This window comes from Hemicordylus capensis, chromosome 5 (assembly GCF_027244095.1).
Source record: "Hemicordylus capensis ecotype Gifberg chromosome 5, rHemCap1.1.pri, whole genome shotgun sequence".
NCBI lineage: Eukaryota > Metazoa > Chordata > Lepidosauria > Squamata > Cordylidae > Hemicordylus > Hemicordylus capensis.
Window position 1 is genome coordinate 11,262,861 of NC_069661.1, and position 72,089 is coordinate 11,334,949.

The window sequence follows — 72,089 nt, forward strand, 5'->3', positions numbered from 1 at the left end:
TGGGTAATTAACTTATGGAATTCACTGCGTAGTGGTTAGTTAGTGTGTTGGACTAGGACCAGAAAGACCCGAATTTGAATCCTCATTCAACTATGAAACTCACTGAGGTGGGTCTCACGATCAGTAAGACCCGCTTTTGCTGGGTTTGCAAGGAGAGCGGGCTAAGCCCGCTCTCCCCACACATGAGCAGGGTGAGAGCCCGGGGCGGCCAGATTGGCTGCCCACATTACTGCTGGCTCTGTGACGGAGCCCACGGTGGCTGGGAAGTTCGAGGGCTGCGCAGCCCCCGGAAGTTTCAGTATGCCCTGCGCGAGTGTGCAGGGCATACTGGAGAGTCCCCCGGAGCTGGGAGGTGGCTTTTCGCCTCCCCTCTGGGAATCTACTTGTGAGTAGCCATGGTGCAGAGCTGCACCGTGACTATTCACAATTTAAAAAACAGGGTTTCCAGAGCACTCCTTAAGGGGAGGAGTTGTTTGGTGGGTTAACCACCAGGAGGCAACCGGGCTCGCCTGTGAGCCCGGTGGCTCCCACAATCATCGGAAATTGGGCTAGGCTTCGGCTGATCGTGGGAATAGCCTCACTGGGTGACTCTGGGCCAGTCATGTATCTTTCAGCCTAACCAACTTCACAGGGTTCTTGTGAGGATAAGAATAACCATGTAACTCTGAGCTCCTTGGAGGAAGAGTGGGATATAAGTGTAATAAGTAATTAAGTAAGTAAGTAAGTAAGTAAGTAAAATAGTCATAGTCACTCATCTGGACGGCTTGGAAGGCTGGTTTATCACACCCACATTTTCTCCTAGTTAGAGTTGTTGGAGATGCAGCTAATGATGGCACTGACTCTTAGCACCAGAAACCCTATTGACCACCATGGGTAGAGATATTTACTTACTTACTTACTTACTTATTTGTATACTGCCCAAAACACAAGATAGTGAGCAAGGGAATCCCCCCTCAGACTATGCTTTCTCTACTCTAGTTCTTTGTTAGACTGAGAGTCTCAGGTTTCATTCTCTCACCTGGAAAAAGAGACTTCTTTCTTCTCCCTCCTCTCTCCCTGTATGTACCTAGCAGCTAGGCATGTAGGTGTCATAAACCTGTCAGGCTAATCTAGAGCTAGGGATGTGCATAAAACCGGTTCTCCCGGTTCGGTTCGGATCCGAACCGGGTCCGAACCGGACCAGGGTGGTTCGGTTTTGGTTTTGCCGAACCACCCCCCCGGTTCGGTTCGGATCCGAACCGGTTCGGATCCGAACCGAACCGGTTCGGATCCCAAAAAATAGCTGGTTTGAAAGGGGACCTTGAGTTCTACCTGCCACCCAAATTTCAAGTCGATTGGACCTTCCTCTGATATTTGGCGATTTTTTAAAGTTTTAGTGACTTTGGGGCAGTTCGGGGGCATAGCATGGGATCTGGGCAAAAGGAGTGGGGTGGAGTGGTAGTGCCTAATGGGTGCAGGCTACCACACCAATTTCAGGGGGATTGGGCAAAGGGCTGATTTTTGGTAAATTTCTGAAAATTTCATGTCTTTGGGGCAGATTGGGGCATATTGGGGCAGAAAGTGGGGGCTGGGGCTTAATAGTGTGGTGTGGTGGTAGTGCCTAATGGTTGGAGGCTACCACCCCAATTTCAGGGGGTTTGGACAAAGGGGTGATTTTTTTGAGAATTTTTGAAGTTTTAGTGACTTTGGGGCAGTTTGGGGGCAGAAAGTGGATCTGCCCCAAAATAGTGGGGTGGGGTGGTAGTGCCTCATGGGTGGAGGCTACCACCCCTATTTCAGGGGGATTGGGCAGAGGGCTGATTTTTTGAGAATTTTTGAAGTTTGGGTGTCTTTGGGGCAGATTGGGGGCAGAAAGTGGATCTGCCCCAAAGGAGTGGGGTGGGCTGGTAGATAGTGCCTAATGGGTGGAGGCTACCACCCATCCCCAATTTAAGAGTGATTGGGCAGAGGGGTGAATTATGGTGAATAGAAAAGGTGTGAATTCTCATTCTATCATAGCAAATGAGATATTTTTCAATTAAACAACTCTCATGACCCCACTTTCACTTTTTCACACTTTCCTTTACTATGAATAATATGAGGAAGTAATCAATTTAGCACACTTCACCTTATGAAGACAAACCTCATACAAATAAATTCACCATAATTCACCCCTCTGCCCAATCACTCTTAAATTGGGGATGGGTGGTAGCCTCCACCCATTAGGCACTATCTACCAGCCCACCCCACTCCTTTGGGGCAGATCCACTTTCTGCCCCCAATCTGCCCCAAAGACACCCAAACTTCAAAAATTCTCAAAAAATCAGCCCTCTACCCAATCCCCCTGAAATTGGTGTGGTAGCCTCCACCCATGAGGCACTACCACCCCACCCCACTATTTTGGGGCAGATCCACTTTCTGCCCCCAAACTGCCCCAAAGTCACTAAAACTTCAAAAATTCTAAAAAAATCACCCCTTTGTCCAAACCCCCTGAAATTGGGGTGGTAGCCTCCACCCATTAGGCACTACCATCACACCCCACTATTCTGCCTCAGGCCCCACTTTCTGCCCGAATATGCCCGAATATGCCCCAAAGATATGAAATTTTCAGAAATTTACCAAAAATCAGCCCTTTGCCCAATCCCCCTGAAATTGGGGTGGTAGCCTGCACCCATTAGGCACTACCACCCCACCCCACTCCTTTTGCCCAGATCCCATGCTATGCCCCCAAACTGCCCCAAAGTCACTAAAACTTTAAAAATTCACCAAAAATCAGCCCTTTGCCCAATCCCCCTGAAATTGGGGTGGTAGACTCTACCCATTGGGCACTTCCACCCCACCCCAAAATTTTGCCCCTGGGCCCCTTTTTACCCCCCCGAATCGATTCGGATTCAGATTCGGATTAAATCCGAATCCGAACCAAATCAAGGGTGATTCAGGTGACCCAGATTCGGGCACAAAACAGAACAGGGGTGATTCGGTTCGGGTCCGAGCCAAATCACCCGAAATCCCAAATTGCACACCCCTACTAAGCACACACACAGAGAAGAAGCAGGAGGCGGAGTGTGGATTCTATGATAGCATATTCGAGTGGATTGATGGTGTCTCATTGAAAATCTCATTTGCTATCATAGAATCCACACTCAATACCTCAGAAACAAGAGAACCCTGTACCCATGGGGGTGCCCCTACCAGAGATCCCTGTACCCCATGGGTTAGAAACCCATGGGGGTGGTTGGCACCCTATGTGCACTACACCACCACTTGCTCTGGGCCACCCCAGCACCCCCATGTGCACTTATAGGGCTGCTGAAAGCTCCATTATAACTTATTATGAGGAAAAACCTTAAAGACGCGTAAACTTCAAAAATCACTTAAAAATCACCTCTTTGCCCAATTCCTTTCAAATAATTCTGATAGCTTCCTTGCCCACCCTAGGAACTACCACCCACCACACTGCACTCTACGACACCCCTTTCCCCCCGACGTGAAGCTATACATTTGCTGCAATCCTAATTATTCTCTATGAGGAATTCAAAAACACTTAACAATTCACCAATAATCAGAGGAGTGTCCAATTGCCTTGAGATTTTTTGGGTGGTAGGCACCCATGCCTGTCTACCACCCACCCTGCTTTTGTGCTCCTAGGTCCTCCACAACAGGGGATATGGACTGGTTCGGGTTCCATTATACTCAATGAGAAAAATAATTAAAAATATTTCAAATATTCATAAAAAATCATAGGGGTGTCTGATTGCTTCAGGGTTTGCATGGTTGTTGGCACCCATGAGTGCTCCACAATAAGAAATAATGGCCTGGTTCGGGTCCCATTATATCCTATGAGAGAAAAATAAAAATATTTTTCAAAAATTCATAAAAAATCGTACGAGTGTCCGATTGCTTTGGGGTTTGGGTGACAGGTACCCCTGGGTGCCAGCTACTATCTGACCAATTTTCAGCTTTCCGAACCGATCCGAACCGGTCCGAACCGGTTCGAAACGAACCACCCCCAGTTCGGTTCGGATTCGAACCGAACCAGGGGTGGTTCGGTTCGATCCGAACCTCCGAACCGGAACCGGTTCGGACCCGAACCGGTTCGGATCCGAACCGGTTCACACATCCCTATCTAGAGCTATATATCAGCAGACGGAGTGTGAAGTAGGCAAAGGGTCAAAAGGAGAACGTCAGAGTCAAGCAGTAAGCAATTTCCAAACCAAAGCCAGTCTGAGTCGTTCCAATATCCAGTCGGTCAAACAAAGTCCAAGTAGAATTCCACAGAGTCCAAACGGTCCGGAGTCAAAGCACAGTCAAAAACAAGCAGGAACACAGCTGGGTAGCTCACCAAAGCACAACGTTGCTACCAGCAATGCGGCTGAGGCGAAGCCATCTTAAATAGGCTGAAGCCATGTGCTTTCAGTCATGGGTGCTTGACTCAGCAGCTCTTCTTGTTAGTCGAGCTGTTCTGCATGTGTATCTCCTTATCTCCTCACGTCTCTTTGACTGACGCCTCTCTACAGCTGAGATCGGCTGTGCCTCCTCCAAAGGAGCTGTCGTACTAGGCCCTATTTCTTTTTCAGTGTCCCATGAGTCAGACCCGCTTGCCTCTGCAACTTCTTGTCTTTGAGGTTGCTGCACTCCCTCCTCTGCTGTCACAATGCCTGTCTCCTCCTCATCCTCGGAGTCTGATAGCATGCCCATGACAATAGGCCTTTCTTATCTCTCTGATACATTTCCAAATAAACTACTTTACTTAGAACTTTAACTCTGGGAGGCTATTCTCACAATCACTAGAAAGCAGGCTGAGGGAGCTTAGCCTGCTTTCCAGGGATTGTGGGAACCACCGGGCTTGCAGGCGAGCTCAGTGCTCACAAGGTGGCTAGGCCACCTAATTCCCCCTCCCCTTAAATGAGGTTAATGGAGTGAGTGCTCCGTTAACCTCATTTTTTTGCTCGTGTGTCACCGCAGCGTGTGGTGACACACGAGTAGACCCCCAACCAGGAGGCTGCATCCTGGGCTAGGGGGTTTCTCCACGATGCCCTGCATGCTCACGTGGGGCATCCTGGAACTTCCGGGGGCTGTGTGGTCCCCGATCGATGCAGCCCCCACCAGCTCCGTGATGGAGCTGGCAGCCGTGTGGATGGCCGATCCGGCGTCCAGCTATAAGTGGCTGCTTGTCTGCGGGTAGGCAGACCACACTGAGGCACTTCACAGCAATCGTGTGAAGCGCTTACCTGTCTCCAGGCAATATTAATTAGCAGTGTTCTCCTTACCTGGGCACTTCCACTGCAGCTGGGGCAGATAAGCAAATCTCCCCTCCCAGTCGCCCCTCCAAACTAACAAGAGTATACCAGAATCTGGAACAGTTCCAACTCAGTTTCATATCTGTCTTAGGGCTCGTTCACACATCACATCGAACCTACTTGCAAAGTCAGTAACTGACTTGAATGTGACCGTTGGAACCCACACCAAGGCAGGAACCGGTGGTTTACTCAGGGCTTCAAAATGAGAACTGTAACCAAGATTGGCAACTAGTTTGCCAAACCAAGTGGTGCTTGCCTTGAGGTGCATGCTATATAATCCCATACTCTTCATGGACCTCTGGTTCATTCCAGGTGAGCCAGAACCCTTTGTAGCCAGGACCGATGACTGTGAAGTAACTGATGTAGCGAAGGTTTACCACTTGAAGCGCAACACAAGGCAAGCTGGGATAACATCCAGAGTCTCATTGGAAGGCCGAGACAGTACCTCCGGGGAATATCTCTGGTTCAACATGGTTACTTCCAACAAACCGAGGTATGTCTGCAGCACCACCTTCAAGTTCTTACCGTATGTTGTCATGCATGCGGGACAGGGCCTTCTCTGTTGCTGTCCCCAGACTCTGGAATGCTGTCCCGGTAGCTGTTCGTTCCTCGGTCTTCATCACAGCTTTTAGAAAGGGTGTAAAATCTTGGCTTTTTGCCCAGGCTTTTATTTGATTATCTCTGCTGCTGCTCTTTGTACTCTGTATTGCTTTTATGCTTTTGTTTTAAAATTTTAATAGTGTCTTTTTCACAATCTTTTAAAAAAATTTTTTTGCTGTAAACCACCTTGGGATTGTTTTAAAGAAAGGTGGTATATAAATTTAGCAATTAACATAAATAAATAAAAATGTCTCTCCAAAGCCCTATAAGATTCCGGCAGGTTTCATCATGTTTGTATGCAAGTGGTATTGAAACATTTGCTTTGAACACATCTCTGCATTTTTGGGGATCCATGGATAATAATTATAAATAATAATTTTACAGAGGGTACATTTCTGTGGCAGGATTTTAAGAATGATCCTGGGCAAGAACCAAGATGGGGGAAAGAAAAAAGAAAATTTCAAGATAATTTGCTTATACATAACAGCCTGCCTGCTTCCACCCGACTTGCATTAGGCCCCTGCTCTGCAGAGCAGTTAGAATTAACGTTAATCCAACTGTGCTTAGAGCACCATCATGCCTTAGGTGAGAAACACATCAGCTTTTTCCGAAGAGCACAGCTCTTTGTCATTTACAAAATCAAGGTTAAAATTTCCAGTTTGCTGAGCGCCTGCTTGGCTGTAGTCATGGTGTCCAATGGCCACATTTTCACAACTCAGCATGTGGTGTAATTATGAGAAAGGAGCCCCATAAAGACTTCTGTCCTCCTCACAGAGAAGCTGCAGTGAGAGACTGATCAGTAAGCCAAGGATGAACTCCTTAACACTTTTATGTTCACATGCGTTTGGCTTCCAAGAGAAGGGGAAATTAATGCGGGCGGAAGATGAGGACTCCCGCATCGACTTTTAAATCTGACATTACTTGGTATGCCGGTTTTGATTCTCTGAGATGCTTGGATTCATTTTCTTTCCACCAGATGAACAGTAACATCTGTCTATCAGCTGCACCCAAATTACCCCCTTGTTTTGCAGGTATCGTTTTTATTGGCTCAGTGTCCCAACTTAATATGACAAGTGTATTATTGCTCCAAGTGCTATAATGAATTGCATGAGGCCGGCTGCATTAGTTTGAAAACACTGCTGCTTTTTTTTGCTTTTTTTTTTTTTGCTTTTTTTTGGTTATGGCCAGCTTGCTCTCACGTCATTTGCAAGTCAATAGGAAAAGAAATGTAGCACGGAAACTAATGTACTGGATGCTGTATGACTCCCTTTCATTAATCTCAGAAATTAATTGCAACATGGGGAAATGCAGCTCAAGACAGAGCCATTTAATCCACAAAGCTCCTGGCACATATTATGCCTCAAGGCAGCTCCGGGGCAGACCACACAGCTGTGACCCTCCTGAGCCAACTTCAGCTTGCTGCAGAATTATCGGCTTTTAGGTTACTAAGCTATAAACAAGTGTATGAACAATATAAGTAGCTGCTTTATGCCGAGTCAGACCATTGGTTCACCTCACTCATGACTGTATACTTGGGCTGGCAACACCTCCCCAGGGCTTCTGGCAGGGGTCTTTCTTAAATCTGCTTTGAGATGCCAGGGATTAAACTCAGGGGCGACTCTCCCATGAGGCCAAGAGAGGTGAAAGCCTCAGGCAGCAAGAGCACCACAGGGCAGTGAGGGCACACACACACACACACACACACACACACACACACACACACACACCCTGCTCCCTGTTGTGGGTGTCAACCCACCTCCCTGCTGCTATCACCCCTGTTCTGGGTTATTTTCTCTCTCTCCCTCCTCGCCAGCCCCACTCTCAGGGCCAGAGCTGACAGAGGAACATAGGGAACTGCCTTATACTGAATGAAACTATTGGATCATCTAGCACAGTACTGTCTACACTGACTGGCAGTGACTCAGGTTGGGACATATGGGGCAAGGCACTCTCTCGGGTAACTCGGTCCCAAGCCATTTAAAGGTTAAAACCAGGACCTTGAATTGTACCCAGAAATGGACTGGGAGCCAGTAGGTCACTGTTGACTTATCAGCCAAAGCAGATAAAAGGCACTTATCTGCTTGATCCTCTTGGCTCCTGAGTGCTGATCTGGCTGTGAGACTCCTGACTTGAACCTCTGACTTGATGTATACTCAGCTTTCTCCTGCATGCTCTTGGTCCTCTATTCCTGTCTTGGATCTTTGGTTCTTGGTGGATTTACTCAACTCAACTCCTGGCATGCCCTTGGCTCCCAATTCCTGCCTCGACCCTCCATTTCTGGCCTGTCTACTTCATCGGCCCCAGTGTCCCTGACTTTCTCAGTCCTGGCTTTTGGACTCACACTCTCTGGTACTGTTGCCTACAACTCAGCATCTCTGACAGTGACTCTCCCCTGCTAAATGAGCAAAGAGGCAACTATCCATCTTCAGCACAGCATCCCCACAGTGGCTCTTGCTGGAATCTATCTTGTGTTTCTTTTTTTAAAATTGTGAGCCCTTTGGGGACAGTGAATCATTCTTTCCCTGTATTTATATCTATGTAAACCACTTTGGGAACTTTTGCTGAAAGCGGTATATAAATACTCATTGTATTCATATCTGTATATTTAGCAGGAAGAGCCAAGAGGGTTCTCGCTGGTGTCTACTGTGATCCTTTTTAGACTGTGAGCCTTTGGGGAACCATTTTCATATTACACATGGACCTCATCACTCACAGTCCTGACTTCCGTGGCTCCACATATCCACAGTCGGGCAATGGATGTCTCCATTTCACATATCCATGGTTTCAGGGTGGCCGGGAATTACCTCTGAGGTCATTTCCGACCACCATTTTGCTGAAAGAAGCCATTCTCTCTCTCTCACTCTCTCTCTCTCTCTCTTCCATGATTTGTTGCAGAAAATCAACCAAATTTGGGCTTGGTGGGGGGAGGGTGCATTGTTGGACAATGCTGGACAGCTGGAAACCTGGAGAGCATGGCACGGTAAGTTGTTTCACATGTTTCTGCCTTTTGAAGCTGTTGTTTTTCGCTTTTTGCCCTCAAGGAACCTGATCCCCACTATTCATTCACTCAGTGATTTAACTGCAGTTTCACTATCCATGGCTTCAGCCGAGAACAGAACCGCCATGAATAACAAAGTCCACCTATATTCTTTTTCTGTGTAAACCACTTGGAGAATCTTTTCGTTGAAAAATGGAATAATAATAATAGAGACCCTTGTTATTCACAGGTTCTCCATCTGTGGTTCTGCGTATCTGTGGTCAGTTAATAGGGACCTGGTTTCTTTATCCAAGGGGCAAAAATGGGGCTATTTCCATCTATTCACTGTTCATGAGTGTCCAGAAATGACTTCTGGTGTCATTTCTGGTGTCCATTTTGTAGCACAAAGCCATTTTGTGCCTCTTTTGTGCCTCTTTTTGTGGGAAGGGAGTTCTCTCTTCCACTGTATTCCAGTTTTCCTAACCAAATCCCACTCCTCTGGGAGGCTATTTGCTTTGTAAGGCAAAATATACAAGTATCACAGAAGTCCCTGATGGGGGCAAATAACAGCTCTGAGTTGGATTAGGGCTGGGGGACAATTCAGTAACTTGCATCCTTATTCATGAGATCCTATTTTATACCCTGTGAAAAATGCCAGAATCTGCTACTTTACTGTCATTCGGCATCCCTAGTGGGCCTGATGACAAAGTAACCTCATACGGCAAGAGCAAGACATTGCTAATGAAGAGCAGAATATTAAAATGCTCAGTAATTGTTATGGGTACATTGAGCTTTCATAGACTTAACTGTGATGGAAATGTGGAGCAATCAGGAAACATACTGTTAATAAAGCTACAACAGCGTCCTAATGACCCTTACACATCTGTCCTTTGCCATGAATACATTAAGCCCTCTGCTGTCTCTTTCTTTTTCTCCTTCCCACCGCATGCTTTTCCTGGGTTGTTGTTTTTTTAAGTCAGAAAGTTTAATGCTAACACAGTCCATATATAATGGTACTCAGTGCTACAGGAACATCAGAAATGCCATCATGCCATCTTGTTCAGCACTCTGCCTCCAACACTGAGCCAAATTAGGAAGGGCGGTATAAAAATTCAATCAATCAATCAATCAATCAATAACACTGGCCAATCCCTCCCTAGGGATGTGCATGACGTGTTTTGTGCACATCTGAGGATGCGGAGAGTGGATGCTTTAAAGGGAGGAAGGCAGGTCTTACCTGCCCCTCCATTGCTCCTCTAACACCACCACCACCCCACCGCACCACCATGGCACTGTCGGTACTACCAGTAAACCCTGTGCTGGGAGGCTGCTTCCTGTTCCCAGCAGCATGCACGCAGGTGGCGTCGACACACAAATGGCATCTGTGCATATGCGGATGCCATCTTGAGTGGTCAATGACATGCTTACACTGAAGATGGCGTCCATGCATGTTTGGATGCCATTTGCCGACACCATGCAGATGTGCTGCTGGGAACAGGAAACGACCTCCTGGTGCAGTGTTTACTAGCAGTACTACCACCAGCGCCATGGTAGGGTGATGGGGGCAGAGGGAGCAATGGAAAGGCAGGTACAATCTGCCTTCCTCCTTTTAAAGTGCCCGTTCAACCCCCACCGAAGCAATTCAGCTGGGTTAGCATGAAGCATTTCAGTGCCTGGAATTAGAGCTGTCAAAACACTCCATACACATCTCTATCCCTCCCTGCCCCAAATCTCACAAAATGGGCATGAGAGAGCACACCACCCCTGGTAGGTTCTCTCTTGTGATCCTGGGATATATTGTTCTGAAGATGAAGGCTTCTTTTTAGATCTGTCATGCAAACTATAACTGCCTTGGGATTGTTTGAATGAAAGGAGGTGTATAAATTTAACAAAATAAAATAAAATAAAATAAAATAAAATAAAATAGCTAGCACAACAGCTCTGTGCAGGTGGCTCTCACTGAATCCACTGAATCAAAATTGATTTGTTCTTAAACACTGGTACGAATATGATAAATATTTATATTTATGTTTACATAGATAGATAGATAGATAGATAGATAGATAGATAGATAGATAGATAGATAGATAGAAGTCTCCCTGTCCCGAAAGGGCTCACAATCTAAAAAAAAGAAACACAAGATAGATACCTGTAACAGTCACTGGAGGGAGGCTGTGCTGGAGATGGATAGGATGGAAAATATACCTTTAATATATAAAAGTGAGGAGCAACGACAGCCCCCAGACCCCAAAAAAGGTAGGACACACATAAATGGGTTAAACTAAGGCCACACTTTATTAACTGAACAAATTTGTGGGGGAGATGCAGCGAGAGAAACCCAAACTAGAGTATGGGCAACTCCAAACCCTAGCAGGAGCCTTCAGACTCCTATTGAGTGCTGTCAGCCCCCGCATAGTGTTGGGTGAAGCAACTGGGCCAGGAGGAGACCAGAAGCTGAAGCTGCCTAACCCACTCCCCACCACACAGTCTACTGTGCCGAGCAGATGGCTGCACAAGCCACACAGCCCTGAGTGGACGAGCCAAACGACCACCTAAAAGTGGTCCATTCCCAATCTGCCCAAGCCACAAACCCTGAGGGGCTGTTCCATGGAACCACCCTTCACCCAACAAAGGTGCCTCTGGTTGAACACCAATATAACTTACCTGACCCTGCCTGCACTCACCTGCCAATGTGACCTACTACAAAACCAAAAACTCCCACCTGTAAATTATTTCCCATAATCATTTCAGTGAGAAGTAAGTGAAAAAACCTCCAGCCAACACCAATCAGGTTGAAAGCAAAAAATTCCTACTCGGCCCAAGAGCAACCAACTGTTCTCTCACTGAATACAGGGGAGTGGGGGTAGGAGCCAAGATCTGGCTGAGTGTGAGAGTGGAGTGGAGAGGAAGCACCGCACTAACATGTAGCAGTGCTCTCCTTCCTGACTGAGGCAGGCCCGAGGCTGCACGAGGCAAGGTGGACGTCTGTCCTGCCTCCTCGTGAGCTGGTTGCAAACCCTGCCCCACTCACCAGGTGGCCATCGGGCAGAATGGCAGTAACCACAGCTCCATTCCCACTATTTGTCCAGCATTTCACTAATTAATGATAATTGGGTGAAAAGGTGGTGCTTTTCATTTTCTAAACGCTTAGCAAATGTTGATTAATTACCATTAAGCAAGGCAGGTTGGTAATTTTGTAATGTTTATTTAATGGATTAAGATGCTTTTCTACCCACACACACCTTGTCCCCTGGGCCTAACAATTAATGTAAAATTACAAATGCACCTTCATGATATAAAGATGTAGAATAAATATTTCCTCAGCAATAGGATTTAAACAAGCTTTTAATTAAACTTTATTAAGACACACCATATGCTTTGCATACGATTGACTCTTAAGGGTTCACCTCCTTCTTGAGGAAGTTTAAAACCAGTTGCGAGAAAATTGCCCTGTTCAACACGGACAACACAGTGTGCCACTGATTCAAAATTACAGATGCAAGAAGTAATTATTATTAGAAAGATATTAACATTCTAGCAAGTGGTTGGACAATTTTATGATGCTTAATGACACAATGGAGCTGCTAGCTTGGATAGCAGTCCCTCCTGTTGAGGGGAGTGATTTTAATGTCTTGGATTCATTCACACCTAAAGCCCTCCATATCTCATGCAGTATATAAAATCCTGAGAAAATCAGATTTTTTATTTGTTTAGGTCAAGGTTGGTCAACTGGCAGCTGGAATATCATATCAAGCCTCCTGAGCAATTTCGTCTGATTACACTTCTCCAAAGTGTGGAGAAGTTCTGCCCAGAGTTTTACTCACAATTAAAATAATAAAAAAAGACTGACATGATATGACTGATATAGTGGTATGATGACACGATGCACCATGTTGGAGTTGTTCTGGTCTCATAAGGCAGAGAAAGAGCTACAAGAGTTACAAGGCCAGTTACAGTGGGAAAGCATCTGCTACCCTGCTAACTGGCAAAGAGGCATCTTTTTAACATGGTGGTTCTCATTATTTAGCAGGGGGAGAGTAACTGGCCCTATTCACCCCCAGCACTGTACTTCCAGTGACTGTTGCTGGTGTCTATCTTATGTTTCTTTTTAGAATGTGAGCCATTTGGGGACAGGGATCCATCTTATTTGTTTGTTATTTCTCTTTTTGGAAGGGCGGTATAGAAATCAAATTTATTATTATTATTATTATTATTATTATTATTATTATTATTATTATTAGCTGTTGTTACAGAAAGAACATCTCTTGGGGCTGCAAATGACACCCCTCTATGTGATTTGGAGTTGCATGCTTGCAACTTCCATCTTAGACACTTGAGCTCATGGGATTGTGAGCGCTGCACATGCCCATGTTTTGCAAACTAGGCAACTTGGTCGCTTGGCTTGGCACAAGCAAATATGGCGCAGCTCTGCTCAAGGTCAGGTTAACAAATGGCCACAGGAAGACCACCCATGGCCTCTCTTGCAAAGGGGAGCTAGCAAGCAGACTCGGGTCAAAGAGACCTTCACAGTTGAAATAGCTAATTCCCTTCACAATCGCTTTCACAGCTACTCAGATAAGCATGGCACACACCCAGACTCCTATCACAATGTTAATGAGCTGGCAAGGACCCAAAGGTAGATTGTTACAAGAAAAAGAAACCAATCTCTCTCAGGAAGAGATGCCCCAGTCTCCAATAATTTGAGTTTGCCCATCCAGTACACTACACGCACACCTCTCAACCAGCCATTCCATCTTTTGTTTCTTAAAGAGCAGCACACTCACTTGATTGGTTCATTTAAACATGAACTTCCTTGTTACACATGAGTCTCAGCTTCTGCAGTCAGGGCTCCTGACTGATGCATTGCCTCAGGATATGTTTCTGTGTTCAAATACCCCTGGCCCAGCCACATGGCCTCAGGATCAGACTTGGAATCAGACTCCACATGGATCTTTGCCCAGCTGGTTCTCAAGGGTTTGGGTGGTAGGTCTTTGCTCTTCACCCTTTCTTCTTCTTTGTCCCACTTTTCTGCTGCTTTCCCCCTTCAAGGAAGTCTACTTGCGTACCCCAACCTGCAAGTGCATCCAACACACCAACGGATCAGGACCGGTAATACTAACTGCCCATCCCTTTTATATCTCCTTCCTCACTTCTCTATCTCCTCTTCAGGTCTATATATTGGTCTTTTCTCAAGGAAAAGCCTTAAGCTATTTCACTGACAATTCAGACCTTAAGCTAAAACACCTCTATGTGAAACTTGACTTAATACTATTAGTTAAGATTTTATTGTCTCCTCACCTTGCCTAATCAATCCTTTTCTTTTCTTGTATCCCGATTATCCCTGAACAAATCTGATTGTACCATATTCCTCTCTTCTCATTTCCAGACCAAAACTTTGCACACATTTATTCTGAAATGAACTTTTCCATGTAGTCATGCTGATTCCCTACATGAGCCCAAAAGCTGCAGTTGAGTATTTAGCCAGCACTCCGGAACAGTCACATTACACTGGTAATGTGGTAGTGAGCATGAATTGTCCACTTTGCTAAGCAGGGTCTGCCCTAGTTTGCAAGCATTCTCCTTAGGGGATGGGGCTATAGCTCAGTGGTTGAACATCCGCTTTGCATGCAGAAGGTCTCCTGTTCAATCCCTGACATCTCCAAGTACAGCTGGGGAAGACTCCTGTCTGAATCCTTGGTCTTGTGGTAGCAAGCATGAATTGTCCCCTTTTCTAAGCAGGGTCTGCCCTGGTTGCATTTGAATGGGAGACTACATGTGTGAGCATTGTAAGTTATTCCCCTGAGAAGATGGGACTCCTCTGGGAAGGGCATCTGCATGCTTGCAAGCAGAAGGTTCCAAGTTCTCTCCCTGGCATCTCCAAGACAGACTGAGAGAACATCCTACCTACAACATAGGAGAAGCCGCTACTAGCCCGTGTAATGAGCTAGATGGACCAATGGTCTGACTCAAAATAAGGCAGCTTCCTGTGTTCCTAAGAGGGGGAGACAGATTTGCATGGGCAAAGCCAAGCACACAGAGTTGGTCTTGTGTGGTAGCTAGCATGTTTTGTCCCCTTAGCTAAGCAGGTGGTTTGCATTTGAATGTGTGAGCACTGTAAGATATTCCTCTTAGGGAATGGGGCCACTCTGGGAAGAACACCAGCATGCTTGCATGCAGAAGAATCCAAGTTCCCTCTTTCATATCTCCAAGACAGGCTGAGAGAAACTCCTGCCTGCAAACCTGGAGAACCTACTACCAATCTGTGTAGACAATAGTGAGCTAGAAGGGCCAATGATCTGACTCAGTAAAAGGTACCTTCCTATGATCCCATGATTGTGCAGTTAGCACTACCACAGTTACTCCCAGTGTGGCAAATGCTGGTAATTGCCATAGCGCTTATTCCACAAGCACTCCTTCTCTGCAGTGTCAGGATTGCCTTGTGAGTCTACAACAGCATCAATGTGGTGCACACCCGCCCGTCCCAATGCTCATCATGTCAGTCAATATTTTGAAGAGATATAAGATGGGGCAAGTGATATGAGACGGGGCTAGTTCACACTTCTATACTCAATTTCATTGGATTCTATATGCAGGGCCGGCTCTTACCAGTAAGCAGATGATGCACTGCATCGGGCCGCAGTCTGCAGGAGGGCATTGAGCCAATGAGTCGGGGCATCGCTTCCCAACTGCAAGGTGCACCTGTGCAGTTAAGTCTCTTAACTGCATAGGCACGCCTCGCAGTTGGGAAGGAATGCCAGGCCAAGCAGCAGGCCACGACATTGCTCTGATATCTTCTGCCACCGGGGGGGGGGGTGTGTGGAAGAACACACACGCACCCCCGCAGCCATTCCCTCAGCCGTGCGGCGGCTCGAATTGGCGGGAGGTGGCGAGAAGAAAATGGCCCCAGATGCAGTGATGATGGAAGAGGGAGGAGGAGAAGGAAGCGGCCGGCGGCCTCATAAGGGAGCCTGGCGAAGGGCGGGTGAAAATGGCAGGGAGGGAGGGAGCCCGGTGGGGAGAGAAAGCGCTGTCGGGGGCGGGGGAAGCTGCCTCTGGCAGGATGTGGACAGGGACCTCCAGAACAATGGGGAACTGACTCTCTCTCTTTTTCTCGCCAAGACTGCTCCATTCTCTCTCTCTCTCTCTCTCTCTCTCTCTCTCTCTCTCTCTCTCTCTCTCTCTCTCTCATTCAAGCAAAGACTGCTCCATTCTCACTCACTCACTCAAGCCAAGACTGCTCCATTATCTTAAATACCCAGGGCCTAAGCTGTGTAGGGCTTTATAGGTTATAACCAGCACCTTGTATTTTGTATTTTGCCCAGAAGCGTATTGGTAGCCAAAAAGCTCTTTAAGTATAGGAGTAATATAATTATAATTATATTATATACATATTATGTACATAATTATATTATATACAATGCTATGTACATAATTAAGTAAAATCTTTGTGTATTAAATTTTGAATACACACTAATTGTAATTATTTTGAATTTTTATTTTTTACTATAAGGGGGGAGCACTCAACAGAATGTTGCATCGGGGCGCCAGATCCCCCAGAGCCGGCCCTGTCTATATGTAATACCGCAGCTATGTCTGAATTAGGACTGAGTTACAAGGTTGTTGGTTGTTGTTTTTTTTAAATGCAACTCAAAATAGATGCGGTAAAGGGAGTAGTGAAGGTGTAGCAAAATTGGCCTCTCTGGAGGAGATTCCTCACCACCAGCCATTAGAAATACAGTCGTCCCTCACCAACAGCAAGGGTTACGTTCCTGGAAACCCTTGTGGTTGGTGAATTAGACAAGCCATTGGTCTCAATGGCGAACAGGGGGTTTGGCGAAGAGAGGGATAGAAGAACTGTGGTTGCAAAGCAACCAATAACAAGGTAAAAATTGAAAGAATCCCCCCTGATCCCTGCAAATGACCCCCTGACCCCCCAAAATGTCCCCTGAGTCCAAAAATGACCCCTAAACCCCCAGAGGTCACCCCCGGACACCCAGAAATTGCCCCGACCCCAGGAAATGACCCCTGACCCTCAAAATTACCCCTCAAAAACATATTTTAAAAAATCACCAAACCACAAATACTCAGGTTGTGGTTGGTGAGGGCAGTCACAATTTCCCGGTAGCAGATACTCAAATCTATGACTGGGAAAACCGTGATAGGCGAGGGACGACTATTGGTTGATTATTATGTTCAACCAATGTAACATCCAGTTCTATTCATACATTGTGTTCAGGTGTCTGTACACATGTATATGTGGGGGGGTTTTGTGACTGAATGCACATGTGTTCTCTACAAATCAACCTGGGTACAGGTCCCTCAAATGCAGAATACAGATAGGAAGCATACTGCTGTGTGTGCGTTCAACATAACGTGCAAATAACTGTACATGTTTACAGCTCTGTATGTGTGGACACTGCACATGCCTTGTACATGCATTGAACATAACATGTTAAAAGGCTTCTGTGCTCAGTGTACATGTCTACAGATCTGCATACAAGTACAGTTGTTCACACATTATGTTAAACACAGGTACAGCAGTCCACTTCCTCTCTGTTTCCTGAGCACAGGAATTCTGTGCCCAGATTAATTTTTGATGTGAATGTGCATACAGTCATTCACATAAGAACAGGAACATGTGTACAGTCACCTATATGCACATACAGTGCAATGCCTGACTGGCTCAGCATGTGTTAATGCTATGATGACAGGTGTGCATAATCCTGTGAACTCTACTTCTGATGAGGATCAGGGATAGCAATTATTCCCCATGATTGAGGAATTGCCAGTAAGGGTGGGTCATATAAGGTTATGCAGAATAAGTCTCTGCCCTTTGTACAAACCACCTATCACTCCTGCTGATTGGATGATGGATCCTTTCACACAGAGGATACTCCTCCAGGGGGTGAGGTGGGGGGGTGGGGTGGCTCCTAGAGGTGGGTGATTTGATTGTTAGGGGCATAGAGATATGGGTCTGTGACCTGTGTGTCGACCGCACAGTAACTTGCCTCCTGCTGTGAAGGTTGTGGACATCACACTTGCATCTAGGTAGGCTGTTTGGCAGTGCTGGGGAGGATTCAGCTGCTGTGGTAAACATTGGGCACCAACCATGTTGGGAAATGTAGTTGGGAGGTCCTGGAAGCGCAATTTAGGCTGTTAGGTAGCATATTGAAGTCCGGGACCCCCAGGGTAGCGTTCTCTGAAGTGCTACCTGTTCCATGTGCAGGGTCAGCAAGACAAGCAGAGCTGAGGGGTCTCAATGCGTGGATGAGATGGCAGTGCCAGGAGGAGGGGTTTAGATTTGTTAGGAACTGGGATACATTTTGGGGAAAGCGAAGCCTGTACAAAAGGGACGGGCTCCACTTGAACCAAGATGGAACCAGACTGCTGGCACTTAAAATCAAAAAGGTCCCAGAGCAGCTTTTAAATGATGCCTAGGCAGGAGCCAATAGGAACTGGGTGGTTTCTGGTTTGGCCAGCAAAATCCCCTAAGGTGAGGGTGCACACATTTCGGATAAACCAGAAGGGAATAGAGTAGAGCCAGGAGTTGAGCAGAGGGAAACACATGACAGTTGGCCAAAAAGTCAAATGATGGTAAGGAAGATAGCACATGGTGAGGGACTCAGTGTATAGGTGTCTATATACCAATGTCAGAAGCCTCCGAGTGAAGATGGGTGAGCTAGAGTTCCTGGTCACTAATGAAAACATAGATATAGTGAGTGTAATGGAAACATGATGGAAAGGTGAGATCCAGTGGGACATAGTTATTCCTGTATATAAACTCTACAGAAGGGACAGGGAGGGGAGGAATGGGGGAGGAGTAGCACTGTATATCAAAGAAAGGATAGATTCCAACAAGCTAGAGGGTTACAATATGAGGACTGAAAGGAAATGAGTTACTAGAGATGTGCTATCACCTTCCAGATCAAAATGCTGAGAGTGACTTGGAGTTGAAGAAGAAAATGAGAGAGGTATCGAAGAGAGACAGGGCAGTAATAATGGGTGACTGAAGTCTATCCACACATAGACTGGGTAAACTAACATTCAAGTAAAGACAGAGAGGCCACTTTTCTAGACATGCTAAATGACTGTGCCTTAGAACAGTTAGTCATGGAACCAAACAGAGGGATGGTGACCTTGGACTTAATCCTGAGTGGTGCCCAGGACCTGGTGCGAGATGTCAGAGTTGCAGAACCATTGAGTAGCAGTGCGACCATAGTGTGATCCAATTCAGCATATATGCAAATGGATCCAGAAAATTACAGGCCAGTCAGCCTAACTTCTGTGCTGGGTAAATTGATGGAAAGCATACTTAAGGACAAAATTGTTAAACACATAGAAGAACAGGCCTTCCTGAAGGAGAACCAGCATAGCTTCTGCAAGGGCAAGTCTTGCCTTACTAACCTTCTAGAGATCTTTGAGAGTGTCAGTCAGCATGTGGATAAAGGTGATCCGGTTGATATAGTACACCTGGACTTCCAGAAAGCTTTTAACAAAGTTCCTGCTCTTGAGTAAACTTAGCAGTAATGGGATAAGGGGACAGGTTCATGTTCATGAATAAGTGGACAGTTTTCACAATGGAGGGAAGTAGGAAGTGGGGTCCCCCAGGGATCTGTACTGGGACCAGTGCTCGTTAACTTGTTCATAAATGATCTAGAAGTTGGGGTAAGCAGCCAAGTGGCCCAATTGGCAGATGACACTAAACTATTTAGTGTAGTGAAATCCACAACAAATTGTGAGGAGCTGCAAAAAGATCTCTCCAAACTCAGGGAGTGGGCAAAAAAATAGCAAGTGCATTTCAATGTAAGCAAATGTAAAGCGTTGCATATTGGGGCAAAAAAATAAATAAATCCAACTTCACATATACACTGGTGGGATCTGAGCTGTTGGTGCCTGGACAGGGGAGATCTTGGGGTTGTGGTGGACAGCTCATTGAAAGTGTTGACTCAGTGCACCGCAGCTGTTAAAAAGGCCAATTCCATGCTAGGGATCATTAGGAAAGGGATTGAAAATAAAACTGCTAATATTAAAACGCCCTTGCACAAATCTATGGTCTGGCCTCATCTGGAGTACAGTTTTGGTCACCATATCTTAAGAAGGATATTGTAGAACTGGGAAAGGTGCAGAAGAGGGCAACCAAGATGATCAGGGGCCTGGAGCATATGAGGCTAGCCTATAGCACCTGGGGCTTTTTAGTTTGGAAAAGAGGTGATTAAGGGGAGATATGTTCAAGGTGTATAAAACTATGAATGGAGTGGAGAGAGTGGAAAGAGAGAAATTATTCTCCCTCCCTCGCAAAACTAGTGGCAAAATTCTTTTCATGTGTCATCCCATGAAACTGAAGGTCATGAAATTTAGGACCAACAAGATTGGTCCTAGATTGTGAGCCCTTTGGGGACAGGGATCCATCTTATTTATTTGTTATTTCTTTGTGTAAACTGCCCTGAGCCATTTTTGGAAGGGCAGTATAGAAATCAAACAAACAAACAAACAAACAAACAAACAAGAGGAAACACTTTTTCACACAGTGCATAATTAATCTATGGAATTCTTTGCCATGTGATATGATGATGGCCACCCCCTTGGATGGCTTTAAAAGGGGCTTTGACAAATTCATGGAGGGCAGGTCTATCTCTGGCTACTAGTCTGGTGGATGTGGGCAACCTGCAGCCTCAGAGGCAAGATGCCTCTCAAAACCAGTTGCAGGGGAGCAAGAGAAGGAGATATGACATGCCTCACCTCTTGCACATAGGTTCCCCAGAGGCATCTGGTGGGCCACTGTGTGAAACAGGATGCTGGACTAGATAGGACTTGTGCGTGATCCATAGGGGCCGCTCTTATGATGGTTCTCGGATCAGCTGTTGGCAAGCATCAGTGACACTTCTCCTCTACACTAAGAGACTTTGAATGCATGCACTAAATGTGAAACCGTTACTTCTAGATGGTACTCATTTTATTTTATTGTCTGTCGATGAGGCAAAATACATTGCTGGCCCCAAACTCACTAGCTATTTGGAGATTGAAAGAGCCCCTGAGTTAACTATTGCTGCATTAAGTTATTTCCAAATTATGATTGCTTTAAAAAAAGCCACCCCCACCCCCACCAAACTGTAGCATTTAAAACAGAATGGATCAGCTTAGAGTAGACCAGCACGAAAAAGGTTGCAGAAATCAATGTGGGGAAATAATACGAGAATGAAGAAAAATGTTGACAACGACTGTAGAAAAGAAAGAGTGAATTTTAGACATTTAATTCATCAACTGAGAGTGGCAAGAATTGGTGAGTGCCTAGGCTCAGGGATAAAAGGAAAGAGAAGGATGAAAAAGTACTGTAAGATTTCAAAGTTGGGGAGAAAAGCAGACAAAAGTATTATTAAACAGGAGAGAAAGCAATGTTGAAATAGCCTGAGAGAGAAGAAAAACTAGGAGCTCTCTTTTGGCAGAGAGTAGCTTGAGATAATGGACATTCATCCAGTGAGAGCTAACAGGAAAAGCAACAAAGAATGGAACAAAAGAAGTGGGGGAAGCAGATAAAGGAAGAACAGTGGAATTGTGGGTCATTGTCATAAAGGTGATATTCAAGACCACATTAATAGATAATTAACCTATTACCTAATCCCTATTGGATGGGACAATAACTCAGTGATAGAGCATCTGCTTTGCATTCAGAAGGTCCCAGGCTCAGTTGCTGGTATCTCCTGGTAGGGCTGGGAAAGACTCCTGCCTGAAACCTTCGAGAGCCACTGTCAGTCATTGTAGACAGTACTGAGCTGGATGGACCAATGGTTTGACTTGGTATAAGGTGATGTCCTATGTTTCTATAATGAGACCAAGAGGGAGAATATAAACAGAAGAGGAAGGCCTAATGCTAAACTCTTAGAAAGTCATAGAGACGGAGGAAAGAGATGAAGAAACTGAGCCACTGAAAGAAACCTTAAATGAGAAAGAGGAATGAAACGATGAAGAGGACAGCTGTTTAAAAAGCTGGACTTAAATTCTCTCCAAATTTCAGTTTCTCCTTGCAAGACACCTGGCATTCTCTACCAATTTCAATTCAGAGAAATTTTGATTCAAACCCTAGATTGAAGAAAGAGCCAAAAGTACAGAGAACAGATCCTTCTATTTTCCTGTTAGATCATGGGATTACAGTATATGAAGGTACATGAGGTACAACATAATCATAAATATGCAAAAAGGAAGGAAGGACTAATGGAGCAAAGGATTTTTTTTTTAAGGGGGGACAACTGGCTCAAAGGGACAAATAGGAGCATGCGGAGAAACACAAGGAGGCTATCCACACGATGGGAGAAAATTGGGCTAGTGGAGGCTAGCCCGATTTTCTCCCATTGTGTGAACCACCGGGCTCGGCTGCAAGCCCAGTGGTTCCTAAGTGGGTCACCCGCTACAGTGCCCCTGCCCTTAAACCAGGTTTGCGGAGTGAGCGCTCCACAAACCCGTTTTTTTAACTTGTGTGTTGCCATGGTGTGGCTCAATTGGGAATGGGGCCGTAGGTTAGCAGAGCATCTGCATGGCATGCAGAAAGTCCCCGGTTCAATCCCTGGAAGCATCTCCAAGTAGGGCTAGGAAATACCCATCTGAAACCCTGAAGAGCTGCTGCCCGTCAGCATAGACAATACTGAGCTAGATGGACAGATGCTCTGACTCAGGATAAGGCGACTTCCTATGTCTCTTTTAATTGTGGCAAACACCAGCCATTCATTCCAGGTATTACCTGGAAAGAGAACACACTGTTGGGAGGCAGGGGTGTGTACAGAACCTCTCTGGGCACTTTGGTTCGAGTCCGAACCGGACTCAGACTGAACTGCCTGGTCTGCAAGCCAGTTCATTAGAACCAGCTGGCGGTTCGGTTCATGCCCTATAATCAGGTTGAACTGGGTTGAACCAATTTGACCTGGTCTGGGATGCTTGCAGAAGGGGATCTGGTAAGGATTCTCCTTTAGAAGCATCAGGGGAACCCTAAGAGTCTGGAAAAGGGGGTGGGTGGGTGGGAGGTCACCTTACCCACTGCAGCGGCAGTGTGGCTCCTTGGCGATGGGATGGTGGTGGCTCCCCTAGGCACTGCTGGTGCTCCTCCCCACATCAGCATGGGCCTAGGGGGAGAGCCAGTTGGGCCTAGGGGAACTGCCATTGCCAAGGAGGTGTGCCGCCATCATGTCAGGTAAGGTGAACTGCCCCACAACTCCTGTCCACCCTTAATTGAACTCTTAGGGCTCCCCTTATGCTTGTAAAGGGGAATCCTTACTGGATTCCCCTTTGTAAGCAATCAGAACTGGTTGAACCAGACCAAACTAATTCAATCTGAACTGGGCCTGATTTGGCTCGAAATTGGACTGGCCCCCTTTTTGGGAGCCCTGGTCCAGTTCAAGCTTGGACCTTTTGAACAGTGTTGGTTAAATGTCAAACCCAGTTTGAGTTGAGCCAGTTCATACACCTCTACTGAGAGGGCTAACACTTCCCCCCACCATTTTCCCAGTGCCAGTTAGGGATGTGTACAAATCAATTTTTTTGATTCGATTTGTGCCCAAAACAAATCACCCCTGATTTGTTTTGTATCCAAATCTACCCCCTCAAATCACCCCAGATTCAATTTGTATTTGCTTTGATTTGATTTGGATTCAGAACAATTCAGACCACTTAACAAGGCCCTAGGGGCACCAAATGTTGGTGCTGATTAGGTCCCCATGGGTGCTACCTACGACCCAGATTTTAAGGCAGTGGGACACTTAGTTGATTTTTAATGATTGATTTTTTTTTAGTTTTTACTGATTTTGAACATTTCCACCATAGGAAACAATGGGGATTCAAAGTTGCCACATCCTAACCCTGAAACAGATCCCTAGCTCTAGCTTAGCTTTTTTTTAAAAAAAATGAAAGCTGGGAATCTGGGGTAATTAATAGGAGGCATCTGAATCTCGAATCAGCCAATGGACCACAAGCGTGATTTGTTTTATCTCCAAATCTCCCGAATCAGTTAGATTTGGGTAGAAATCGACTTGTACTCAAATCAGTTTGCACACCCCTAATGCCAGTAGCCCTTGAAGCTGCTATTCACCTTATAAAGGAAAACCTATGTGTGCACAGATTTACATGTAAGTTTTCCTTAATGGGAGCTTAAGGGATGATTTTTATTTGGAAGGTGGCCCAAGGGGAAAGGATAACCTTCCCCCCACCCAGTATTATGGTCCTATTCCAGATCCCCACCACCACAGTTGCTATTTGCCTAATTTCAGAGAGATATGATTGTGGGGATCTTCATTTCATCTAGTTTGGTCCTACTATAATGGTCAAAATTGTCCCAGTTCAGAGTTGCCATCTCACACCATGGTCTATCCTCAGTCCTTCCAAAATCGAAGGCTAACTCGACTGGGTAGATCCCTTTTCTCTCTTGTTCTGACTGTGTTTGTATTAACAGAGCTTAAATGTCTTAAAGTTTGTGCAGCTTGTGAATAGGTAAGTTACTGCTGTCTGGGGAGCCTTCTCTGCATTGCTGAGTGATTTTCCCCCCCTCTCTTCAGTTACTGTAGGCAGAAGGGGAATGGGGGCTAATGAGACCTAATGAATCACAGAAAAACACACTTTGCTCCCAACAAAAGGCTGATCTGACAGTTTGAGAAGGGGAAGAAATAAATACCTGCTGAGCATGTGCAAATAGGCTGTAAATTACCCAGAATTCTGCTAAATGAGACCGCTACTAGAGCTTAAGATCTAAAGAAATCATTAGCTGAATTACTGGCCCTTCTGGGTATTCATGTTTCTCTAATCTTCTTCCCATCAGGGGCTTCATTTAAATGAGCCCCCCCCCCGCCACTTTACAATTAGTTATTACTTGAGCCCTGTATCCATGATCATGTTTTTAGTCTATGATTGGCCTTCCTATTACCAGGGCTTGATCTGAACTGTGGAAAGGGTTCCCCAGGGCTGAGCCTTTGAGCAAAACCACAACTAGACTGACAGGACAGAGCCACCACCGAAAACGTCAGTCATGTCCGAGCTCATACATACACCTAGCACAGAGGTGCCTCTCTCCCGCCCCTCTACATATGATTGGGAGCAGCAAGTGAGGAAATGTCCAGCATGATGACACCTGAACACAAGTATTTTCTACAGAACCAGGGCTACACAACTTTGGTCCTCTAGCTGCAACTGGACGATATTTCCCATCCTTCTCCTGGATCCCATCCTACTCAGCCACAGTGGCCAGTGATCAGGGATTATAGGAACTGTAGTCCGACCACTGCTGGAGGACGAAAGGTATTCAGATCTGTACTAAACACTATAGAGAAGGGGACTAGAGAGACAGTTGCCATTGCATCCACAGCAGTGAAGACACAAGGCTTAGTGGGAGATAAAGGGGGGCCACAACATTATGTAGTCAACAGTCAAAGGAAGCAACAAAGGGATTGGCACTCCACCTCCCAATATTGTGAGTTCCTCACCTAAAACGCCATGGGCGATTACACCCCAGCTGAAAGCAGCATCATGGCCGAGAATTGATTGCTGCTCCTTTTAGCCAACCTGCTTTGCATTTGAATGGGAGACTACATGCGAACACTGTAAGATATTCCCCTTAGATCAGGGATTCTCAACCTTGGGTCTACAGATGTTATTGGACTTCAGCTCCCATAATCCCCAGCCCCAATGGCTTTTGGATGGGAATTATAGGAGCTGAAGTCCAATAACATCTGGGGGCCCAAGGTTGAGAATCCCTGCCTTAGATGATGGGGCCGCTCTGGGAAGAGCACCTGCCTGCTTGAATGCAGAAGGATCCAAGTTCCCTCCCTGCCATCTCTAGATAGGGCTGAGAGAGACTCCTGCCTGCAGCCTTGGAGAAGCCGCTGCCAGTCTGTGAAGACAATACTGAGCTAGATGGACCAATGGTCTGACTTGGCATATGGCAGCTTCCTATGTTCTTTCTCCTGCACTGCACTGCTGCCTCTCCCCTCCAGCAACAAGCTTGTCTGCTCCTCCATTTCTTACTCCTCCATTTCTTGCTAAATCTGACTTTCCTCAAGACGACAGTGGGATGCCTGTGTCTACATGATCCTCAGCTGGTTGGGTTTCCATTGCCACAAAGGCTGACATCCTGACTAAATTTACAAGAGGAAGTCCTAATGGAATAGACCTTCAGAGCACCTCCTGAGGAGTTATATTCAGTAATTTAGTCAGGGTGCCAGCCGCTGTTTAAAACCAGGGCTGATACAGCTGCCCATTGGGCAGTGACCAACTGACTAATGGAAGTAAACGAGGTGAGCAAGTGGTGCGGGTATTGGGGTGGGGGGGGTCCAAGCCTGTCTCCCGAAAGCACAATTTTTGCTCCAGAAATGCTGGCTTGTGAGCATTCACCTCAGTCTTAGTATTCATACATAGTCAAGTTCACAACAATTCTGCTGTGATACAGGGGTGGTTGTCAAAGCAAGGATGGAGACTAATGAATGCCATCACCTCAGCAGCGTAGGAACAGCTGATTCTCCCTCCTATGATCTTCTGCTCTGCACAGTGTACATATTTAATAGATGAGAGAGGAACTTCAATCAAAGTGCTTTTTCCAGCCAGCCACGCACTGGCACAGGAAGTGGCCTAGGATGCTTATTTACAGGGTGATCGCAGCACTGGAATGAATAGGCTATAATGAAAATGATCCATTTGGCCTTCCACGCCTGGATGTGAAGGGCCAATTAAAGCTTCTCCCGAGCTTTGCTTTCATGGAACAGAAATAGCCTTTGGTTGCAATGTTCCTGAAACTGAAATTGCTGGGTTCCTTTGAGGCATTTGAAGCCATGGCAATTGTTAATACATGTCTGGGGAGACCATTCACAAAGGCTGCTTTTAAACTGTGCTCCTAGGAGCCCTGCGGTTTCTATGGTGTTATGTGGACAAACTGTCAGAGGCTTGTTGGCCACCATTACTGTTCTCCAGCAAGAGCACATGGGACATTGGCACATAGGAAGCTGCCTTCCTCTGAGTCAGAACATTGGTCCACGGAGCTCAGCATTGTCTGTACATACTGGCAGCGGCCTTTCCAGGGACCAGGGCTGCAGGTGGGAGTCTCTCTCAGCCCTACCTTGGAGATGCCAGGCAGGGAACTTGCAACCTTCTGCATACATGCAGGCATGCAGGTGCTCTTCCCAGAGTGGCCCCATCCCCTGAAGGGAATATCTTACATTGCTCAGATGTAGTCTCCCATTCAAATGCAAACCAGGGCAAACCTGCTTAGCAAAGGGGACAAACTAGCCATCTAAGCGTGTAGCAGGGAAATGACTTGGCTAGCAGGCCAGAGGTTGCTGGTTCAAATCCCTGCTGGTATGTTTCCCAGACTATGGGAAACACTTATATTGGTTCAGCAGTGATATACGAAGATGCTGAAAGGCATCATCTCATACTGCGTGGAAGATGGCAATGGTAAACCCCTCCTGTATTCTACCAAAGGCAACCACAGGGCTCTCTGGTCACTAGGAGTTGACACTGACTCGACGGCACACTTCACCTTTACCACAAGACTAGCTCTCTTCCAGTGCCAGGTATAAGAATGGTAGACCAGCTCTCCTCCCTAGAGGAGAATGCGAATATACAAATATGACGAGTATTTATATACCGTTTTTCAAACACATTTCCCAAAGCGGTTTACATGCAGAAAGTAATTAATTAATTAAATGGCTGCCTGTCCCCAAAGGGCTCACAATCTAAAAAAGAAGCATAGGACACCAGCAACAGCCACTGGAGGGATGCTGTGCTAGGGTTGGCTAAGGCCAGTTGCTCTCCCGCTGCTAAATAAAGAGAATCACCACTTTTAAAAGGTGCCTCTTTGCTCAGTTAGCAGGGGAGATCACACGTTAGAACACATCTCAGGATTCATCATAATACACAGGAATTATGTGGCCTGGCCGATGCACAGCAATACCTCACAGCAGAAAAACAGATGTTGAATGGCTCCCTGAAGGTAACCACTTTGAAATCTATGACTTTATAGTTCAGCATATGTGGTTCCCTTGTCTGCTACTGCGTACATTCTCCCACCCCTTGAAGGAATTCTTCTTTCTTCTTCATTTGAAGTCACTCATCCAGTAGATCATGTTCATTGCAAGACCTGGGACCTAGTTTATCCTGGGGCCTAGTTTATGTGATTTTGGACAGGACTCTATGACACAGTTCAAAAGCAAGTCCCTTAATGAGACACCACATGGACAGCATTCCCTGTAACAGGGTTTTCCAGATGTTGTTGACTACAGCTCCCAGCATCCCCAGCTGCAAGGCCTTTCTTGGCTGGGGATTGTGGGAGTTGTAGTCAATAACATCTGGGAATCCCTGTTACAGAGAGCATCAATGGACAGTAGAGCTACTTTGTAGCAGCCAGCAGAGAAAGAGCTTCTTTCTCCTGGAAGCCATAGAGGTGAGTATTGTTGGAAGCAGAGGCACTCTTACCCCTAGACTTTGGGGCCAAAGTCCAGGGTCTCCACACTTCCTGGGGGCCCTGAAATCCTCTTTAGTCTGTCCTGGGTGGTGTGGTCTGTGCCCTCAGGAACCTACGGGTTAAAAAATGATGCTTAACTTGCAGCAGAGGGGGGGAACCAAAGGCCTTTGGGTCCAGGCTCCAAAATTACGTAGGTGCACCTCTGGTTGGAAGGTTATGTCTTGTGTTCTCTTATGTCCTTCCATGCCCAAGTTTAGAGATCCATGTTTCAGAGTTTATCAGCCTTTGGCTCACTATTAACCTCTGCAGACATTTTGGCCAGTCTCAGTGTTGAAATATTGCATTGCTAAGCTGGATTAAGCAAGTTGCACAGAGACACCACAGCTCTGAGGAACATAGGAAGCTGCCTTATACTGAATCAGATCCTTGCTTCGTCTAGTCACGTATTGACTAGGAAGATTAAAAGGAAAACCTCGTGAAATCCCGGCAGTGTACATTTTTGAATGAACATTTGCACCAGCCTCCCAGGCTGATCACTGCATCCTCTGCATCAGCAACTAAGTTTTTATGATAGGGCTTAGGAACATAGGAAGCTGTCTCATACCGAGTCAGACTTTTGCCCCATCTAGTTAAGTATTGACTACACTCACTGGCAGTTGCTCTCCAAGGTTTCAGGCAGGAGTCTTTCCCAGCCTTACTTGGAAATGCCCATCTGGGACCTTCTGCCTGCAAAGCAGATGCTCTGCCACTTGAATAGTGAACCTTGAAGATCAGCTGCCACCCAGCGCCTCACTCTGCTGCCATGACAGCTGGTCAAAAACAGAATTGCAGGTATTTCAAGCCAGCCACCTAATGGTGCAGTGGGGAAGTAACTTGCCTAGGGAGCAAGAGGTTGCTGGTTCGAATCCCCACTATTATCGGGCAGCAGTGATATAGGAAGATGCTGAAAGGCATTATCTCATACTGCACAGGAGATGGCAATGGTAAACCCCTCCTGTATTCTACCAAAAGAAAACCACATGGCTCCATGGGCACTAGGAGTTGACACTCACTCAATGGCACAACTTTACCTTTAGCAAGAATCTCTAATTAGAGCCCACTTGACCAGTTTCCCTCTAACAAGGATTCCCAGATGTTGTTGACTACAACTCCCAAAATCCCCAGTTGCAATGGCTTCTGCTTGGGAGTTATGGGAGTTTTAGTCAACAACATCTGGAAGTCCCTGTGAGTGGGAAAACTGTGCTCTTGACCCTTGGAGTCAGGTGAATATGGGCAACTAACCATAATCCGAGTTCATGTTATATACATCCCTACTGTATGATCAGTTCCTCAGTCTTAGTAGTAATGGAGGGAAGTAATGAGGGTTCTCACTTGCTTGAGGTTCTTGCCTGCCTCTTGCTTCTGCCCATGCTTCTCATCTCCTATGTTTCATATCTCCTTGTTAATTTATGGGTGTCTGCCTCAACTAACAACCTGGCCACAGTTACCCATGCCTTAGTCACAACATGGCTGGACTACTGTGACATGCTCTATGTGGGGCTGCCCTTGAAGAATATTCGGAAACTGCAGCTAGTGCAAATTGTGACAGCTAGGATTATATCTGGAAGTGCTCACTGGGATCACATCACACACATTTTGAAAGAGCTGCACTGGATGCCAATCTGTTTCTGGGTCCAATTCAAGGTGCTGGTTCTGACCTTTACAGTCCTTAACATTTTGGGCCCGGGATACCTGAGGGACTGCCTGCTCCCAAAGATTGCTGCCTGCTTGACGAGGTCATCTGAGGGGGTCTCTGCTCCATGTGCCGACAATGAGGGAGGCTCAGCTGTTGTGCACGTGGGACAGGGCCTTCTCAGTTGTTGCCCCCAGACTCTGGAATGCTTTCTTGGTGGCTATTCGCTCCTCGGTTTCCATCAGTTTTTAGAAAGCGAGTGAAATCTTGGCTATTCACCCAGGCTTTTATGTGAGTGTTTCTATTGCTGTTGCTCTGTGTTGCTTTTTAAAATTGTTATATTGTGCTGGTTTGCAATCTTTTTAATCAGATCTGTATTTTTATATTCTAGCTTAATATTGTATAATTTTATAGTCTTGTTTTAACTTTTGTGTGAACCACATTGAGATTGTTTTAATGAAAGGCGGTATAGAAATTGAACAAACAACAAACCTGTTTGCTGTGTAAAAAGTAAGAGATTTAAAATAAGAAAGGAAAGATGTTTTGTCATAGCCAGGAGCAACATGATGCTCCTGGAAAGGCTCAAAAAAAGAATGACTAACCAATTTCATATAACCTTATGCTCTGAGCAGGGATTGGACTAGAAAACCTCTCAAGTCCCTTTCTATGTTTAATTTCTATGATTCTATAGAGGGTTAAGAATCTATATCTCTGAGTTAAGAATTTAAGTCAAAATGGACAGAGTTAAGTAGATTCCAGGAGAAGTGTCCTCTTTCTATCAGCTGTTCTCCAAACTTCTGTGACTATGGGAAGCTCAAAAGGATGAATGCAATATTCGTCCCTGGTTGTTTCTGTCATCTGATTTTCAAGATATACTGCCTTTGCACATGGAAGTTCTGTTTAACTTTGCTTGATAGGATATGGGGTCTGAATTGGAAGTGACTATGCATCTGAGCTTTGTTTTATGCTACTGGAAATATCTCAAGAGACAGTGACATACTGTTATTTTAAATTATTTAGCAGCCAATAATTTAAATATAAATTATTTACCACTGTGTTCTGCTCTGCTGTTGATACACAGCTCTGTACCATGACTGAGAATGGCATGCGGATAAATATGGGAGGACACAGAGTCATATCTCTTTGTATCTCAAGAGCTTTTACACACGCTGAAAGCTTAATTGGCATTGACAAAGCTCTTTCAGAACAGAAGCCCAAGAATGTAATGAGCCATTGCTTTGGGAAAGTATCAGCCTACTGGGGGATTTGTCAGTTCTCCTGGCAAAAATGTTCACAGATTCATATGAATAAATTCGTTTTATTATAATTTTATCTCACCCTTCCTCTAAGGGGACCCTTCACCACAGGAAAGGGGTGTACACAAAACTGGATTGTCTGGTTCAAGTCCAGACCGGAATCAAACCCTCTCAGGTTCGGTTTGGTTCAGGGGGTTTAGTGATTTAAGAAGAAAAAATACTCACCTCCATACTCACTCACACACAAAAGAAATACTCACCTCCTCTAGGGGGCACTGCCACAGCTGCAGAGGGGTCTCCAGAGGTACCTCTTCCCCCTCCAGTCTCGAACCCCTTGGGGGGTTTGTGCCCAAATCACCCGGTTCGCGTGGTCTCCAGCCTGTTCTGGGCCTGCCTTCTATTGCGGCGGCCATTTTGGAGACTGGCGCACATGCCCAATGGGCCTTTTCATGGCTGTGTCACCCAGTGGGGTTTGGTCTGATATCAAAACATCGAACTGAACCGGTTCAGTGTCAAACAGGTTTGGAATCGAACCTGTTTGCACATCCCTACCACAGGATGGTGTAGAATCCAAGGGAATGAGTTGTGGTATGCAAGGACAAGGCAGGGGAGTGGAATCGGGAATATTAATAGTTAAATGAAATAGATATTATGTACAGAGTGGCAAGTGCAAACTGCCTTCAGTACTCTTGCTGCTGGCTGTTTATTAGCCCCACCTCCACTCCAGGACTGGAATACAAGGAACTAGAGCCCCATTCAAAAGCTGGACTGGATCAAGGAATGGATTAACCAAAAACACCACAGATGGGTAGCTCAGTGGGAAAGCATGCATGCAGAAGGTCCCAGGTGCAGTCCCTGGTAGGGATGTGCATGGAACTGGCTGGCCCAGTTCAGTTTGAGGCTGGACCGGCCTTGAACCCAACCAGGCCACTTCAGTCTGGCACCCCCTTTGACCCCCTCCCCCAGTTCAGTTCGGTCCGGGGTGTTTCATGGACCACTTTTAGTTTAATTTTTTTAAACCTTTACTCCCCTCGGGGGAGTTCCTGGAGGCAGCGGGGCGAGGGTATGTGGAGGCCCCCCCTCCCCCCGCTGGCCTTCCTCATGCCCCCCTTGGCCAGTTGAGCCACTCTTCAGCTGGTTTTTGGCCTTCACCCAGCAGCCTGGTGACCATAATGCAGCCCGCGCACCTGCGCACTTGGCCTTTGCGTGGGCTGCATAATAGCCGCTTGGTGAAGGCCGAAAACTGACCGAAAAGCAGCTGAACCAGCCGGGGGGAGGGCATGAGGAAGGCCGGCGGGGGGAAGGGGAACCAAACCGATGTTGAACCTGTTTCCCCACCCCTAGTCCCTGGTGTTGCAGAGGCATTACTTTTCCTTTATAAGTAATTGAAAAGGAAGCCAACTTTAATGGAGAAACAAGATTTTGAGATGTATTACTTACTAAACATAGGCTAAGAAAGCAATCAACAGGCTAACAGACACTTATGCAGAGAGAGAGAGAGAGAGAGAACCTCTCAGTTGGAATTCAATTCAGCAAGTGAAGAAGCAGACAGACTATGACTCTGCCCCCAAGGCAGTACATTCAAACATAGACAAGCATGCCCCACCCACATATAATGTCCGTGGAGAAATACAACATTCCCCTTCTCATTATCTCGTTCTTGAATTCCGAGTCCCACTTTTTGTTTTATAGGGCATGATTGGCAAGCCTCTGTCTGTAGAACTTATAATCAAAATGTTTATAATATGTTCAGGGAGACAGAGGAAGGGGGTGGGAAAGGAGTGCTGGAAAACAATGAGTATGCACAAAGGTTTTTCGGTTGCTAGAGAGTAACAACAGCCCTCCAGGTTCATAGGCAAGGCCAGTAATTGGCTGGAGAGGGTTTGAACAGGCTCGCTTTGCCTCACTGAATTTGTCACGCTCCAAAAATACTTTCAGTCCCATTAGGCATTTCATTGCTGGTTTTTATTGCTGCCGATAGTTTAGAAGAAATTAATGATGCTCTAACCACAAGGTCTTTTCTTTTAAAAAATGGAGTTGAAGAGATGATGGCACACTCTGGACACACACACACACACCAGTGATCATTTCAAGAGAAGAAAATTAATATTCTGTGTAAAAGCCTGCTTATATTGTCGTCAGTGATGGAACTTCTATTACTAACCGCATGCACCCGACTGCGTTTATTTTTTCAGGGTTAATCTTCCATTGAATACAGCTTGTGCTTTATTTGCTTTCTCATTAAAGTGACACCCAGTCTTGAAATATTTACCTGTTAGTGGTCATGCATGAAAAATTATGAAGGTCCATAACTCTCAACTCAGTGAGATAAAAAAGGGAATGGGGGGCGGAGGGATGGGTGACAGGGAAAACAGCAATAGTATTATGTGTTAATCATATAGCAACATCAATGTGTATGGAGTGTTACAGAGAGTCAGTGTGGTGTAGTGTTGAGAGTGTAAGACAACAACCAGGGAGACATGAGTTCAAAGCCCTGTTGGGCCATGAAACTCACTGGGTGACTCTGGGCCAGTCACTTATCTCTCAGTCTAACCTACCCCACAGGGTTGTTGTGATGAATCATGTAAACCACTCTGTTCCTTGGAGGAAGAAGCGTGGAATATAACTGTAAAAATGAATGAATGAATAAAGCAGAAGATGGAAGATATCTGCCCCAAAGCACTTACAATCAAAATATTGGTAATGGGGAACCACATGTTGCATAGTATTATGTGGGTGTTTCCAATTGGCCCATGCTGGTGTGGGCATCTAAGGATGTGTCAGTGCCAGTGCACAAATACTTAGAGCAGTGTGTCTGCACTTCAGGAGCAGTACTTGCCTTGGAAACATCGGCTGACATTCTAGCTAAATTTACTAGAAGTCCTGTTGAGAAGTAGTAGTCCTTTAGACTACCCCCTCAGTGTTAGGACCAGTCCAGAATGAGAGTCTTGTGATGAAGGGATAACTATGCCAATGGAGGAGGACAAATTGCTTGTTGACACCAAGGCACTTGGTTGCCCATAACCCCTCTGAACTGGAGGAGGATCCCACAGAATCCCTGCCCCTCAAGTTGACCTGCCAGGAAAAGAGTCACCAACCCCCATTTCTAAACATCCCCAGATTACTGTCTGCCAGGCAGCTGGAATGTTGGATCCATCAGAATTCACAGCCCCTCTTCCAGAACCAACTACAATTCCAGGGTCCCTTTCAGGCTCCCCTCTGGGTCTCCAGCAGAATAGATGATACAAATCTATGGTGTGGTCACATCTGGAGTACTGCGTACAGCCTTGGTCACTGTATCTTAAGAAGGATATTGTAGAACTGGAAAGGCTGCAGAAGAGGGCAACCAAAATGATCAGGGGCCTGGAGCTCCTTCCTTATGAGGCTAGGCTACAGCATCTGGGGCTCTTTACTTTGGAAAAGAAGCGACTAAGGGGAGGTCAAGATGATTATACACCATGATCAAGGTGTATAAAATTATGCATGGAGTGGAGAGGGTAGACAGAGAGAAATTTTTCTGCTCTCACAACACTAGAACCAGAGGTCACCCCATGAAAATGAAGGTTGGGAAATTTAGGACTGGCAAGCAGAAGCACTTTTTCACACAGAGCACAATTAATCTATGGAATTCTTTGCCATGTGATGTGGTGATGGCCACCAGCTTGGATGGCTTTAAAAGGGGTTTAGACAGATTCATGGTGGACAGGTCTATCAATTGCTACTAGTCTGGTGGCTGTAGGCCACCTCCAGCCTAGGAGGCAAGATGCCTCTGAATGCCAGTTGCAAGGGAGCAACAGCAGGAGAGAGGGCATGCACACACCTCTTGCCTGTGGGCTCCCCAGAGGCATCTGGTGGGTCACTGTGTGAAATAATGCTGGACTAGATGGGCCTTGGGCCTGATCCAGCAGGGCTCTTCTTATGTTCTTATGGAAGAGACAGAAGAGTGTGTGTCCTGTAGCCCAAGCCTTACCCAACAACAGGACTCCTTGAGAGCAGGAATAAGCCTGTTCTGAAGGAGCTCCTCTAGAATAATGTTTGCCTAAGCCAAGTAGGAAACAGCAAGGCTCCTCCAACTTACAAAACCTGCTGTTCTGGCCCAAGCAGGTTCCAACAGCTCTCCCAGACCATGAAGCTATTCACATGCAACACCAAAAACTGGACTAAGGAAGCCAAGCCTGCTTTTCGGTGCATGTGTGTACCTCCAGGAGCATCGCAGATCCCTCTTAGGGAGCCCACTACTTAGCCAAGGGAACCCCAAAAGTGGGCTAAATACTTGTGTGTCCACGCCACGTAGCTTCATATGGCACCTACACACAAGTAGCCTCCTGACCAGCCTTGGGAAGCTCCCCATAATGCACCTTGCACTTCCATGGTGCATTATGGGAGCTCCAGGAGCCTCCTGGCCCCCCAAACCTCCCTGCTCCCTCTCTATTACTGGCAGAAGCCAACAATCGTCTGGGCAGTTGATCTGGCTGCCCAGTAACATGTACAGGAACAGCTATAGGGGAGGTAAGCTTTTTGCGGCTTCCTCCCTTCACCCCATCTGAGCCCATTCTCCAATTGTGAGTTATCAGGATACTGTGCTGCTGCCTTGCCTTCTTGTGGGTTCTCAGTCTTCTCTCTCACTTCTTCAGGTCTGCAACCTGTAGGTGTTCCTCCACATGTTCGTGTCCCCATCCCAGTTGGTTCTGCAAAGGTTGAACAGCTGTACCTGGTAAGACCCTGCTAAGTGCCTGCCTGGAGGTGATATTGGGCTGGATGAGGGATAACAGGCAGAAGCTGAATCCAAACAAGACGGAGGTACTAGGGGTCGGGATCCACCAAGAGCCCCTGGTGGCGCAGTGGTAAAACTGCCGCCCTGTAACCAGAAGGTTACAAGTTCGATCCTGACCAGGGGCTCAAGGTTGACTCAGCCTTCCATCCTTCCGAGGTCGGTAAAATGAGTACCCAGAATGTTGGGGGCAATATGCTAAAAATCATTGTAAACCGCTTAGAGAGCTCCGGCTATAGAGCGGTATATAAATGTAAGTGCTATTGCTATTGCTATTGCTATTGCTATTGCTATTGCTATTGCTATCCAAGAGATGGTTTGGATCTGCCTCTTCTGGATGGGGTTACACTCTCCCTAAAAGATCAGGTTTGTAGTCTTGGAGTGCTTTTGGATCCCAATCTCTTCCTGGTCTCTCAGGTTGAGGCTGTGGCCAGGAGTGCTTTTTATCAGCTTCGTTGATACACCATATATGTCAATTTCTGGAGATAAATGACCTTAAAATGGTGATCCATATGCTGGTAACCTCTAGGCTTGACTGCTTTGATGCACTCTATGTGGGGCTGCCTTTGTATGTAATTTGGAAACTACAATTGGTTCAGAATGCAGCAGCCAGGTTGGTCTCTGGGTTTACTCGAACGGACCATATAACACAGATTCTAAAAGAACTGCACTGGCTGCCGATAGGTTTCCGAACAAAATACAAAGTGCTAGTTATTACCTATAAAGCCTTTAACTGCTTAGGCCCAGGGTACTTAAGAGAGCGCCTTCTCTGTTGTGAACCCTGTCACCTATTAAAATCATCTGGAGAGGTCCAGTTACGGTTGCTGCAAAACTGTTTGGTGGCAACTTGGGATCGGGCCTTCTCTGTGGCTACCCCAGGGCTTTGGAATGCATTCCCTGCAGAAATAAGTGCATCTTCTCTGTTTGTTTTTAGGATGACCCTCAAGATGTACCAAATGTTTAAATTTTAATGTGTTTTTACCTGTTATGATTTTTATCTTAAAAAAAAAAAAATTAAATGTTTATATTTTGTATTATGTTTTTAATTCTGTACACTGCCTGGAGATTTTATATTAGGTGGTATATAAATTCAATAAATAAATAAATAAATAAAATAAGAGAGATATGCCCTGATCTCCAACCCTGAGCCTGTAATCTGCATCTCCTAGGACCACTTCACTGCTGCACCTGGTGAGAGGACTCTTATTTGATGAGCCTTGAGGTTGATGCTGCACTCAGTGTGGAACAGTCGGTAGTGATCTTGAGAAATTTTGTCAGGAGGTCAGCCAAGGTAAGAAGTACTCCTGAAGTGCAGGCCCACCAATTTAAATACTCACACACTTTCACTCTTGCACAAGACTGCTGACACTTCCCAAAATGCAGGCCAATCGGAAATGCCTGTGGCAACATGTGGGCTAGGACATTCAACAGAGAGAGAAGAGAAAGATGGAGGCAAGGGTTAAAAAGTGGAAAACTTGGTCTGTTTATTTGCATGTATTTAGGCATAATTTTAGTAAGTACAGAATGGTGTTTAAGGGGTTACGACACAGGGATTCAAATGAATGGTAAGGGAAAGGGAAATGATGTAAAAAACTACTTCACACCCTAAAAGGTTTGCAGTTTCTGATGACATAGAGCTGAACTGTGAAAGTATTGCCAGTTTTTCATGAAAGGCAGTCTTGAAAGCCACTCCACATTTTGACATGTTGCAGGGTTGGGGGGCATTAATTGCTTCAAAAGTATTTACATACTGTATGAAGGAAACATTGGCCCCAGTCTGAACTGCCTTGATTTACCCAAGGTGACAAGAGCATATAGCTCTATCTGGCTACACACAGCATTGTAGCATTAATACATTTACTGGGCTGCTTCTCACAGTCACTGCAAACCTGGGATTCCCAAGCAGCACGTGCTCCCACAGAGTTTGTTTTGAGAACTTGAGGTTTTTCGCCAATTGCCGATTTGCCCTGTGTAAACACCACATTTAAACCAAGATCATTAACCCTAGAGTTGAACTCAGTTTTAGTCTATGCTGGTTACACAGCCATTTTTCTGTGGAGCAAATCTGAGATTAGCCAAAAAACAACACCACCCAAATAAATGGAGTTCTCATGACATGCTCCACGGGAACACTTGTGGCTTGGAAAAGGCAATCTGTCAAATTCTCCTTCCTCTTCTATTGTGCCTGCAAAAATGGCAGTAGGGGCTTAGCAATAGAATTCTGATACTAATAGGAACTTATCACACAAGCATCTGTCACCTGATCGACACATCCATTATTTCAGATTTTCATTTTTCTCCCTACTATCAGCCTTGGACTCGATTCCCACACATGGCCTTTTCAGCCTGTTGTGCTGCTTCTTTGCACAATCCATCTCATGCCCTAGCAGAAGGAGATCATTAATGATCCTGACCTTCCACTTAGCACTGACAAATGTAGAAGATAGCATAAAATAATCTAATGCGAAACAGAGCACATGTTGCTCTGGTTAAACAACCTTTTAAAGGCAGGAGAGGACCAGCCTGAGATTCTCCTGGGGCAGAAAATCCTATGTCTCGAGGCAGCATTAAAAAATAAAATAATTCTGGGGAATTTTTTATTTTTTTATTGATTGTTAAATTTTTATACCGCCTCTCATTAAAATAATCGCAAATCATGGCCTTCTTTTTAATGATACTCTGAATCTGCCACCTTAGGTAGTTGTGTCATTCTGCTCAAGGGTAGGGGCCCAGCTCCACCCCTCCCTATTTTCTTCATTATCTCCCTCACTCAGGAGCCATCTGGGAGAGGGGAGATCACAGGCCCACTCTTTCCTAGCTATGCCCCTGGGTAGGGCCATCCCAAGCCTCAGAGATAGGCTGATTTTGCTTAACTGGTGATGCCATCAAATGTTGCTTGAAATGGAATTTGGAAATGAATTTCGCAGCTCCTGCATGGGCCAAAATCTGAGGGATTTCCAGGATTTCAAAGAGTTTTGCAAAGAGTAAGAGGCTGTTCTCAAATGCAGCCTAACCAGGGCTAGGGACGCTGTGCGGGAGAACCACCGGGATTGGGCGGCACTGCCTAGCCCCACCATTTGCCCTGACGAGCACTACCTTACCCCTGGCTATTTGCTCATTTGTGAGCACAGCTGCTTCCAGCCCAGCCACACACAGAGACAGGCATATAGAGCACCCATCTCTTGGGAGAATCCCCCAATGCATTGCACGCTGCATTGTGGGCTTCACAGAGGCTGGGACAATGAGTCCCAACCTCAAATCAACCCACCCTGCTTTGCAGAACACGGAGCAGGGCCGGTCATGCGGAAGCACTGAGCGTGCTTCCACCAATAAAACAATTGTCGGGCAGAGGGGGGCAAGGTTTGGAAGCCTTCTCCCTGCCCACCTGCCCAGCCGATTGTGTGAATGGTCCCTAAGATTTTCTCAGATGATATAGTTTCAAAGTTGCCACCATATTTTGCCAAGAGTGAAATTTCAAAGCAAAAATTGAGACTCCTGCATGCCCAAAGCACTCAAGGAATTCCAAGGGAAGCTTTAAAAGGTGTAACAGGACTAAGAAGAGTTTATAGTGGGGCACTAATTGCACATACCTATATTCAGCCTAGAAAGCTGGATGAAATGTAGCTGAAATGACTGCCTTGGTTGGCCTGATGGATGATCTCCAATTGGGAATCAACAGGAGGAGTATGACCCTGTTGGTCCTCTTGGATCTCTCAGCAGCTTTTGGTACCATCAATCTTCGTATCCTTCTGAGGGGATACCAAGGGGAATACCAAGGGCCTGAGGGGTTTGGGAGTGGGAGGCACTGCCCTGTCATGGTCCTGCTCCTACCTCTCAAGTAGATTCCAGATGGTGTCCCTTGGATATTGTTGCTCCTCAAAGTGAGAGCTATTATACAGAGTTCCACAGGGCTCCATTCTATCTCCAATGCTTTTTAACATCTACATGGAACTGCTGGAAGAGATCATCAGGAGATTTGGGGCAGGGTGCTATCTATAGGCAGATGACACCCAGATCTATTTCTCCATATCAGCTTCATCGGGAGATGGCTTAACCTCTCTAAATGCCTGCTTGGGATTGGTAATGGGCTAGATGAGGGAGAACAAACTGAAGTTGAATCCAGACAAGATGGAGGTACTCATGGGAGGCCAGAGATTGAGAGTGGTTGAGAGCTGCCTTTTCTGGATAGGGTTGCACTCCCACTGAAAGATCAGGTACATAGCTTGGGAGTACTTCTGGACCCAACCACTCCCTGTTATCTCAGATTGAGGAAATGGCCAGGAGTGCTTTTTATCAGCCAGCTATGTCCAGTTCCTGAGACAAACAATCTTAAAACAGTGGAACATATGCTGGTAACATCCAGGCTTGGGCCCAGGGTATTTTAGAGAGTGCCACCTTCTTTATGAACCCCACCGCCTATTAAGATCATTGGGGGAGGCCCGGTTGAGGTTGCCATGGGCATGCTTGGTGGTGACCCAAAACTGGGCCTTCTCTAGGGTTGCCCCGAGGCTCTGGAACACACTCCCAAATGAAATCAGAATCTCTCCATCTCTGGTTGCTTTTGAATGGCTTTTGAAAACACACCTGTTGCATCAGGCTTTTAGTTTTTGATGTTTTAGAGTTTAAAAGGGGGTTTTTTGGGCAGTAATTTAAATCTGGTTTATATGCTTTGCGGGGGGGGGCAGTCTTAGCTGTTGTTGGTTTAGATTGTAAACTGCCCTGAGATTTTATATAGGGTGGTATATAAATGTGTTCGTTAAATAAAATTAAGTAAATAAGTAAGTAAGTAAGTAAGTAATGTTTATGTCCTTTTAATTCAGTGCAATGCTTTCTGCAACAGCAGGCCAGATGTTTCTGAAAATGACACAGATAGGTAATAATGAAGAAAGCCATCCCCTGATGGGCCTTTGAAATAGGAAAGGCCATTTGACATGTGCCGTGCTAACGATCCTTTAGTTAATTTCCAGTATATAATGGGGACTTCAAAAGCAATGCAGCCTTTAAAAAGAAAAAAGAGAAAGCACATACTTCTCTATGGTCCTGAATTTTTAGATTCATTTAAAATGGTTTTTAAAAGAAAGGTACATTGCCTTCAGAGAAAGAAGGTCACATACTTACCACCTTCTTAGGGATGAATATCCAACCAGCTGGATCTCAGTCATTTCTCAATGGATCCACACCAAATTTGGAGAGCTTGTCAACAAATTAAGTTTGTACCAAATTTCAGGTATTTGGGTAAATGATTTGGATTTTATGAGTGTAGAGGACTTGATTTGACTGAAATTAGTTTTTTATTCCTCACTTTTATTTATTCATTCGGTTAATTAGTTAGTTTATATACTGCCTGACTCCAAAGGCTCCAGGCAGTTCACAAAAACTAAGACAAGAAAAACCCAACTATTAAATTAATGACATAGGCACTCCTTTGCCTATATGATAATACTGCTCTCATGTTCTTCCCCCAGGAAATATTTTTCCCCATACTAAAAAGCCCCAGGCCACTATTTTTATCCTTACCTCCGAGGGACCATGCTCCTACACATTTTTAACCTTTTGAGCAACACTTCCAGCTCTGCAATAGCCTCTGGAGACATGACAAGCACAACTAAGAACACAGGGAGCTGCCATATACTGAGTCAGACCATTGGTCCATCCAGCTCAGTATTATCTACACAGACTGGCAGAGGCTTCTCCGAGGTTGCAGGCAAGAGTCTGTCTCTCAGCCCTATCTTGGAGATGCCAGGGAGCACTGCAGGGGCTCTTCCCAGAACAGCTCCATCCCCTAAAGGGAATATTTTCCAGTGCTCACATGTAGTCTCCCATTCACATGTAAAACAGAGTGGACCCTGCTTAGCAAAGGGGGCAATTCATGCTTGCTATCACAAGACCAGCTCTCCTCCCTTAGACTAGTTCTCACCCCAGCTCAACACAATATTCTCAATGTGGCCATTGCTCACAAAAAAATAAAACTCAGTTATGTGATATGCATGCATCTCTCCCTTGCAATCAAAGCATGAGCCTTACTTACCTCCCTCATTTTCTAAGATCAATGTGGTGCAAGCTCTTCTAACCCCTTCTTTTTACTTGGAAGGTTTGAGTCTTCCCACTTTTCCCTCTCTCTCTCTAGTGCAGTAAGATTGGAAAGGAAGATGAAAAGGAGAACCTTGTGAAATCCTGGCAGTATGCATTTTTGAATGAACATTTGCACCAACCTTCCAGGCTGATCATTACACCCTCTGCATCAGCAACTATGTTTTCAGAATAGGGCATAGGAACATAGGTAGCTGCCTTACATAAGAACATAAGAACAGCCCTGCTGGATCAGGCCCAAGGCCCATCTAGTCCAGCATCCTGTTTCGCACAGTGGCCCACCAGATGCTGCTGGAAGCCACAGACAGGAGTTGAGGGCGTGCCCTCTCTCCTGCCATTACTCCCCCGCAACTGGTACTCAGAGGCACCCCGCCCCCTAGGCTGGAGGTGGCCTATAGCCCTCCGACTAGTAGCCATTGATAGACCTCTCCTCCATGAAGTCATCCAAACCCCTCTTAAAGCCATCCAGGTTGTCGGCTGTCACCACATCCTGTGGCAGAGAATTCCACAAGTGGATCACGCGTTGTGTGAAAAAGTACTTCCGTTTGTTGGTCCTAGACCTCCTGGCAATCAATTTCATGGACTGACCCCTGGTTCTAGTGTTGTGTGAGAGGGAAAAGAATCTCTCTCTCTCCACTTTCTCCACACCATGCATGATTTTATAGACATTTATCATGTCTCCCCACAGTGGTCTTTGTTCTAAACTAAATAGCCCCAGGTGTTGTAGCCTTGCCTCATAAGAAAGGTGCTCTAGGCCCCTGATCATCTTGGTTGCCCTCTTCTGCATCTTTTCCAGTTCAACAATGTCCTTTTTAAGATGTGGTGACCAGAATTGTACGCAGTACTCCAAGTGTGGTCGCACCATAGTTTTGTATAAGGGCATTATAATGTTAGCCGTTTTATTTTCAATCCCCTTTCTAATGATCCCTAGCATGGAATTGGCCTTTTTCACAGCTGCCGCACATTGAGTCAACACTTTCAACGAGCTGTCAACCACAACCCCAAGATCCCTCTCCTGGTCCATCACCAACAGCTCGGATCCCATCAGCATATACTTGAAGTTGGGGTTTTTCGTCCCAATATGCATCACTTTACACTTGCTAACGTTGGACCGCATTTGCCATTTTGTCGCCCACTCCCCCAGTTTGGAAAGATCCTTTTGGAACTCCTCACAATCCATTTTGGATTTCACTACCCGGAAGAGTTTGGTATCATCTGCAAATTTGGCCACATCGCTGCTTACCCCTGCTTCTAGATCACTTATGAATAAATTTAAAAGCACCAGTCCCAGTACAGATTCCTGGGGGACCCCACTTCTTACTTCCCTCCATTGTGAAAACTCTCCATTTATACCTACCCTCTGTTTTCTGTCTTTCAACCAGTTAGCAATCCACACATGTACTTGTCCCTTTATTCCATGACAGCTAAGTTTCCTCAGGAGTCTTTGATGAGGAACTTTGTCAAAAGCTTTTTGGAAGTCCAGGTAGACTATGTCAACTGGATCACCTTTATCCACATACTTGTTGACACTCTCAAAGAAGTCCAAAAGGTTGGTGAGGCAAGATTTACCTTTTGCGGAAGCCATGCTGGCTCACTCCCAGCAGGGCCTGTTCTTCTAGGTGCTTTACAGTTTTATCCTTGAGGATGCTTTCCATCAATTTGCCTGGAACGGACGTTAGGCTAATTGGCCTGTAATTCCTTCTACTGAGTCAGACCATTGCTCCCTCTAGCTCAGCGTTGTCTACTCAGACTGGCAGCAGTTTCTCCAAGGTTGCAAGCAGGAGTCTCTCATCCCTATCCTGGAGATGTCAGAAAGGGAACCTGGAACCTTCTGCATGCAAAGGTTCTTCTGCTCCAGGTGCTGTCACCCTCTTTCTGATGCAGGTTCATGAAGAGCATGCTTTCAGACATAGCACACACCTCACTGAGAGCACCACTTAGTTTGGCAAGCCAACTTCAAATCTTGGTTACATCTCTTAGTCTGAGCCCCCAAGTCAACCTTGAGTTCCTACCGTGGCATGGGTTCAGACATTCACAATCAGGACAGTTGCCAACTTTGCAAGTTGGTTCTGCATTATGTGTGAACCCACACAGAGCACTGGAGGCCCTTGCACGCCTCTTGTATCCAAACCACCCACCTATCTGGGTGCAAGTTACTCAAGCCACTCACATGGGGATGGATTGTATCCATCAGTTGTGAGCTCTTTGGGGCAGAAACCTATATTTTGTTACTCCATAAAATTCCATGCACATTCATGATATAATATAAAGAATACTTTGCTACTTTCCCTGGAGCAACAAAACAAGTGTCTAATTGCACCTATGATTTAATTGCACCTTGCCCTTGCTTTCTCACTTGACCTGAGCAAGCGACGACTGAGACACCAGCTTTAATTTATACAATCATTTCTCCTCTCTTCCTCTTGGCATTCTGATGTTAGACCTAATAAGTCATTCAGAAGCCACATTATAATAGTTCCTGATCAGAAAGCTCGAGGGAATAATAAGCTTCCCACCAGCGGTTTTTAAAAGCATAGAAACACACTAGAGAGGGATACTGTATATTTTGCTAACAACCACCTCTGATTTTTAAACAAAGGTTCATTAAATGTCAAATCTACAAAAAGCCTCCAGCTTTCCTTTTATTAGACATTTCAGGGAGGGGGGGAATCACTCTGCTTTCTCAAGCTGCAGTGCGCCTGCATAGTTTAATGTAGTCCAAGTGTTTTAATTTTTCATAAATCAGTCTTCTGTGCAAACGTTCTCTAAGCTGGATGGGCAAAAACAAAGCTCCTCTCCTGGAATGGGGGTGGAATGGAATCTATCTTGGACTCTCAAAGTTTTGCAGTCTATTTAGAGAGTGCATTAATGCATTTTTGTTGAAAAGAAGCAACAAGGATGATGGAAACTATCTGTATGATCTGGAAGCAAAATTTCATAAGTGAAGAGTCTGCCAGCAGCTCTGGTGGGCTCACCTTCCCTGGAGGTTTTCGAGCAGTAGCTGCACAACCATCTGTCGGAGATGCCAAATTCAGTTGCAACAGGACACTGGAGGTCCCTTCACCCCTGGTTTCCTAACCCGCACATCCGAATTTGGGGAAATGGAGTTTGCAGGAGAAAGAGACCTGTAGTTTGCCTCCCTGAACTCCAGTCTGAACCTTCAGTTCAGAGTGGAGTTTTGCCACTGCCAACTCCATTTTTGTGGTGCCAGTGTTACATCTGAATGCTGGCAATGCCGTTTCGCTCCCATGGAACCAGGGTTGAAGGAGTAAGCTCCTCCCTCACTCTAGCTTGATTGGCTGTTCAAGCTGTCCTTCAGCTGGTCTTGTGGTAGCAAGAATGAATTGTCCCTTTTGCTAAGCAAGGTCCACCCTGGTTGCATTTGAATGGGAAACTACATGTGCGAGCACCATAAGATATTCTCCTTAGTGGATGGGGATGCCCTGGTAAGAGCACCTGCATGCTTGCAGGCAGAAGGTTCCAAGTTACAAATTCCAAGTTCCCTCCCCGGCATCTCCAAGATAGGGCTTGGAGACACTCCGACCTGCTACCTTGGAGTTTGCTGCTGCCAGTCTGTGTAGGCAATACTGAGCTAGTTGGACCAATGGTCTGACCCAATATATGGCAGCTTCCTATCTTCCTATGAAAGAAGGAAGCCCACACAGCCAGCTCCCCTGCCTCTCTGCAGTCTCACTGATTGCAGAGAGGTAGCTCTCCCCAACATCCAAATGCAGATAGGAGAGTAGGGGGAGGGGCACAGAACTGTGGGTCCATTGGACCCATGGCTCCGTGTTAGATCTACTGGAAATTGGGCTAGATGTTTTCTCTGCACTGAGAAGGGGGTTGGGTTAGAGGACCTCTAAGGTCCTTTCTGATTCTAAAATGCGACAATTCTATTACGCCAATATCCACAGAATCATCATCATCATATTATTATCATTATCATCATCATCATCATCCACATGCACATTTATTAGCTGCATGCACATGTTTAAAGAAGCCTCATTCATCCACTCCTTTATCCCAAAACAAGCAGCTGAAGCTTGTGCAGCCAAACAGTAGACTCCTCCAACCTCCCAGGAGCCAGGCCAGTCTCTTAGCTTCTTTCTTGGCCAGGAACTGGGCTCGGTAAGACCATGTGTGCAGAGTGGGGCAAGGTCATCTCCCCTGAAGATTTCAGCTGGCCTGGTACTGACCTCTCTTGGTCTTGGGCAAGAAGAGAAAACTAGCCTGGAAAGCAGATGGGACATTTTAGCCTGACCCAAAAAGGGAGGATTTCCTAGGAGGAATCTGCCCCATTTTCTAAACAAGTTTGGAAATGTCAAGCCAGCTTCATTAATACGGTAAATTTCATTAATAAGGTAAATAAACCAACAACGTGAATTACCTTCCCTCTCTAAGTATTCCAATGGCTGTTGCTGATGTCTCTTTGTGTTTTGTTTTAGTTGGGACGGGGACCATATTCTTGTTCCTTTTTTTTTTTTTGTAAACCACTTTGAGAATTTTTTCTGGAAATGCAGTATATATACTATAAATAATAGCAGTAAGTAAATACGTAAGTCCTCACTCCCCCAATAGTATTCTCTGACACCCCATGGCTCCCTCGAACTAGCTGTTCTAGAGTCAAAGCTATTGTAAGGACAAACAGGTCTGCTGTCAGATTAACATTCTATTCAGCATGAGGATTTCGAAAAGAAAGCTGTTATGGTTAGTTAACTTGCCTGCCTGAGGAGCCAGGGCAGGACAGGTGGTTGCAACAGTAAATGAATGCACCGCACAGCAGGGACAGGAGAGCCCTTTGGCCATGTAGAATGGCACGGAGGCCGTGCTCTCCGGTGTGAGAACAGGAGCGAGATAATTACCCAGGGGAACCAAACAATACAGCCCTCACTGTTTAGCCCCCCAAATAAATGGACACAGATTTGAAATAAGAAATGCCGTAAGCAATAGGGAGGGGAGCTGGTCTTGCAAGCATGAATTGTCCCCTTTGCTAAGCAAAGTCCCCCCTGGTTTGCATTTGGATTGGAAACAACTGGTGTGTGACTATAAGCAGGGGGGGTGGGGTAATGAAGCAAGGGGGAACGAGTGTCCCTTGGCTGCCACGGTCTGGGGGCAGTGCCAAGGCACCCCCTCTCCCTTGGCCAGGTTTCCCCCTTGCCCTCTCCCACACTCAGGTGCTGAACGATGAACTCTCTGGCTAGAAGCACGAGGTGCACCCAACTTCCTCCCCCAGCAAACCAGTGGACCGGGTCTCATGATCAGTGAGACCCAGTCTAGGGTGCTGAGCGGGAAGAGTGGGCTAAGCCCACTCTCCCCACTCACGAGCGGGCAGGGAGCCCTGGGCAGCTGGATCGGCCACCCACATGATGGCTGGCTCCGAGACAGAGCCAATGGGGGCTGGGGAGCTTGGGGGCCGTGCGGCCCCTGGAAGCCCCAGTATGCCCTGCGCCAGCACACAGGGCATACTGGGGAGACCACCGAGCCGGGAGGCTACTTTTAAGCCTTCCTGCTGGGGGTCTACTCACGGGTAGCTGTGGCGCAGAGCCACGGTGTGGCTACTCACGAGCAGATAGCCTGGGTTTGTGGAGCGCTCGCTCCGCAAACCCGGGCTAAGGAGCGGGCTACAGGAGCGGGTTAGCCGCTCCAGAACCATCGGGCTCGGCTGCGAGCCCGGAGGTTCTTACGATCACAAAAATCGGGCTAGGGTTTTTGTGATTGTAAGAATAGCCCCAGTGTTTCATTGAAATTCTGGCTAGGACTTCTTTCTCTGCCTCGCTCCTAAGCAAGGCAGAGGGCGGAAACACTCAGCCAGTCAGTGTTTCAATGGAATGCTGAGTGGGGAGAGAGTCTGAATGGACCCTTTCTTGGCAGTGGCCATGCCCTCCTGCATCTGACCTCTTTGCAAGGAGGCAGAGAAAGGAGTTCCCAATCCCAGTCAGTGATTCAACAAATCACTGATGGGAAACTTTGTTGGGGCTGACTGGCCCTCTCCCCAGGACTGCCCATGCCCCCTCTGCATCTGATGTCAGGTGCAGGGGCGTGGCTTGGGCGTGCACATGTCCTACACACACACACACACACACAACAATTTAAGACGCAATGAGGAAAGCCGTTGTCAAGACTTCATCCTCTGACCGGTAGTGAGTGCCGGATACCCCTGACTGTTAAGTATTCCCCTTAGGGGACAGGGCCACTCTGGGAAGAGCACCCTGCTTCCACCAATTCACCAGCCCTCTAGTCAAGCATGACTTGTCCCCTTAGCTAAGCAGGGTCTGCTCTGGTTGCATTTGAATGGGAGACTAGAAGTGGGAGCACTGCGAGATCTTCCCCTCAGGGGATGGAGCCACTCTGGGAAGAGCAGAAGGTTCCAAGTTCCCTCCCTGGCAGCATCTCCAAGATAGGGCTGAGAGAGACTCCTGCCTGCCTACACTTTGAAGAAACCACTGCCAGCCTGTGTACTGAGCTGGACAGACCAATGGCCTGGCTCAATGTAAGGCAGTTTCCTACGTCCCTAACACTGCAGAAGCAGTGAAAGGAAATTTCAGTCTCTCAGGATACTCTGTTGCTTACCTGCAAGCTCCCATTTTGCAATCAAGGCTCTCCACCTAGCAACTACTGAACTGGAATCCTTATAATAGGATTATAAATTGTAAAGGCTTGTAATTGCATTCATTTTGGGAGATGGGAGTTTCTTACCATGCCACTTATGTTAAACAGAATCAGGGCATTTCAGTGGAATAGAAGTTTCGCGCTGTAGGGGACCTTGGAAGTCTCCTAATCCAACTCCCTACTCAGTGTAGGAAACTGCTACTGCATCCCTGACAGATGGCCATCCTCTGAATCACAGAATTTAGGACCCGGAAGGGCCTTTGGAGGTCTTGAAGTAACTCAGTTCATCGAGGAAGACGGTATTATCACCTACTATGGATGGTGTAAATTATCATTGTACTTTCTCATGCATTAAGTTACACATAAGAAGAGTGACCCTCTGTGCTTCTCGCATTTCATGGCCACTGGGTTGCATTGATCACAGATCTGGGTTCATCTGTTCAGGATCTAATAGGAAATCATTGTTCCCATTCCTATGCTTTTGTTAACTGACAGCATAGCTAGGAATATTGCTTTTTTTACTTGAAAACTGTTTTATCTTGATTCCACCAAAGCATTGATTGATTGATTGATTGAGTGTTATATTTTGTTTTGCAAACTGGTCAAACATGTCCTAGATTAGGGGTGCACAATTCAATTTTCACAGTGGGCCAGAATCAACCAGGGGAGCAATCAACCACAATCAACCAAAATCTTGCAGGGGATGTTAATGGAATTGCCCCAGGGTGATTGGTAAACATCCCAAAATATTAATTAAAATATAAGCTAAAAATATATAAGCAAATATGATAAAAATTTAAAACATAAAAGCATAAAGCATAAAAACAGTACAGAATACCAAGAGCAGCAGCAGAAACAATAATATAGAAGCCTGGGTAAAAAGCCAGGATTTAACATGCTTTCTAAAAGCTGTGAGGGAGACTGAGGAGTGAATAGCCAACGAGAGAGCATTCCAGAGCCTGGGGGCAGCAACAGAGAAGGCCCTGACCCACATGCACAAGAGCCGAGCCTCCCTCATTGTTGGCACCTGGAGCAGAGCCCCCTCAGCTGACCTTGTCAAGTGGGCAGCAACCCTTCGGAGCAGGCGGTCCCTCAGGTATCCCAGGTCCAAACTGTTAAGGGCTTTAAAGGTTAAAACCAGCACAGCACCTTGAACTGGATCCAGAAACAAACTAGTAGCCAGTGCAGCTCTTTCAAAATGGGTGTGATGTGCTCCCACCAGGCAGCTCCAGATAAAACTCTAGCAGATTGGCCCAGGCTAGAGGGTCAGTCTGGGGGCTGGAAGTATTATTGGCATGCAGAACACGATACAGCCAAGTGTAATGGCAGGTGTCAGGTCTAACATCCAAGGTATGGGTGACTTGCACTAGGATCCAAATAGAGCACACCAAGGAGCACACAGGAGATGAAGTGGAGCACACTGGCTCAAGGAACCCGGGGCAATTTAATCCCAACCATGTCCTAGAGCGACATTCCAGTTGCTCCTCTTCCTTGAATAGGATGGTTCCGGGGAATCTCTAAAGGTTCTATTGTTTGCTGTGCTGCTCTACAACACAATGCTTGAGTGGGTCAAGCGTACCCTGTTATGTTAATTAATTAAATTCATCATCATCATCGTCGTCGTCGTCGTCGTCATCATCAAATTTATACCCCACCCAAACGTACATCTCTGGGCAGTTAATGGAGTGGATGGGTGTGCAAACACAGTATCTCCTTAGGTCAGAAGAACCTAGTAAGCTAATCAGTATTTTAATAGGTTCACCTCTGAGTTTCTATCATCCACTTAGCTTTCTTCTGATAGGAAGGGAGCTACATCGCAGAGCCTTCTCTGACTTCCCTATTCAGGTAATTGGTTTTTAGCTCATTTGAGGCATCAATGGAGGGGAATTAGACCAAGAGGGGATCTCTCTGTTTGCAGAGAGATCTTGAATGGAGAGTTAACTTTGTGAGGTAACTCTTCAGTCTACTTAGGCATTCCAGCAAAGGGAAAGTGTGGTTCTAGTTCCCTTTCAATTTGGTGTTGGCAGCTGCTAAATCTGGGGTAACCATCCCACTGCCTGCTAAGTAACTGCTCCCCAATATGTCAACAAATGGAGAGTTCATGATCCCATGAGGCTCCTGAACCTGTTAAAAGAGAGACCAATACTCCTGCAGACTCAAACATAAGCAGAGAGGCTTCTGGGGACCTGCTGAAAAGCAGTGCTAGCAACAGGGAGGAACAGCAGGAAAGATGACATGCCCCCCACTTCTTGCCTGTGGGCATCCCAGAGGCATCTGGTGGGCCACTGTGTGAAACAGGTAGTTGGACTAGATAGGCCTTGGGCCTGGCTGAGCAGGGCTGTTCTTATGTTCTTGAGTAACCATGACTTGGTGTGTGTGGTGGTGGAGGGCGAGGTTTCAGCATATTAATTATGTCCAAAATAATTATTTGATATATTAATTAAAGTGACGGGAGACAGGGTTCGAGTCCAGGGGAAAGGCAAGGGGAAAGAGGGGTGGGGTCAGTGGGCTCTGGCCCCGGATCCAGGGACATCCCGCCTCAAGCAGCCAACTGCACTAAGCCATTGCTGTTCATCAGCAGGAGAGGCCAAGAATTCCTCGTGGCTTCTGTTGTGACTACATGTTATTTTGTCCTGAGGGCCAGGAAAAAATTCCCTATGGGCCAGATCTGCCCCCCATGCCTAGGTTCTGCAAGGCCTGGCCTAGATTATAGGCCTATCCATGGCTCGAATGTTGGAGTTCTGACCCAACCTCACAGACACACTAGTGGCATTGTTGCGAGAGGCTAGCATGGCCACTCCCAACTGTCCAGTCGAGTCAGGTTGGCATGCTGGCATTCAGCCACTCTCTCCTCCCCCTCCTATACATGAAGCTGGGTAGCGACAGAAAACAGCCCTCCATATTTCCTCTGGAACTAGTGCATCACCAGAGGTTTTCTTTAGTTGTCTGCCTAGGTGGCTGAGCAGCCCAGGTAATCCCACAAGCAGCTGGGCCATTCAGGCATGTAGTAGAATAGCTTTTCATCTAGAAACCTGAATGGCCCTGAGGAAGTGGGGAAGGCTGCCCCCTCACCACACCCAGTTATAGATGATGCGGAGGAATGCATGGCAGGGGCTTTGACAGCTATGTTGGAATATCTGTGAGTTCCAAAACAACAGCACAGAACAGAGTTCCAGCTGTGGCAGGCTCTGGCTGTCATTGTATTTGTACAGTCTTGCTAGATAATGATAGCCTCAATGATAATGCCATCCAGTGGATTCACAATTGCTTGGAAAACTGTACTCAGAGTGTTCACCACTAGCTCCTCATCCAGCTGGAGGGAGATTTTGAGTGGGGTGCATCTGGGCTCTGTCCTGGGCCTAGTGCTTGTCATCATTTTTATCTGTGACTTTGATGAAGGGATAGAGAGAATGCTCATTGGTGACCTCAAAACTAGGAGGAACAACTCAGAAGACTGGATTAACATTCAAAATGACTTTGACAGACAAGAAAACTGGATTGAAATGAATAGAATGAAATTCAGCACAGACAGATGCAAAGTTCTGCACATGGACAAATATACCAAAATTAGACTGCACAGGTGTAGTATGAGGCTTTATAGTACCTCATGTGAAAAGGATCTCAAGATCACATTCGATCACAAGAACCAAGTTGACTTATCCAGGGTGAAAGAATGTGCAGAGGGGAAATGTGCATGCATAGGGCTCTCCCCACACAGTTTAGAACTCTGAAAAAGTAGAATTCCCAGTTGCAAGGGGAAAGTCCTATGTGCATGCAGTTGTATGTGAAAGCATGGCATGCAGGCATTCAAGTGAAAGTGTGTAGCCCTGTGCATTCACCCACTCTGGATATGTCTTGAGAACAGAGCTGATGGCACACACAAGTGAACATAAGTATAACCTGAGAGCTATTCTTTCTCAGGAAAAAACATTTTGGAAATGGAACAATGGGGGTCTTAGGACTGGCAGGAAGAGGGGATGCTTATCCTTTCCCCTAACTGCCATTTATCCCTTTCCCTGTCTGCCATTTATCCCAGCTTGAAATTAGCCCCCAACAGCAGCCTCTGTGAATTCCCAAATGTATATTTGCCCTCACTGTTGCATGTAAATGTAGGTTGCCCAGTTTGCCCCAGTTTTCATGTTTGAAAAGCTGGAAGGTATGCAATTTATGTAATGACTGGGGTTCAGTTTATTTTGTTGGAAGATGCATTTTGCAACATCATCAACTCCTTCATGGGCAGCTACGTCAATGCCACTTAACGCTCAGGATGTCACTGTGTATGGAGCTCATGCCCTCAGAGCAGAGAGAGAACTTCCCAACTCACTGCAGCTGGGAAGTGGCAATTCTTTATGCCCTCCCCTTCCCAAAGAAGCCCTCTGTGCCACCCAAAATATATCCTCAGGGGCTGTACAACTGTCATGGCATATTTTGGGGTGGCATAGTGGGCTTCCTCGGGAAGGGGGTGGTGTCAAAGTTTGCCACTTCCCTGCTGCACAGGTGTAGTTTGTTGGGAAGTTCAGTCAGACTGCTGTCTTAGTGCCCCAGTGTGTCCTTGCTCTGTATGTCAGCTAGTTTTCTTCTTCTCAGTGCTCAAACTTCTATCTTCCCTCTCTCTGTCCCACCAAATAGTACCAGAGGCGTAACTAGGGAAAATGGCGCCCGGGGCAAGCACTGAAATTGCGCACCCCTGCCGCCCCCCCCCCTGCCGCCACCCCCCCAGCATACATCTGACTGACACACATGTTTCAGAAAACTTTTATTTTAAAAATTTAAAAAATTACAAAAATTACCAGAAATTTCAAAATGCGATAAATAACCAACAATGCGATAAATAACTAAAAATGCGAACTCTCCCTCCAAGTAGCCCAGAGTGGTGCACTACATACTTAGGTTTTTCCTCACAAGCAACAACCCTGTGGAGTTGGCTTGTATCTCAAACAACAGAATTATGATGCAATGATGATACACACCACATTATACTTAGGTTTTTCCTCACAAGCAACAACCCTGTGGAGTTGGCCTGAATCTCAAACAACAGAATTATGATGCAATGATGATACACACCACATTATACTTAGGTTTTTCCTCACAAGCAACAACCCTGTTGAGTTGGCCTGTATCTCAAACAACAGAATTATGATGCAATGATGATACACACTACATTATACTTAGGTTTTTCCTCACAAGCAAGAGACAATCTCCAAAGGTCCTGGCATATAACCCCTCCCCCATTTTTCTTGCCAAACTTTGTGTCTTTAGCAGGATACCACAGGCACTTGTTAAAGCTAACACTGCAGGTTTTTCTGAGATGGAGCTGTTATAGGAGCACTTCAGCGAAAACTGAGATCACAAGGCAAGCTTTCACAGTGCAAAAACAAGCATGCCAGCAAGCAGAACTCATGGTAAAACTCTCTTGAAACACCTTGTAACAATGCACAGGCAGCTATGTTACACTGCTTGAGTCAACTCACACTGCTGTACTACCCAGGCTGTGGGAATTGACTCTCAGTTCCATATACATGCATGCATTTAAGATTGAGTGCCAAAGAATCTTTATGATTGTTTTTCTTTCTTTTGGGGTGGAGAAAGGAGCGTATAATGCAAACATTAACACCTGTTAGGCACGTGAGAACCATAGTTGGGCAGCTAAATAAAAGCCTGATTCTTTAATATGTTTTTTTTTTCACATGTGGCTTCTGTAGTTTTTGCAACTCATTCTCACCCTGACACTTGGTCTGCTGCTTCCACCCGCCCGCCGCCGAATCCTTTCTTCCATGCTGTGTGTCCGTGTGTGTCCTCGTCGTCCTGCCTGCGCCTGCTGCAGTGCAGCCCCAGCCCCAGCAATGACGCTTTCCTCCGCGACGGCGACCGCGCCACCACGTGCAGGTGAACAGAGGAGGACGGACGCACTGCACGCATGCGCAGCGCGACTCTGCACGCTGGCCAAATCGCACATGTGTGCGTCACTGACTAGAGACCCTCTGGCTGGCAAGCCACTTGAGGGCCTCTTTCTGGCTGTTCCAGACTAAGCGAGCGACGGAGCGAGCGAGCCTCAGCCAAGGGCAGGCGCAATGAGCAGCATGAAAGGCGCCCGCCGCGGCGCCCGCCGCCAAGCCAGGCCACTGACTGGCCGCAAGCAAAGCAATGGGGGGGGGGGGGCACGGGCGGCGCGGAAGGGACCACTCGTGGGGGAGGGGGCGCCGACATGCTCCCTTGACTGCTGCAGCGCTGCTGCACTGAGCAGGAGAAATTTGTATTAAATTTTTTTTAAAAAAAAAAATTTGGTCATGGCGGCGCCCCCCACGTGACCCGAAAAGATGGCGCCCGGGGCACGTGCCCCCCCTGCCCCCCCCTATAGTTACACCTCTGAATAGTACACAGCTTCTCCTGTCCTCTTAATTGGCTTCCAGGACCTATGTTATAACAGAGTCCTCAAAGCGCGCTCTCTGTGCAAGTGGAGAAACCTGGTTTATATTCCAAGCTGAAGATGAACTCTCAGGCTGGAAATGCTCACCTCATAAATGAGGCAAGCATTATGAGCTGCCAAGAGTCATATTGTCGAGCCAGGAAATGCAAACCTCAGCAACATCACTAGCTCGCATGCCGATGAACATTCCATGACATCAGAGCAACTCAATGAATATGGCAGTACTTAAAAACAGGCAGATAACAGCCATTTTTCACATAGTAGGTTGAACAAAGTTAGAAGCGCGATTTAAAACAATTTCATTATTTTGTCCAGGTTTTGTTTCAGAGGCTGACTCCAACAGTCAAGATTTGTGCCTTACTTGCAAGTAATTAACCAAACAATGCTGTTTTCCTGCAACTGTGAAAATCGGGTGCAACAGTTCAATCCACCCCCTTTTGAATGAAAAAGGAGATGAAAGTAATACCTCTTGCCATTGTACACTCAAATGAAATAAAATGTCTCTGGCCAGAGTCAGTCAAATTGGTCCTTTCATGAATTTTGATTGGTTGCCATGGCAACAGTGACACACTCCATTTAGCACTGGAACTCTTGCCACAACAGAAGGGGAGGCAGAACGGGGTTGAAGCAACTCCTGTGCTTCTGCACATCCAATGCTAGCTGTTCCCAAAACATGGTCTGATTATCCGATGATGTCTTTGGTAGATGTGAAGATCTCTGTGAGTGACTCCCGTCGATGGCCAGATTAAACACTGTGATGAGTATGCTACAAAGTGGGGGCCCAGCAAAATACTGGACTCTACTGCTATTACTCACAGACCAGCTGTGGTGCTGGCAACGATACCATCATTTCACTGCTTCATTCAGCACTGACTCAGAGGGAGAGAGAAAAGCACTGAGTCAGCATTGAACAAAGTACCAACTGTTGAGGATCGGGGGGCGGAGCTTCCACTTCTCCAGATACTGGCCATGCCTCCCTGCATCAGATGTTGATGCAGGGGGTGTGGCCAGTATCAGGAAGAGGGTCAGCTCCGCCCCCTCCCGATCCTCAGCAGTTGGTGCTTCGTTCAATGACTCTGAACTTTTTTCTCTGCCTCCGACTCAGGACTGAATGAAGCACTTCTTCCCAATACTGGCCATGCCTCCCTGCATCTGATGCTGACACAGAGGGGGTGGATGGTGGGTGGGTGTGTGCACCCATTTACAATGAGATAGCGCCATAAGCAGGAGCTTGCCCTCCCTGGAAAAGGTTCTGCGGATGTCCATGATTACTATACTTAGGAATGAAAATTCAATGGATATTTTATATACTGCTTTTCAACAAATGTTCCCAGAGCTGTTTACATATAAATAAATATATAAATCAAATGGCTCCTTGTCCTCATAATCATAATTCATAATCTAAAAAAGAAACAGAAGAGAGACACCAGCAACAGCCACTGGAGGGATGCTGTGCTTGGGGTGGATAGGGCCAGCTGATCTCCCCCTGCTAAATAAAGAGAATCACTACTTTTAAAAGGTGCCTCTTTGCTCAGCTATTTATTCCCATTGTAGCGAACAGGAAAGAATATGGTAATGCTGGTAAGTGCTACTGCCAGTTCTATACAGTTCTCTCCCATGTCTGCAGCAGCAGCACTGCAATTTCTACAAGAGACATTTGACCTGCTCAGCATGTTGGCCATTATTTGTAATATAATAATAAAAAATAATAATAAACTTTCTTTGTTAGCTGCCCCATAACAAATTTTTCTCTTGGCGGCTCTCAAAAGAGGATTAATACATACAATAGAAACACATAGCACATAAAATCATAAAAGACAAAAAAAGGTGAAAATAAATACTATAAAATATTTAGCACCAGCTTAGACACAGGAGTGCATAACCCACATGTGCACAACTTAACCCTTGGGTCTCCAGATGTTGTTTGACATTTGACCATGGTGGATGAGGATGATGGGGTTTGTGGCACAGCAACAAGGCTGAGCACAAAGTTTTCGGTGGCACCGAGAGCTAGATTTGGGGTTTCTGTGGGAGCAATGTAAATATACTATATACCTTTGCTGCCTCCTGAGAAATGTTTAGTATGGGGCATTTCTTATTGGGAATACAAACCAGCCTCAATCTCCCCTCTAATGCTGCAGTATTAACAGCAGACTACATTGCAGGGCTGTTGCTAGTCAGTCTCTCTCCACCACTGCCACTGTGATAAAAGGAGACTGGAGTATGTGTTCATAGTGGAAGTGATGTTGGCATGGCAGAGGAAGCCTCTTGGGGTAGGCAAGACATTTTTAAAATGTTCAAAAATTCAAAAGAAAAATTCACATAAGACCTGCATTATAAAGAGCAGAAACATCTGCCTTTTATGGGGGCGTGGGTGGGGTGGACAGCAGGACAGGGGGGAAATAAATGTGCTGTTCCACAAATACTGCTACACTAAAATCTCCACTGATTTAGGAATATGGGAAGCTGTTTTCTACTCAGTCAGACCATTGGTCCATCTAGCTCAGTACTGTCTACACAGACTGGCAGCGGCTTCTTCACAGTTGCAGGCACGAGATTCTCTCAGCCCTATCTTGGAGATGGTGCCAGGGAGGGATCTTGGTACCTCAGATGCTCTTCCCAGAGTGGCCACTGAAATATTATGTAGTCTCCCATTCTAATGCAACTGAGACAGACCCTGCTTAGCAAAGGGGACAATCATGCATGCAACATTCATGCATGTAACCACAAGACCAGCTTTCCTCCCATGACTAGGACCCTGGCAGCATCAGCTCTCAGCTGCAATGTCTCATACTGACCACTGGGGGGGGGGAGCGTTAGAGTCATGGATAAAAGTGATGGGCTCCTCCCCTCTTTTTTCTTCCAGTGTTAGTCTCCATTTTGTCTTTCCAGAGATGGCTGTTTGTTTTGGTCTCTCTCTCCAGCCATGTGCTACAGCTGAAATTAAGCTGCAAGCTTTTTCACATTTGTTTGTAACCTTTGCTTTAAATAAATCCTTGTAGTTCTTCAATACTAAAGAACTGTCTCAAGACCTCTTGCTTTGCTGCTTTCTCACAAAACTGGTTTTGCTTTGCGATTTGGGGACTGAACTGCCATTTTCCCCCTACATGTGCTTCACTAAGAGTAACTGCATGGGGGTTGGGCCTTTCCTAATGAGAAAGCAAGCCCAGGGAAATTGAAACTAAAGGACCAATCCAGAGTGAGAAGCAGGGTTTAGTGGACAACAGCCTACAGAGGAGGTGGAAAAGTCAGTTCTTCCCCAGAGGCCTCTTAGAGAGCAGCAGATTCAGAAACTGCTGAGGGGAAAGGGAGTCCAAAAGCCTTGGCTGGGAATCAACTGGAAGTTCCTTACCTAGGAGTCAGCAGGAAAAATAGGGGCCATCTTAGCTAGACACATCAGAGAATTAGGTTTTTTAAAAGCTTGGACATGTGTTGCAGCTTTATTGGATATTTGAGGGTTTGTCTGCAAGGAGGCCAGGTTTGCTGAAGCTGCATTTCCCTTACCTTCGTATTTTTTAAAATAAATCCTTGTTTGTTGTTTGTTTGTTTGTTTGTTTGTTCGGTTTTTATACCGCCCTTCTGAGCTGGCTCAGGGCGGTTTACAATTAAAAAGTAGAAATCATTAAAAACAATTAAAACAGAAATACAAATATAAACACCAATTTTAAAACATCTTAAAAACAATTAAACTATCAAAACAATTAAAACCCTGAAAACCAGGTTAACATTAAAACAATTAAAACTAACTAAAAACCCTGAAAGGCCAGGCCAAACAGATGGTGTTTAAGGGCTCTCTTGAAGTCAGTAAGGAACTAAGATTACAAATTTCTGCTGGGAGTGCATTCCACAGCCCAGGAGCAGCTACAGAGAAGGCCCGCCTCTGAGTCGCCACCAAACGAACCGGTGGGAACTGGAGATGGACCTCCCCAGATGACCTTAACGTGCGGTGGGGATCATATAAAAATGAGTGTCACTAATTTTTGTTAGTGAGTGTTACTCCTCATGGCTTCCTGGCCACACAATCAGGGCTGTGAGGTAAGATGGGGCTTTCCCCCTCTTATCTTGGTTAACACCAAAGTTTTAAAAAGACAAATGCTCTGGAGCAGCAGGGTAGGAGGGAGTCCCATGGCTCCAAATGAGCCTCTCTACCCAACTTTCCCCACTCCTACCCTGCTTTGGCTGGTCATGTGAATGACCTTAACATCTTCAGCACACATGAGGACTGTTCTCATGATCGGCATTAGGGTAGGAGCAGCCTCCCACCCAAGTTCAGAAGCCATATACATACTCCTGATTAGCCATCGTGAGAATTCTACAAGCAAGGTAGGAGGAAGGGGAAATGATCATCTGCTAGCTGGGTGCAGAAGTGGGTGGAAGTGGCAAGCCCAGAACTTGTACCCAGCTCCAGAATGAGGGTGGAGAGAAAGCACTCCCCATGCCTCACACCTCCATCCCCAGCTCACAGACAAGCATTTCCCCCTCCTACCATGCCTGCAGAATTCTCATGATGGGCCATGGTCCATCATGATGGGCCATGATTGACCATATGGGATGATGGGCTCTTTATGGACCATTTGGGACCATGGCTCCCAATTTAGCATAGGAACGTTCTTCTTCCCTAATGCTGATCATGAGAACAGCCCTGTTCAGTACACTTTCTATTTTACCCAGCATTTCAAAGGGTCTGTTCAAAGGTTCAAAGGTGCTAGTTCCAGTTTTAGTCTAACAATTATTATTATTAAATCTGTTGAAAAGGAATAGGTGTCAACCTTTTGTTGTTGTTTTTTAAACGAAAGATCTATTTAAAAGGTGCATGCAGCAGTCACTCCACTTAATGAGGCTGCGTACACAACCAATATCCCTGGTGGCTAGGGAGATCTGCGGGGAGGACAGGAGTATACCTGCCTTCTGCCACATGAGCATTCAGTCTGCAGCGCTCCATCATGTTGCACAACCACACGATCGGTGTCGCAGAGCTTACAGCATTGGGGATCTGGAGAAGGAAGTCCTCCAGTATCCCAAAATGCATTGTGCAGGCAGCAGAGAGGCTGCCCATGGCAATGCTGCAGCTCCTGCCTTCCTGGCTGCTCTTTAACTGGCACACTGTGATTTCCAAGAAGCCAGGCTATTGGGAGCGACAGCACACAGCCCTGGTCACACGCATGATCAGGGCTACCACGGAGAGATGGGGCTTTGCCCCTTAAGCCTAGGCTTCATTTAATGGCAGCTCTGCCTTGGAGCAGCAGGGTGGAAGTGGGGACCGAGGCTCCTGCTACAGCTGTCCATGAGAACGACCCGTTGGTAAACCTTCCCATATCATTGTTTATCAACCTCATCCTTATAAAAATATTATGCATAAATCATTGATGCGACCTGTAATACGCACTAGGAAGCAAAAAAAAGAAAAAAAAGAATTTCAAACCAGTTCTCCTTCTTTTCTTTTGCTCCCCAGCATGAAATACATTTTACTGCTAAACTGTGTTTAAAATTAAAATTAAAATGCTGTAGATAAATGTCTCCACCTAGAGCCTGATAAAGGGAAAATGCGAGACAGATTTGCAATGCAAGCCAACTCTTTAACCTGGGAGAAGGATGCTTGCAGCCTAGAGACTGTTGTCTGGGCATCCTAAGCAAAATGTGGTTATATGAATAAGAATAATTCCACACAAATTACACTCCTGTTTAACTGCACAGAGCATATTTAATTTTGCTGCAGGAGAGATAAGGAGGCTGTGGAAAGGATAGGGGCTTCATGATAATTATTTCACAAACAGCCATTTCTCTATGCTGCTGAGCTCTCCTGCTTTGCTGTACTTGCTCCAATGTCATTAATAAAACTGTAACATTTAGTCATTTGATCTGATTAATTAGTTAATTAATTAATTATTTCATTAGAACCTATTTGATTGACTAAAATGGGGCGCCTGATTGATCAAGCAATGGGTTTTGTGAAAAAGGTGTAAGTGACTTTTTGTGCAGCCAGCCACACACCCAAGAGGGATGTGCGCTCCCTGGCTCTGTGGCACTCACTAGCATATGGGAATAATCCCACTGGGGATTATGGGAGTTAGTCACAGCTGCTCTGATGCAGCACTTAGAGAGCACTTAGAGAGCACGGAGCCTCCCCCATCATCAGTAGGAATGTGCTCGTGAGATCACATCCTGTAAGCCACCATTTCTTGACATTTATTTTCTTTGCCTTTTTTACTTTATTGTTGGCTGGTTTCTTTCGCTTGCATTATTTTTATGAACAGATCATTTTAAGTCTGTGAAATTTAAGTATGAGAAAATGGTATATTTATTTATTTGCTACATTTTTATACTGCCTGATATGCAAAGTTAAGTAGAGTTGTGCCGTTGAGTCGGTGTCGACTGCTGGTGACCACAGAGCCATGTGGTTTTCTTAGGTAGAATACAGGAGGGGTTTACCATTACCATCTCCCACGCAGTATGAGATGATGCCTTTCAGCATCTTCCTATATCACTGCTGCCCGATATAGGTGTTTCCAATAGTCTGGGGAACATACCTGCGGGGATTCAAACCAGCAACCTCTTGCTCCCTAGGCAAATTACTTCCCCACTGCACGATTAGGTGGCTTGGCATGATATGTACATCTCTATATATGTTTATCGATGCCTTCATATAAATCCATATGTAGCATGCCTTTTTCTCTCTCAAAGCCTATTGCTTTCATCACTATGCAGATATATGCAGAATTAATTAATTGCTTCATTGATTAAAACTCTTACAAATCTTAAGCTCCTCCCTCTCCTCCCCCTCCTCCTCCTCCATAGTTTGATGCCAACCCTAGTAATGAGCCATCCTTTTCGCTCCTGATCATTTACCAATATAGTTCATGAAATGGAGTGATTCCTGAATGCACTTCTGAATATCTTTTCTGACAGGTGACGTCACTTTGAGTTGGTTCAAAAACACACATCTCTGGTCCTGCATAAAGCAATGCACAGTAGCAAAACACACACTCCATGCCGCACTGTCCATACGAACCTCTGTTTGAGCTGAGGGCTATGCCTATGATGCCCAGGTGAGTGCCATCACTCAAGCCCAGAGCTGAGCCTGTACCCGAGGGTTAGGAGTGGTGTGTGCCACCACTGGTCAAACTGGGGAACTGCAGGAAGACCAGTAAGAAAGGCTCTTGCAAGTGGGTCCAGCTTCCTGTTTGTGGGCTTGCTAGAAGTACCTAATTGGCCAGGGGTTCTCAAACTTGGATTCCAGATGTTATTGGACTGCAAATCCCATCACCCCCAGACAAAAATGGCCACAGGGTTAAGGGAGTTATAGTCCAACTATATCTGGGGACCCAAGTTTGAGAACCCCTTTGGAAGGCCAGTGTGAGAAACAGGATGCTGTTCTAGATGGACCTTTGGTCTGATCCATCAGGGTCCTTCTTTGGTTCTCAAAGATCTTTTGGATATTGTGGTCTAATTTGTTAACATCTTTGCTGAACATCTACTTCCTCTGCTAAGCTTGTCAAGACTTAATGACTTGCTGTTACGGAATTTTCTTCTGATTTTAATACACAGGTTGTTGGACTGGGTTTTTATAATCTTGTTTTTATGCACTTTGTACACTGGCTTGAGTGCTTCAGGAAATAGAAAGGCAATTTATAGTTTCTAAAAATAAAGAGGAATAACCAGACTGGTTGTGTGTGTATGTCAGTTGGGGAGGGGGAGACTAGGCGATGGTGTTTCAAGGTAGAGGAGTTTGTTTGTTTGTTTGTTTGTTTGTTTATTACATATATATCCCACTCTTCCTCCAAGGAGCCCAGAGCGGTGTACTACATGCTTCAGTTTCTCCTCACATCAACCCTGTGAAGTAGGTTAGGCTGAGAGAGAAGTGACTGGAGAGAAGTCACCCAGCAAGTATCATGGCTGAATGGGGATTTGAACCTGGGTCTCCCTGGTCCTAGTCCAGCACTCTAACCACTACACCACACTGGCTCAAGTTGGGCTTGAGGACCTTTTGGTCTACTGCCTCATTAGTTTTATGGTGGCTTTGGAAAATACAGAAGTGACTTGTACATAGGAAGATAGATAGATAGATAGATAGATAGATAGATAGATAGATAGATAGATAGATAGATAGATAGATATCCTTTATTATGGTCATCGACCAGATAAACTATCATAAGGTTTGTGGCAGACCGGGGCGTACCGTTAATTGGGCAAAGGGAGACAAATGTCTCCTGGTCCACAGCCTCTCAGCCCCCCACCCTAGGCCAGCCCTTTCCCTTTCCTTTTCTCTTTCCCCCATTTCTTACTCTTTCCTTTTTTCTGTTTCTGCGGCAGCAGCAAAGTGATCTGATACTCTCTTCTTCTTCCTCTTCTTCTTCTTCTTCTTCTTGCCTCCTGCCTGCCTCTCAGCGTGGCTGCTCCCAGCCGGCCCTGCTCTGCACAGACTCACTCACTGAAATGGAGAGCATGCCAACTGAGTGATGTCAAGCAGGCACGAGGCAGGCAGCAGCAGCAAAAGGGAGTGCTGGAGCTTTGAAGCCCAGCTGCTGGCTGGATCCTGCCTGGGGGCTGCATAAAACCATGTTTCGTTTGTGTTGCTGACAGACTGACTCACAAGAAGGTGGGGGGGAATAAATGCAAGTCATATTAGGCGGCGGGGGGGGGGGGGGAGAGAAGAATGTCAAGGAAGTGAAACTGCCCGAGGGCTGCATAATTGCCTTGTTTTCTTTCTTTCTTTCTTTCTTTCTTTCTTTCTTTCTTTCTTTCTTTCTTTCTTTCTTTCTTTCTTTCTTTCTTTGATTTGTATACCGCCCTTCCAAAATGGCTCAGGGCAGTTGTTCTGCTATGCTGACTGACCCTCAAGAAGGCAAGGCAGGGGGAGGATGGTAAATGACACTTTTATTTTTTAAAGTAACCACCAGGTCCAGAGAACAAGTGGAATGTGGAAAAAACAAATGAAAAAAGAGGGAGCGGTGACGAGAAAGGGGTGGGGGCTGCCTTGGCACTGCTGTCTCACAAGAAGGGGAGGAACGATGGAAGGTAAAAGAAACTTGTATTTTTAAAAGTAAGGTGTTCAGTGTTGGGATCTAGCAGACTGAGTCATCCATTAGATAAAGGACTAAACAGCTGCTGAAGAAATGCTTTTTAAACAAGACTTGCACCAAAATAAGACTTTGCAAAGCAGTTGATGATGGGGATTTTTTTTTTAAGCTGCCTTTGTCTCCTGTCCCTGAAGTGCTTACTACGTAAATCCCAAGAAACTGGGATGACTCCATGTATTCCATTCCCTTGTCTGGTTTGAAATCAAATTAGGAGATCGATAGATAGAGATTGATTGTCTAAACTGATTATTGTTTGCTGGTGGGTGACTTCTCTTTCCGTTGGCATAGCTCAGGGTAGTGTTTGTATGATTCTTTCTTCCTACTTTCATTCTTACAACAATCCCGTGAGGTGGGTTAGGATGAGAGAGAATATCTTTTTTAAGGTTATCCCCTGAGTTTCCTGGCTGAGTATGGAAGGATTTGAGCCCAGTTCTCTCCAATTCTCATCCAACACTCTAACCAGGCTTTTAACTAAGTGGGGTACTGAGTGCAGGAGACAAACTCCTTATTTTAGCTGTGAAAACAAGTACTGGAGTGGCTAAACATTATTAAGGTTGGCTGGCATAAACTAAACACACACACACACACGTACACTTAATCCATAGTAAACCTGTGTTCACTGGGATGAACTCAATATAATTTTTTGTTCAGGACTGAATCTGTTCCCTATCGGTTGGTTGAGATATATGTGCAAATGTGAAATGGAAGAAAGGCAAAAACTGTGAAATCCATTTTTACTTTCATATTTGTGGAGGGGTGTGTGTGTGTGTGTGTGTGCGTGTGTGCGTGTGTGTGTGCGTGCAGTTGTATCTATAATGACACACAAAATTTGCACACATTGCCTTGATACTGCTGCCCAAAACAAAACTCATTCTGCACATGGATGAAAGAAAATAGGTGGAACAGTGGTGCTGAAGGCTGGCTGACATCCAAAGCAGAAGAGCAGCAGCACAAGGTGAGAGAGGGTGAGAATCAGAGCAGAGGGGCAAAGAGGAGACAAAGAGCCCTGTGGCATGTTCAAGCAGAAGCAAAAGCACTGGGTAGACTGGCATCAGAAAGCTGATGATTCCCACTAATTTAATAAGAGCAAGTTTTTAAAAAACCATCTCTACCATGGCTGGCCTTGTCCTAATTGCTTAGCTTTCAGCCTTGGAGTCCATTACCAGCATGGTTCCCTTTGACTAGGTGTTTGTGCAGTTCTGCTTTCCACTGTTCCGTGTTTTATGTTAGAATCCCTAATCTGTGTTACCTGTGGTGTACGTTTGGGCTCTAGTTCTGTAAAAGAGCACATGGTTTGCATGCAGAAACAGGGTCCCAGGTTCAACCCACAGCATTGTCAGAGGTTGGGATAGGGCCCCTGAAATTCTAGGTGGCCAGGATTTGACCAGTAGGTAGCCATCGGTCTATTAAGGGAAAGTATCCAAAGTAAGGCAATACCTTTGTTGGGACCAACGAAAATATCACAAGCAAACGCTGAAGCTCTCTTTTTCAGGCTCAATGTTAAAGAGAGACAAGGACAAGCCCCAAATCTTGGTGTTAGGCTTGAGATGGCGTACAGGAGGTTAAGACTGATAGGGCTTACGTCAAGTGTGGGGCGGGGGTGTCTGCCTTGAAAGACCTCTGGGTTTTTCGTTTCTTCGTGCTGAATGTAGATTCAGCTAACTGCTAGATTTTATATTAAAGTGGGGCAGAGGAGCCACTTTTTCCTTTGTCCCAGTGCCCCCTCCATCTACTGAGATCTGTTCTGTACCAAGTAGAAGGTGAAGGACAGGAAGGCAGTGAGGGGCCCATTTTACAATCTCGTCTCCGGGCCCACTCCAACCTTGGTACGCCCCTGCAGCAGACAAGAAGAACCTACATCAAAGCAAGCATTTCTTCGCATATTTTGCAAGCTATAAAGCAAAATTTAGCCACGTTTAGAGAAATGAAATCATCATAATCAGATAAAAGGTGCTGCAGATAAAACATATCAGTATGGCTGGGATACTTTACTAAAAAAAGTGAGATAAAGCTATTTCAGACTCCTTATAAATGAACATTAGAGCAAAACAAGCATGGTTGTTTCAATGGCACCTGTGCCACAAGGGCATAGCTGAGCGGTATAAGGTATTTTCTTAAATTTCCCATCTAGTACCGCAGTAAGAAGCGCGTTAAAGCAAGGGTCATTGCTCTTCTGAATTTCGATGTTGTTAAATGGTTTAAATAGCTTGCAGGTCTCAGGGAGATGAGTTGACTGGACAGAAATAGGCCTTTTAGACAACTGGCTAGATCTAATTGCCCTTCAACAACATCCAAAACTCTTTGCTTCAGAAATGACTTGTCTGCACCCTGAACCTTTGCTACAAAATGATATATGCACAAGCACCTTTACCCACAAGTGATAATATACATATGGTGGGTATGCATATGGGGGTTTAATGTTCCACTGCATGTAGATGTGTAGTGTCACAGTAGAGTTCTTGGTAGGGAGTGAAGAATTATAGACTCAGGCTTCAGTGTCATCAAGCAGCACCTGGTGTACCTCCTTCTCTTTTCTGGGCTTAGCTTCCAGGAACTCAGTCTATGGAAATCATTCTTGTCATAGCTGCCTCTAACATCAGAATCTGAAGGATGAGTTAGAGCTCCCTGTTCTGCATGGGGTTACACTTCCCCGGAAGTAACAGGTACACAGCTTGGGAGTACTCCTGGATCCAGGACTCACCCTGGTATCTCAGGTGGAGGCTATGGCCAGGAGTGCTTTCTAACAGCTTTGGCTGATTCGACAGCTGCGTCCATTCCTTGAAGAGGACTATCTCAAAACAGTGGTGCACCAGCTGGTAACCTCCAGGATTGACTACTGCAATGCGCTCTGTGTGGGGCTGCCTTTGTATGTAGTTCAGAAATGTCAGTTAGTTCAAAATGTGGCAGCCAGACTGGTCACCGGGGCAACTCGGAGAGACCATAAAATGCCTGTTATGAATCAGCTACACTGGCTGCCGGTATGTTTCCAGGCAAAATACAAAGTCACCTTTAAAGCCCTGAACGGCTTAGGTCCAGGTTACCTTAGAGAGAGCCTTCTTCTGCATGATCCCCACCGCATGTTGAGGTCATCTGAGGAGGTCCATCTCCAGATACCACCAGTGCGTCTGGTGGCGACTCAGAGGCAGGCCTTCTCTGTAGCCGCTCCTGGACTGTGGAATGCACTCCCTACAGAAATCCGTAATTGGAACTCCTTATTGGCTTTTAGGAGAGCCCTTAAAACCCATCTGTTTGGCCTGGCCTTCCAGAGTTTTTAAACTGTTGTTTAATGTTGTAACCTGGTTGTTCAGGGTTTTAAAATTGTTTTCATTGTTTAATTGTTGTCTTATGGTATTTTTATAATCTCTGTTTTAATTGTTAATTGATTTTAATTGTTTTGTTTTAATTGTAAACTGCCCTGAGCCATTTTGGAAGGGCGGTATAGAAATGGAATTAATAAATAATAAATAAATAAATGTGGTCTCCCACCCAGTGTTCACTTCCTGCTTCCTCCCCAGATCTTTCTTGACTGCCATATCCCATGAGACCAGGAAACTGTCTTCCATTGTCTGGCAAGAGGGCCAGCACTTCTCCGATAGTATTGCCTCTGATAAGCAGGGCCATATATCTGTTCTCTTGGCAATGGGGAACTGACTTTTGCTGTGTTGCCTCCCCTTGGTTTATCGCCTTCCACCAGCCTTCATTTTGGGAACAACTCCCACATGACATAAGATGGTCAGTTGATGAGAGTGTGAATTGACTTCTTCCAAACGGTTGTCTCAAAACAAAGGTCTGCTGTCAAGAGCATGTAGAATCTTTCCAATGCTAGGAACTGGCTAGAACACTGTGATGGGAAACAGGCAAGGCACAGGGTTGAACTCCACCAAGAATATGGTAAAACGAAGGCCAAGCTCACCTTTGGAGAAGGGCCAAAGCTCATGGCTACAGCAGACACTTGGCACAACAGATGATCTCAGGTTCAAGCCCTGGCATCTCCAGGTAGCAGGTGATGAGAAAGAACCTCTTCCTGTGACACAAGTGAGTCACTGTGGACCATACTAGGCTAGATGGACCAATGGTCTCACTCAGTAGAAGACACCTGCATATGAAATCTATGGACATAAATTATATTTCCTTCTGTGTGCAAATGGGTTAACACAGAGGTAAGAGTTGTTTTCTCAAACACAATATCCTGATTCAGACATTATTCTGTGTGAGTGTACAGATGTTTGTGCACTCATACAGGTGCTTGTGTGAATGACTGTACCTGTGTTCATTTATTAACCTGGATACAGGCCCTTCAAATACATAGTACAGATAGGAAGTGCACTTCTTTACCTGTGTAAGATGTGAATGGCTGTTCCTGTGTACCGATCTGTATCTATGTACATGGTACACTCACTGAACAAGTGTTGGACATAACATGTGAATGGACCTAAAGTTTTCAAGGAATCAGTTCACATATGCAACTGCCAGCTATCAAAGACCCTTTCAGTCCGGATATGACTGAATGTATGGAGGGCAGATTGGAATAATGGACACCCAGCACACCTGATATCCATGGATTTAAGTTGCTGGTTTGTACCTTTAAAGCTGTGAAATGTCTTTGGCTATTGGGGATTATGGTAATTGTAGTCCATGGGAGTTGTAGTCCAACAACAACATTATTTCAGGAGACCCAAAGTTGGGAAATAATGAAATAATGAATGCATGGAGGTTGGGTGCACACAATCCCACTCCATGCCTTCATATTATCAGCTAGTTCATGAGATTATTACTAGAGTAGGATATGTGCACCAATATTTTATTTTTTATTTTTACATTTATATCCCACTCTTCCTCCAAGGAGCCCAGAGCGGTGTACTACATACTTGAGTTTCTCCTCACAACAACCCTGTGAAGTAGGTTAGGCTGAGAGAGAAGTGACTGGCCCAGAGTCACCCAGCTAGTATCATGGCTGAATGGGGATTTGAACTCGGGTCTCCGCGGTCCTAGTCCAGCACTCTAACCACTACACCATGCTGGCTCCTGATTTGATCTTCTGCAGGAGGGAAAAAAGGTCAAAGGCTCATATGAACATCCCTGCTGGATCAGGTCCAAGGCCTATCTAGTCCAGCATCCTGTTTCACACAGTGGCCCACCAGATGCCTCTGAGAAGCCCACAGGCAAGAGGTGAGGGCTCCCTTTTGACTGGTATTTAGAGGAATCTTTCCTCTGAGGCCGGAGGTGGCCTATAGCTGTCAGTTAGTAGCCACTGATAGACCTGTCCTCCATGAATATGTCTAAGCCCCATTTAAAGCCAGTGTGGTGTAGTGGTTAGAGCATTGGACTAGGCCCAGGGAGACATGAGTTCAAATCCCCATTCAGCCATGAAACTCAGTGGGTGACTCTGGGCCGGTCATGTAAATCTCAGCCTAACCTACCTCACAGGATTGTTGTGAGGATATACATAATGATGTAGACTGCTCTGGGCTCTTTGGACGAAGAGCGGGATATAAATGTGTATGTTTTTAAAGCCCTCAAAGCTAGTGGCCATCACTACATCCCATGGCAGAAAATTCCTTAGATTTATTATGCACTTCCATGACTGTGTGGTAAGTAGCAGTTGGTTCAGAGGGTTTTTCCTCCTACCTCATTCAACAACTGGGTCCTGCTGCTGGCTAGGAGGGACCCAGCTGCTGTTCAGCACACGATCAATCTGTCATTCAAGGAAGGAGCCCTTGACGTTGTTTGTAACTGACAGATGATCGGCAAACAGAAGCGTGTGAGGTTCCCAAATAACAATAAGAGGTGACTCCTAACCTAATCATCATCATGTGAACCTCCCTAATAGCTGAAAGAGTCTCAAGTGCACAATAATAATTTTTAAAAAAAAAAATCAAGAGATTTACATATGTGTGTGAGAGTCAGGCCTATGACTGATTAATTGATTGATTATATTTATATACTGCCTGATTTATGTATCTCTATGTGGTATACATAATCCGAAATACAACAAATATAAAACAGAATAAAAAGCAATTAAAACACTTTCACAGAATAGCAACAATTAAAGCCATTTCACAACATTTAAAAAAACAAACAATTTCACAGAACAAAAACAGTTAAATGGTTTTAAAATAATTTTAATTAAAAGCCTGAGAAAACAAGTGTGTCTTAAAGGTCTATTTATTATTTATTTATTTATTTATTATTATTTCTTACATTTCTATACCGCCTCATACAAAAAGGTCCCTGGGCATTTGACAGTTTAAAAACCATTAAAACATTGGCACAATTAAAGCAATTTAAATATACAAATAAAAGTTCAAAAACCCAAAGCTTTAAAACTATGAACTAAAAGCCTGATTAAATAGGTATGCTTTCAGGTCCTTCTTAAAAAACATTCAGAGAAGGGGAAACACTAATTTCATTAGAAAGTGTGTTCCAGAGTCCCAGGGCAACTCTGCTTTTTAAAAGCAATCAGAGATGGAGAAGCTCTTATTTTGACAGGGAGCATTTTTCAAAGCCCCGAGGCAGCCTCAGAGAAGGCCCAGTTCCGAACTGCCACCAAATGAGCCAGTGGCAACCATAAGTGGACCTCTGACGATGATCTTAATAGGTGGAAAGGTTCATGACATAGAAGAGGCTCTCTTAAGCTGTATAGATAATACACAGCACTTTGTATTCCTCCTGGAAATGTATCGGCTTGGTAGCCAGTGCAGTTCTTTTAAGATCGGTGTTATATAATCCCTTTGCGTTGTCCCAGAGACCAACCTGGCTGCCGCATTCTGTACCAGTTGTAGCTTTCAGACTACATACAAAGGCAGGTCCACAAAGAGTACATTACAGTAGTCAAGTTTGGAGGTTATCAGCATATGTACCACTGTTTTAAGGTCATTTGCCCCCTGAAATGGGCATAGCTGATGTATCACCCAAAGCCGATAAAATCAGCTCTTGACCACTGCCTCATCCTGAGAAACTAGAGTGAGTTGGATCCAGGAGCACCGCCAAGCTGTGTACTTGTTCTTTTGCGGGAAGTGTAACTCCATCCAGAACAGGCAGATCCAAACCATCTCTCAAGTCTTGACCCATCACAAACACACAGTACCTCCATCTGATTTGGATTCAACTTCAGATTTCATGAGAGACACAATTCTGTTAGTGAACATAAGGACATAAGAACAGCCCTGTTGGATCAGGCCAAAGGAAGCCCATCTAGTCCAGCATCCTGTTTCACACAGTGGCCCACCAGATGCTGCTGGAAGCCTACAGGCAGGCGCTGAGGGCATGCTGTCTCTCCTGCTGTTGCTCCCCTGAAACTGGTACTCAGAGGCATCCTGCCTCTGAGGCTGGAGGTGGCCTTTAGCCCTCCAACTAGTAGCTAGTAGTAACTGATAGACCTCTCCTCCATGAAGTTATGCAAACCCCTCTTAAAGCCATCCAGGTTATTGGCTGTCACCACATCTTATGGCAGAGAATTCCACAAGTTGATTATGCGTTGTGTGAAAATGTACTTCCGTTTGTTGGTCCTAGATTTCCTGGCCATCAATTTCATGGGATGACCCCTGGTTCTAGTGTTATGGGAGAGAGAGCAGAATTTCTCTCTGTCCACTTTCTCCACACCACTATCATGTCTCCCTGCAGTCATCTTTTTTTTCTAAACTAAATAGCCCCAGGTGTTGTAGCCTTGCCTCATAAGAAAGGTGCTCTAGGCCCTTGATCATCTTGGTTGCCCTCTTCTGCACCTTTCCCAGTTCTACCATGTCCTTCTTTAGATGCGGTGACCAGAATTGTATGCAATGAGAGGTGATGATTTAAAAAAACCAAAAACCCAGGAATGCTTGTCTCAGGCACACCCTAGCCGCCCGATGTTGCTTTCCTGTTTCATATCCCAAGCTGCCGCCTCTTTCCATCTCTGCATTG

General features: G+C 45.7%; 1 long non-coding RNA gene across 1 annotated transcript; it reads left to right on the plus strand.

The window, feature by feature from the left end:
- Window positions 1-28,181: 28,181 nt before the first annotated feature.
- LOC128326054 (uncharacterized) lies at window positions 28,182-54,493 on the plus strand. The gene is made up of 4 exons (XR_008307829.1): window positions 28,182-28,264; window positions 35,848-35,927; window positions 37,154-37,275; window positions 54,386-54,493. It is a non-coding gene; the product is annotated as an uncharacterized LOC128326054 (long non-coding RNA).
- Window positions 54,494-72,089: the final 17,596 nt, after the last annotated feature.